Here is a 72089-nt window from a genome sequence, read left to right as displayed (position 1 = left end):
GTGTATTGACTATAGAGGCCTCAATAACATCACAGTCAAGAATAAGTACCCTCTGCCCCTAATGACTTCCGCTTTTGATTCTCTCCAGGGAGCCACAGTGTTCACTAAATTAGACCTCCGCAATGCTTACCACCTGGTCCGGGTTCGAGACGGAGATGAATGGAAGACTGCCTTCAACACCCCCCTGGGACATTTTGAATATCTGGTGATGCCGTTTGGTCTCACTAATGCTCCAGCTGTCTTCCAGAGTCTGGTCAATGACGTCCTACGTGACATGTTGGATCGTTTCGTTTTTGTTTACCTGGATGATATCCTGATTTTTTCCAGAGACCTGTCAGAGCATGTCATGCACGTCCGCCAAGTCCTTCAACGGCTTCTGGAGAACCGCCTTTTCATAAAAGCAGAAAAGTGCGAATTCCATGCCCCTTCAGTCACCTTCCTGGGCTAAATCGTGGCAGATGGGCAGGTGAGAATGGACCCCGCCAAGGTCAGAGCGGTTCTTGAGTGGCCAAGCCCGACCAGCCGTAAGCAGCTTCAGAGGTTCCTCGGTTTTGCCAACTTCTACAGACGGTTCATCCGCAATTACAGCCGCGTTGCGGCCCCACTAACCGCTCTTACCTCCACCTCCAGACAGTTCCTGTGGACCCCTGTAGCACAGGCAGCTTTCCAAGCCCTCAAGCACCACTTCACCACAGCTCCTATCCTCATCCAGCCAGACCCAACCAAGCAGTTCGTTGTAGAAGTGGACGCCTCTGAGATTGGGATGGGGGCGGTCCTTTCTCAGCGCTCCAGTGAGGATGGCAAGACACACCCTTGTGCCTTCCTGTCTCGCCGTCTCTCCCCAGCTGAAAGGAACTATGATGTGGGGAATCGTGAGCTCCTGGCGGTGAAATTGGCACTGGAGGAATGGCGACATTTTCTAGAGGGGTCTGAGCTTCTTTTTATAGTGTGGACTGACCATAAGAACCTGGAATACATCCAGTCAGCAAAGCGACTCACCGCGCGCCAAGCCAGGTGGGCGCTCTTTTTTGGTCGTTTTAATTTTTCTTTGACGTACAGACCTGGCTCCAGGAATGCCAAGCCCGATGCTCTGTCTCGTGTGAATGGGGAGGAGTCTGAGCCCAAGCTCCAACCTGACACCATCGTTCCCCCTACCTGTGTGGTTGCGGCTGCGGCTGTCACCTGGAACATTGAAAGGGAGGTCATGGTAGCACAACAGACTCAGCCTGACCCAGGTAACGGTCCCCCTGGGCGCTTGTTTGTTCAAGATGCTGTTAAATCTAGTGTGTTGCAGTGGGTTCACTCTTCCAAACTTACCTGCCATCCTGGAGTTACCCGTACCCTAGCCTTCCTCCGTAGGCGGTTCTGGTGGCCTTCCATGACGGAGGATACTGGGTCTTTTGTTTCTGCCTGTCCTGTTTGTGCCCAGAATAAGCCCTCCACTCGGGCCAGTGCCGGTCTGCTGCGCCCCCTGCCTGTTCCACACCGTTCCTGGTCGCATCTGTCTTTGGATTTTGTCTCTGGTCTGCCCGCCTCCGACGGTAACACCGTTGTACTGACTGTTGTTGATTGCTTCAGTAAATTTGTTCATTTTTTGCCCTTGTCTAAACTGCCTTCGGCTCGAGAGACTGCGGATCTGCTGGTCAGGGAGGCTTTCCGGGTCCACGGTCTTCCCCGTGATATAGTGTCTGACCGTGGCCCCCAGTTCACTTCTGCTGTCTGTCAGGCTTTCTGCTCTGCCATCGGTGCCACCGTCAGCCTGTCATCGGGGTTCCATCCTCAGACCAACGGCCAGGCCGAGAGGGCCAACCAGGCATTGGCGACTGTTCTCCGCTGTCTGGTGTCTGCCAACCCATCCTCTTGGTCCTCACAACTTCTCTGGGAAGAATATGCCCATAACACCTTGCCATCGTCTGCTACTGGGTTGTCTCCTTTTCAATGCCTTTACAGCTATCAGCCTCCCCTTTTTCCTTCTCAAGAGGTAGACATTCCGGTTCTGTCTGTCCAGGCCCATGTCCGTCGGTGCCATCGGACCAAGCGGCGAGCCCGTGCTGCACCGCTCAAGACCTCCGGCCGTTACCAGCGCTTGGCGGATCGTCATCGCACCCCTGCTCCGGACTACTCCCCGGTGACCAGGTATGGCTCTCTACCAAGGATCTACCCTTGAAATCGGACGCTAAAAAACTGTCCCCCAGGTATATTGGTCCCTTTCCCATTGTCAAAGTCATTAACCCCTCTGTGGTCCGTCTGAAGCTGCCCCGCACTCTCCGGGTTCACCCTTCCTTCCATGTGTCCTGCCTCAAACCTGTCCCTACCAGCCCTCTAGTTCCTCCGGCCCCCCCGCCCCCACCTCCTCGTATGATCAACGATCATCTGGCTTACACCGTTCGTCGTCTCCTGGACTCTCGTCGCCGCGGTCGCGGCCTGCAGTATCTCGTGGACTGGGAGGGATATGGCCCGGAGGAGAGGTGTTGGGTCCCTCGTCGCCTTGTCCTGGACGCGAACCTCATCCGGGACTTCCACAGGACGCACCCTGACGGGTCTGGTAGGTCGCCCGGTGACGCCCCTCGGAGGGGGGGTACTGTCACAGCCTCTTGCCCTTGACATCAAAGCGATCGCCCTTGACACCTGCTGACCCCCCCCCTTCACCCCAGTACACCAGCTGGCCATCAAAGCAATCGCCGCTCTCCCTTGACATCAAAGCGATCGCCATCACCCTTAAAAAGCCTCCACTGTGGACCAGTCTTCGCTGGAACGTCGCCATTCATGGACTTCTGCCTGCCTGTTTACCTGCCACTGAGCCAACTCCTGCTCTACCCCTGAGATCGGTCACTTCAATAAAGACTTGATTTCCTCCCTTATCTGGTTGTCCCGTCTGCTTTTGGGTTCTTTCCTGATACGTGACAGTAACATGAAAGCTCAAGTTTACATTATTGACAAGCTATTAGCAAGTTAGACATGTGTAGCACACTTGGTAAGAATGACACTTACAAGGGCTGGTGTTTTTGTTGTTTTACTCCATCTGTCAAATAGACATTACAGAGGACACATTTTCAGAGCATGGCTCACTATACGAACGGCAACACTCATCTCCAATTTATACACAATAAGAGCACCAAATATATTCTTCCATAAATTCACATTAGTCTAGCCTACCGCTAGCAAAGCTAAACAGTATATAACGTTACGGAACATGGGGGGATCAAAATAGCAACACACATAGGCCTACCTTCATATTTACACAGTGTGGAGACACTAAACATAGTAAAGGGAGACTAATCACACATACAGACAATGTCAAAGCCAAGCTACAGAACAATGGGTTCAGACCGCGGGAGCTATGGCTATGCTAACGTTAGCAACTCGCTAGCAATCTAGCTAACGTTAGCCAGTGATATGACGTTATCAAAATAAATATGAAAGTCCCTTCGTGGGTATTTCTAATAGGCATACATATCCCACTCACACATCATATTTAATCACCATCCTAATTCCATATGTCTAACTAGTCTGCTTACCTGTCAAATAGACATTACAGAGGACCCCTTTTCAGAGCATGGCCCACTATACGAACGGCAACACTCATCTGACGACTCTACCCGAATGTCCCAGAGTGCACCGCGAGAGCCAGCATTACGTCACACAGGCTAGAAGCAATTAACCTGCAGTGCCCTCCTGTGGCGAGAACCGGCTATCACAACAACACAGCAGACAATTCCCTCTTTACTAGTAGTGAGTGGTCAATGAAGGTAAGTATATAAAATAAAAAATAGATGGGGGGCTACTAAATCCCAAGTACCCCACACTCTTCCACTCAAAAAGATAATGGGGTCCCGACATAACAAATCTACCAGTCCACATTGCATAACTTTTCATTGAAAAGATAGGTTATTACTAAGCAGGAGTCAATCTGGATACTGTACTGTAATCAGTCATAACATATAACACACATCTCCTATTAATGGTATATGTTTGCAGTAAATAATGTGCACTTGAATCCACTGCTTCGCCCGTCTTGAGGCCGGGGAGCTATAGTATCTGACTAAAAGCAAATAACTTTGTAATAGTAATATCCCTGGTGGTAACAGGTGTGTTCTAAAACACCAATGCTACAGTAACTCTATGTCTGGTGATCACAGGACAACTAAAATCACATAGCTATAACAATTGTAACATGTCAAAAGTTTTTTGGTTTTTTTTTTTTTTTTTTTTTAATTTATTTATTTATACTGACTTGTCTGATTTGCTTATCTACCAGACACACTAGGCTGCCCTAGTCTGTGATAAGTAAACACTGGTGTAGGTTTTCTATTTCTCAAAGGATATGCTTTTTCTCTGGCAGGCTGCACAGCTTCCCCTGGAGGAGGCTGCAAGGCATCTTCTGGTGGAGGCTGCAAGGCATCTTCCGGGCTCTTGTCGTCATCGGGCTCATCCTCTTCTTCAGCTCCAGATGTCTCGCCATTCTCTGACACTGTCCCATTGTCCTCTATTGTTGCAGGCTGCTCCGCAAAATCCTCTTCATCTTGACCGTCTTTCCTCCGGATAGAACTCCAAGGCGTCTGGGCTCAGCTGACTCTGGATCCGCTCACTGGCTCTGACTGTTGGTCGTCCCACGATGCATCTCCAGTTATCCTCATCATCTGAGTCACTGTCCTGTTCCTGGTTCCACTGCATTTGTCTGTCTGTCTTCTTTCTCTCCCGTCTAGGTTTCACAGGTAAGTCCTCTTCTCTTGGTTCCACCGGCAGGAAGTCGCATGGCAGAAGAAGGTTCCTATGCATGATTCTGGTTCGTCCTTTTCCATTCTCCGGCTTCAGCTCATACACAGGGCTGTCAGCGTGCTTCCTCTGTGTTACTACATGCACCTGGTCCTCCCAGAATGGTCTTAATTTCCCCGGTCCTCCTTTCTCGTTCAGGTTGCGGATGAGAACTCTGCATCCGGGATACAGCTCTGTCCCGTGGGCCTTTTTGTCGTATAGTGTTTTGTTTCTGGCCCCCTCCTTCCATGCTGTCTCTGATGCTAGGCGATAGGCGTCATTCATGCGGGCCTTCCACTTCTCTGCATATTCTTGATGGGATAGTGCCTGGTCCTTTGCTCTAAGGCCAAACATCAGGTCAATGGGAAGTCTTGGATTTCTGCCGAACAACAGATAGTAAGGTGCAAATCCGGTCGCTTCATTTCGGGTGCAGTTGTATGCATGTATCACCTTTGGGAGTGACGCTTTCCAATCCGTTTTCGCAACCGCTGGCAGGTTTCTCAGCATCGCCAGAACCGTTCTGTTGAAACGCTCGACCTGACCATTTCCTTGCGGGTGATACGGTGTTGTGTGAGAACCCCTGACTCCACTGTACTCCTGCAGCTTGGCGAAGAGCTTATTGTCAAACTCCTTCCCTTGGTCATGGTGCAGCGTCGCCGGGAAACCAAATCTCAGCACAAAGTCCCCGAATACCTTCTCTGCGGCGGTCTTGGCAGCTTTGTTTCTGCATGCATAGGCTTGAACAAAACGGGTAAAGTGGTCCATAACCACCAGTATATACTCGTACCCTCCCTTACACTTCTCTAAGTGTAAGAAGTCAATGGAGACCATCTCAAATGGGTGTGTGGTCACGATGTTGGTGAGAGGGGCTCTGGTTGGTTTGTTGGGGCGCTTGGTCTTCAGGCAGCTACACACCTGTGTGATGTAATGTTCCACATCTTTCTGCATGTGAGGCCAATAGAAACGGTCCCTCAACAGGTGCAACACCCTCTCCACGCCTAGATGGCCCAGGTCTCTGTGCAGTTCTTTATACACCAGCTCATGGAACTTTTTCGGCAGGACTAGCTGAGTTCGGGTAGCTGTTTTCCGGCGCAGGATGCCATCATCATCAAGGCACAGCCGATGCTTCTCTCTCATGAGTGTCGCAACACCCCTGCTCGCACACTGTGTTTTTCCCCGAGGCCACTGATTGGAGGTTATGTACTTCAGCACCTCACCAATGACAGCATCCTCCCTCTGGGCGTCTCTCACCGTCTGACTGGGTATCTCTGCCACAGGTGATGTATGTTCCTTCTCAAACTCGGCTAGTGCTGTGGCTATGGTTACCGGACACATCCAAGGCTCAGCTCTCTCCAGCTGTACTGACAGCGCCTGGGTCACACTGTTCATGACCTCGGGGTGTACTTCTTGTGAACAGGTCTGCATGTACTGCTCCATCGGCATGCGTGAGAGGCCATCTGCGTCCCCATTGGCTCGTCCAGGCCGGTACTTGATAGAGAACTGGAAATCGGCTAACTCTGCTACCCACCTGTGGGTGGTCGCATTCAGTTTGGCTGTCGTGAGCACATAGGTGAGGGGATTATTGTCTGTGTAGACAGTGAATGATGGAGCGTGGTAGAGGTAATCTCTAAATCTCTCACATATGGCCCATTTCATCGCGAGGAACTCCAACTTCCCTGAGTGGAGATGGTAGTTCTTCTCAGGAGTTGTCAGTGTCCTAGACCCGTACGCGATGACTGCCAGCCCACCCTGTGACTGTCTTTGATACAATACTGCCCCGAGGCCCTCTCCTGACGCATCGCAGTGAAGGATAAAGGGCTGTTCAAAGTCTGGGTAGCCCAACACTGGTGGCTGGATGAGGAATTCAATCAACTGACAGAGGACCTGTTGGTGTTCAGCTGTCCACTTAACTGGGTGAGAGGAGGGCAGATGGTCTCGGGAGCCCTTCCTCCCCTTGTCCTTTCTCTTTTGTTTGAGCTTCCCCGCTGCTGTCTTCTCTGGGGTGAGGAGGTCATAGAGAGGCCTTGCGATTCGGGAGAAGTTAGGTATGTAGGGCCGGTAATACGAGATGAATCCCAGCATCTTCCTGAGCTCTCCGATGGTCGTAGGTTCTCTCTCCTTCAGTGCCTGGACCGGGGCCACATCAGCGGGGTCCATTGTGTATCCATCCTTGGTCACAAGCCTTCCCAGGAACCTTACTTGGTTTTTGAAGAGTTCACATTTTCTTGCCGTCAGCTTGATTCCATGGCTTCTGTAGCGGTGCAGTACTCTTCTCAGGTGCTGGAGGTGTTCGTCGAATGTGGTTGAGTGGACCAGGTTGTCATCTAAATACGGCTGACAAATGTCGTCCCTCAGCCCAATCAAACATTCCTCCATGGACCTCTGGAACTCTGCTGCTGCTGAGGACAGTCCGAAGGGAATTCTCACCCATTCATATAATCCCCACGGGGTGATGAATGCAGTCAGTGGGCGGCTGGACTCCTCAAGAAACCCCTGGTGATATGCCTTCCCCTGATCCAAGACAGAAAACCAGGCACTCCCCTTCAGGCTGTCGAGCATATCCTGGATGCGTGGTATTGGATGGCGGTCTGGGATGGACCTCTTGTTCAACTCACGGTAGTCACAGCAGAGGCGGAGGCTCCCATCCTTTTTCCGCACACACACGATTGGGCTTGAGTAGGGTGATTTTGACTTAGTTATCCAGCCTCTGTTCAGTAAATCCTCGAGGTATTCCTTCACTTCTTTATGAAGAGGCTTTGGGACTGATGTGTATGTCCGCTTCACCGGTGTGGTGTCACTCAGGCGGATCTTGAGCTGGAGTGATGGAATAGTCCCCACATCATGGTCATCGCGTGCGAACACACTACTCTCCTCCCGCAGTAGCTCTCTCACCTGCAGTTGTTGTTCAGGTGTCAGGTGGTTCAGAGGGACAGGCGGGTCCCATAGATCTTCCTCCTGGTGTTCCGTCTTGACATCACCTGGCCCTTTCAGCTTTGTTGTGTCTCTAATCACAGGTCTTCGTTCTGTACCTGTTGTGGAGGTCCCTGGGATGACTGGGTTCACTGTACTAGTCCCATCCACATCCAACGGCTTCACGGCGGCAGGGTAGATGGCTCTAGTTCTTTGGGTCTGCCCCAGGGGAGTCCGTGGCGGCAGTGTGATGTCATGAGCTGTGACGTTAGTCACTGGGACAGCGATGCGTGACCAGGTTCCCTTCTGTAAACATACAATGTTTTCATCCACCTTCAGGCCCTCTGGCCACTTTGGGTTCACATTAGGCTCAAAGAGGACATTCTGGTCTGCTTGGAGGGGCCCTGCTCTAACACCACACTTAACAGTCTTTGTCTGGCCCGCCGGAATAGTCATGCTTTCTCGGCCCACTTTAACCATCCCCTCACCTTCCATATCATCTCGGCTCTTTATCAGCTTCACGAGGACTTCAGCCTTCTTGTAGTCAACCGCGAACGCAATGCTTAGTGCCTTTGTGATTACACTTGATGGCTGTCCAGCTCCAGACTCTAACAGGTGTTCAATTACATTGTAACCGATGATCGGTTCTTCTGCGGTGCCCTGGTGTGTGGTTACTAGTATTGGCACAGTGAGTTCCATTGGTGGGGTCTGAGTGGTGCTATTCGGTGCTAACTGGACAGTCACTTCCACCCATCCAGAGAAAGGAATGGTTGTCTGGTTTGCTGCTTTACCAGTCAGGGTGCCAGGGCCAAGGATCTCTTCTGTGCTTCTCACCTTGGTGTGTGGGAGATGTTTTCTCCTCCATTCTTCACTGATTAGGCAGACCTGCGACCCGGTATCCCACAATGCCTGTGTGGCTACACCATCAATGTAACAGTTTATCATGTATTTCTTTCCAATTAGGTTCAGCAGCTGTGACTTGCGTTTTGAGGAGATATGACTCACTGTGGGTGCTTGCTGTTCCCGCCCTGCCTCGTCTCGCTGTCGGGCAGACACTCTGGCTTCTAGTAGCTGAATACTGTCGTCGATGAGCTTGCTGGTGACAGTACAGCTAGATGTGTCTACCTGCTCCGATTTTTCAGGCCTCTGAGCTCTACACCCTCTTGAAAGATGGCCACTCTGTCCGCATTTGAAACAGTGGTTGCACTGGTCGCCCCTTTCACTGTCTTGACAGGCTTTGCATCCGTGCTTCCTCACAGGCTGCTGCTGACGAGAAGGTCTTTGGCCAGAGGAGTGGTTCATGGCTTTTCTCATCTGTTCCATTTCTCCTTTCAGCTGTTGGATTATCTCGTAGAACGCAGACTCCTTTTGGTTCCCTGCCTGTGTCTTAAGGGCTTTCACACTCGCGGATGTTGATGGCGACGACTCCTGACCCCCGACCACTGCAGCTTCCGCTCCTAGATACTGATGTGCCTCAGCTCGCACTTCCCGCACTCTGGTTTCCTTACTGTGGGAGCTCTTCTTGAATTTCCGCTGTCTCTCTGACTCAAAACTTGCGGCCTCTATCATCTTAACAATGAGAACATCATCAGTAGTTGCTTGATCATCGAGATAGCTCTTGAGCTGATATTTTACCTGGTCACTCACTAGCCCAGTTCCCACAGCTCTTAGGAACTTCTTCTGTATCAGTTCAGGGCTGTATTGTTCATCAGAGCCAGGCTCTCTCGCTGCTGCTAAGAGTCTCTCTTTACATGCTATGGCTCGGAACAGGAAGTTCTGTGGTGACTCCTGACTGTCCTGTGTGATGTTGATTAGTCGGTGATATAGGTCCACAGAGCTATCCTCTTTGAAATGGCCTTTCAGAATGGTCCTCAGCTGAGGGAGGGTGAGTTCGGTTTTGATCTCTAACAAGTCACGGAGAGTCAGCCCAGGGCTGATGGCTCGGATTACAGCCTCTATTATCTCCAACTCGCTGTGGCCTTTTCTCACCCCCATATCAATCTGATGCGTAAGATTTATATAAGACAACTTGTCTATCTGCCCCCGTTCTCCTATTTGGCCATTTATCTTAAAGTCTCTGCGTATGGTCACTTCAGGGGGTTGGATTACTGACGGGATTGGGTCAGCGATCGCCCTTGACACCTGCTGACCCCCCCCCTTCACCCCAGTACACCAGCTGGCCATCAAAGCAATCGCCGCTCTCCCTTGACATCAAAGCGATCGCCATCACCCTTAAAAAGCCTCCACTGTGGACCAGTCTTCGCTGGAACGTCGCCATTCATGGACTTCTGCCTGCCTGTTTACCTGCCACTGAGCCAACTCCTGCTCTACCCCTGAGATCGGTCACTTCAATAAAGACTTGATTTCCTCCCTTATCTGGTTGTCCCGTCTGCTTTTGGGTTCTTTCCTGATACGTGACAGTAACATGAAAGCTCAAGTTTACATTATTGACAAGCTATTAGCAAGTTAGACATGTGTAGCACACTTGGTAAGAATGACACTTACAAGGGCTGGTGTTTTTGTTGTTTTACTCCATCTGTCAAATAGACATTACAGAGGACACATTTTCAGAGCATGGCTCACTATACGAACGGCAACACTCATCTCCAATTTATACACAATAAGAGCACCAAATATATTCTTCCATAAATTCACATTAGTCTAGCCTACCGCTAGCAAAGCTAAACAGTATATAGCGTTACGGAACATGGGGGGATCAAAATAGCAACACACATAGGCCTACCTTCATATTTACACAGTGTGGAGACACTAAACATAGTAAAGGGAGACTAATCACACATACAGACAATGTCAAAGCCAAGCTACAGAACAATGGGTTCAGACCGCGGGAGCTATGGCTATGCTAACGTTAGCAACTCGCTAGCAATCTAGCTAACGTTAGCCAGTGATATGACGTTATCAAAATAAATATGAAAGTCCCTTCGTGGGTATTTCTAATAGGCATCCATATCCCACCTACACATCATATTTAATCACCATCCTAATTCCATATGTCTAACTAGTCTGCTTACCTGTCAAATAGACATTACAGAGGACACGTTTTCAGAGCATGGCTCACTATACGAACGGCAACACTCATCTGACGACTCTACCCGAATGTCCCAGAGTGCACCGCGAGAGCCAGCACTACGTCACACAGACTAGAAGCAATTTACCTGCAGTGCCCTCCTGTGGCGAGAACCGGCTATCACAACAACACAGCAGACAATTCCCTCTTTACTAGTAGTGAGTGGTCAATGAAGGTAAGTATATAAAATAAAAAATAGATGGGGGGCTACTAAATCCCAAGTACCCCACACATGCAAACCATGACATTTTCCCCCATTCCGAAGTCCCCACATCAGGCATTCAGCTAAAAGTTAACTTACCTTGTATTCGCTGTAAAGTTGTGGATGGTGGTCACGGAGATGACTCATAAGATTAGAAGTCTTGCCCCCTTTCGCAGCGATTTTCTTTCCGTATGTTCTGCAGACAGGGTAACCATCTTCGATCAGTTTTCCCTCAGCACTCTTATAAAAACCAAAATACGAACACACTTCAGACTTAGTCCTCTTAGTAGGCAAAAAAATCTCCCGAGTGCCATGACTGCCTGTGCCGTCCATGTTTTATTGGGGCAAAACAAACCCACGTTGCATGCTGCGCCTGCGTCTGAGAGACTATGCTGGACAGTATTTACCGTGAGTTTTTCAAAGCGCGGTAATCAAACACGGTTTTAATGAGAATTAAAATTTGAAACGGTAATACTAACCGTCGGGAATTTTACTGTGGTTAATTATTAAACCGGTAGCCGTTACATCCCTAATCTACAATACAGAGATTAACTGACGCATGCAATGTTACGTAAGGCCGCGTGCTTTACGTAACGTTGACTACAGCTAACATCCACTGGGTGGTGCTATAATACCATCCGTAACATCTCCCTTTCCTTTAAGTAAACAAAACACTTTTTGAAATAACAACTTGTGAACTTCACCCAAGACATGGTTAATATCTAGATCTCAAAAACAATTAAACAGCTTGTCTATCTTCCCACTCCCCCCCTTCCCTTCAGCCACTATCCCCAGACTGCCTAAACACTAAACATTAGAACCAGTCCATGTGAGCTTATAGGTTCAGTCTGTTGGGAGGCCGTATCTGACGGCCATATCGAGAGAGAGCAGGGGAATGGAGTGATGATGGGACAGCAGAGGTGTCCAAAGCCTGTGGTGGGCCCGGAGCCCGTGGACTGCTGTAGAGCCTGCTGGGAGAGGGTTGAGGAGAGAACGTGCATGCCCTCTCACCCTCCGTCATTTCACTCTGTGGCTGAGACCCATTGCATTCAGATGAAGGCCCCTCTGCGCCAGCCCTAGGATTTTGTGATGGCCTTGGCTCTGCCATACGTAGATCGACTCCATTGCGATGATACAAGGAGCCCCCGACCTCTACCAGATATGACCGTGGGGCCACTTTCTGCAGACACACTCCCCATCGCCAGATGCCAGTCCTGTCCCCTGGTAGTGGTTTCATCCGAACTGCTTCTCCCACTGCGAGTTCAGGTAAGTCCTTAGCAGTCCTGTCGTAGATGAGTTTCAAGACTTGTTTTCTGTGCCGCAGTTTGTCTACGACATCCATAATGACGCGTGGCTCAAGAAGTGCATCAACTACTGGCAAAGCTGACTTCAAACGCCACGCCATCAGTCGTTGGGCACGACTGCTGTCCATACCCTCCGTTGGGGTGTTTCTCCATTGTAAGATTGCCTTCCAGGCATCCTCGCCATCCCGTAGTGCTTTCTTGCACAGGTTCTTTGCGATTTTGACCGCTGCTTCCGTCTTCCTGTTGGCCTTGGGATGCCTTGGTGAGGAGGTAATATGGTCAAACCCCCACTCCACAGCGAATTGGCGGAACTGAGTACAGGCGAACTGGGGCCCATTGTCGGAAATGACCCTGTCAGGTTACCCATAATGAGCAAACTGAGCCTTGCATCGTTTTATTGTTGTCTCCACACTAAGGTCTGGCAGATCATCAGTCTCCCAGACATCTGAGTAGTGATCAACTACCATCAGAAAGTCTTTCCCACTGTGTTGGAAAAGATCCAGACTTACGATTTGCCAGGGATGTGTAGGCAGTTCATGGCTCAGCATTGTCTCCTTTTTCTGCTCAATCACATACTCATTGCATGTAGAGCATTTACTGACATAATCCTTGATTTTGCTCTGCATTCCAGGCAAGTATATGGTCTTCTGTGCTTGTCTGTGGCAGGCCTCGCCATCGATGTGACTGCCATGTACTCTGGTAAGCATCTCAGAACACAATGATTTTGGGATCACGACTCTTTGCCCCCTAAACTTGACTCCATTCTGGACACTTAGCTCCTCTTTGATAGGACAGAACTCTCTGACTGCCTGCTCTGTTTCCTTCTTATCAGCAGACCAACCCTTCAGGGTAGTAGACTTCGCGACTTGCAGCTGTTTGTCGTTGTCTGTGTGTTGCTGTATCTGTAGCAGCCTTTTGTCTTTGACATTCAGATAGTCGGCTATATTTATGTGCTCAATTGCCAGCTGCTCATCCACCATACTGCAGACTGTGTGCTCTGCATGCATAGAGCCAGAGTGTGTTTTGGAAGTGACAGCCATGCTTAATGTGTCACTCACAAACATGTCCGGTCCTGGTTTGTAGATCACCCTCAGGTTGTAATTCTGAAGAGCCACTAGCATGCTCTGCAAGTGCTTGGGAACATTGAGGAGAGGCTTGCTGAAGATTGCTACGAGGGTCTTGTGATCTGTCTCCGCTGTGATATTGTCTCGACCGTACAGATAATGATGGAAACGCTGGCAGGCAAATACTATGCTGAGGCATTCCTTCTTTATCTGCGCATAGTTTTGCTCTGTAGGCATGAGTGCTCTCGACGCGAAAGCAATAGGCTGTCCCTCCTGCATCAGACAGCAGCCCATGCCATGCTGGCTGGAGTCACTCTGTACTGTGACGGGTTTTGACACATCGTAGTATCGCAGCACAGGCGTCTGTGTCACAAGCTGTTTTATCTCCCTGACAGCTGTATCATGCTTTGACAGCCAGTGCCAGACTGTGTCCTTGTCTGTGAGTCTCCTCAAAGGCTCACATACTTCTGAGAGACACACAAGAAACTTAGCCAAGTTCGTGACGAATCCGACGAGTCTCTGCACACCCTTGACGTCGGATGAGCCTGGCATGTCCAAAACCATTCTGACTTGCTCCAGGTCAGCTTTTAGACCTGCAGCAGACAGGATGTGGCCATGTAACCGCACATCCGACACTCTAAACTGAAGCTTCTTGACACTGAGCCGCAGTTTTACTTGTCAACAGCGGCCCAGAAGGGCTACCAGGTTGTCATCATGGGGGTTAACATGAATATCAATATAAACAGAACACAACATCATGGTCAACTCCCTTGTAAACCAAACCCCCGTTGCAGGCCTGAGTCGTGGCTTGGGAGCGTAGAGGCCTGGAAACTGTAGTGGCCACTTCACTTGGTCACAAAAGCAAAATAAAATAAATTTTTAAAAAAAGTGCTCAGTACTCACAGATCCAGGGAACATTTAGAGGGGGAAAGACAAGGGAAAACCTGGTGATGGGCGCTTGGCATACCGCAGAAAAATAGCAGTGAAGAACGAAACAAGAGTGACGGTCAAATAGCGCTCCAACAGAAAAAAAGTTCTCCAATGTGGTCCCACGGAGATGTCCTCTCTTACAGTCGCAAATAATCCGTCTACTCTTGCAGATCACAAAAAATCCAAACCCTTTGGATAACTGTTCATCAACCAATAGCTTAGGAACATTCTTTGCTCTCAAACAATCTGCACTGTTCCTTGACGGTGATCATTCGCCTTTTCCCGTTCTCCAATGCACCAGACCTAACAGCTTACAACCAAGCCCCACCCCTCTACCCGAGAACGGGATTTGGATTGGCTATCATTTCAGAACATGCCAATTAAAACAAAAGAAAACATAGATTGACGTAATGCATCTAATCAAGTTACGCTGTTAGACTGAATACATCTGCTTGTTCCTGTACATATTAAGCAAACTATGCTCATTTGCATAAAATCTAACCTTTTAACTGTAAAGATTATGACTTCTCTATTTTGTCCTTCCCTATATATTTTTAACATATTTAAACATTATGAACCTCATTTTAAAACTATTTATATCCTAAATGAATTTTAACCAAATGTCTAAATGCATTTTAGCCAGGGCTACACCCTCCCCCGTCAAGATGTGGGGATAATAGAGATGAAAGAGAAGAAGTAGTGTGGGGAAAAACTTGAGCTGACACAGTAAAGTTACATGAAAGTATTCTCTGTTCTGTGCTTCTTTCTTAATACCTATACACAACATACAGATTACCCAAAATCTCCGGAGAAGTTTGTAAAGTAATTGAATGCATTTTGAGTGGCTGTTTGTAGCTAGAAAAGTGCTATAACAAATGCAACTTGCATGTCCTCATCTGACACCTTTTCTTTTTTTTTCTTCTACTTGGAAGGGTGTTTCCTTTTATCATCATCAGACAACATCCTGTATGGTTTATACCTTTTCACTGGTTTGTCTGGTGGATTTAGATCGAATTGAATGACCATCCCATGATGCAGGATGGTAACTGACTCCTTGGATGGGTTGCCAGGTTGATCATAAGTCAATCGAATGACCGGTTTTGTTCTCTCTGGGACTTTCGGATAATAGAAGCTTCTTTACTCCTTGCAACACTTGTAGGGGCTGAGCTTTCTCCCGCTTCTACATCCGATTCATCTAGTGTCATCATTTGTCTCTTCTGTATCAGAACCCAGTCTAGGAGGTGTAGTGGCTTTTGGGTATTCCTCATCATCAGTTTCTATAGCTGGTTGATCTTCTGAGACTTCAGAGCTCTCCTCCTCATGGCTCTCATTATCTCTAGGAATTTCATAGGATGTTGAGAGGTGTCTCCTGACCTCATCCAAATCAAAAACTGGAGGATTATGGGCAGTTTCAAACTCTGTGTCTGGTGAGGATGTGTAACTTTCCAAAGTTGGATCAGAAGACATAGTTAGTCTCTCACTCTGCGATCTCACGACAGGTTTTCTCCTAACAGGTCTTGTATCATCAGGAGGGTTGGGCATTCTAACTAGATAACCTATGGGCAACAAATAGTCTCAATGCAGAGTTTTGGCTGTGCCAGAGCCTTGTTCTGGTTGACCTTGTATACTGGCAAGTTCAGCAGCTTCTTCACCACAACATAAGGTGTTGATTTCCATCGGTCTTGCAGTTTATGCTTTCCAGTTAGCCCAACGTTCTGAATAATGATTCTGCCACCTTCTTCCAAGGGCAGATCTCTTACACGTTGGTCATAGTGTGCCTTGTTTCTCATGTGACTCTTTGTAGCTGCCTCAGATGCCAGCTTGTAGGCACTCTGCAACTCTTTCCTCATACGGGAGACGTACTGCTGGTAAAAGGACTCACCCTTTCCATCCAGTGATGTACCAAAACAGATGTCAACTGGCAGCCTTGCTTCCCTCCCGAACGTCAGACAATATGGGGAGTATCCAGTAGCATAATTTTTAGTACAGTTGTACGCATGTGTAGCAAGTACCGGGCTTGGTACGGTGCAGGCAGTTATAGTTTGACAGATATCTGAAAACAGTCATGGAATAAAGACGTCAGTCAACCGTGACTTGTTTTCTCGAATTCTCTCAATGTTATATTTATTTACAATCATCACCCTGTTTACATGGTCCTCTAAATCACTTGTACTATTGTACATATGTTTATTGTCTGTCTAGACATTTACATTGGCTGCCTTACTTTACATATTCAATTTCTATATAAACACTCCAAATAAACTGGTCAATATCAAAAATATATCTCCATATCCCTATCTCTCATCCAGATCATCTACTGTCATCTTATCTATAAACATGTGTTTACATTCTGCATCTTAAATGCACTTTCATATACTTTTCAGTATTATAGGATGACCTGTTCACAGTAATGAATGAATGCAATCAATAATAATCTTATAAATTTATAATCTACACTTCAAACATGGAAACCGTTTTATAACACTTGAAACTGTTGAGCCAATCAAAACTTAGACTAAAAGGATGCGTGGAGCCAGGTACAACTAACGTTACAAGCTAGAGTAAAAATATGAAGTTACACAGCACGGAGAGAACCACGTGACGTTGCCTAGGCGACAACAGAGCTAAGGCTCGCGGCTGGCCAGGTTGCATTGGCTAGCTACTAGCCAACGGTAAAAACAAGATAAACCCTATATTCGTCAATCTAATAAAACGAAAAAACACTGTATAAAGATCGTATGAAACAATATTAAACAATATATAGTGCTTGTGACACGGTACCCACCTGAAAACAGTCATGGAATAAAGACGTCAGTCAACCGTGACTTGCTTTCTCGAAGTCTCTCAATGTTATGAAGAAACCCCGCTCAACACAATATCATCACTCAACCGTGTCACAGCGCCCTCTGCTGTAATTGAGTCGCCACTACAGGCAACTGGGATTAAACCATTATGGTTAAATAAACATACAGACAGACTCTACATATTAAAAAAATGATTATAAACAATATATTCTCTCAAATCCCAAGATACCATCATAAATGTGATAACACTTCCAGTGGGCATCACACATGTCCTAGTTGAGTGATGTGCTGGCTCCAGCATTGCTTCTTCAGTGTCCATGGTACCAAGCATCGCCAACAGAGTGCAGTTAAACCTTTCTGGTTGGGCATCAACCTGCGGATGGTATGGTTAGGTGCGTGATTTACGGATCCCAAGCATTGACAGGAGCTCCTTGATCAGCCGGCTCTCAAAATCTCTGCCCTGATCAGAGTGTATCCGTGCAGGACTTTTGCTACAGTGAGGGCTTTTTGGTCCTTGGTAGGAAATGCTTGTGCATAGCGCGTGTAGTGGTCTGTCACTACCAATACGTTAGCCACACCTTTGGAATCTGGCTCTATATGTAAGAAGTCAATACATACTAGATCCATGGGGCCATCACTAGTTATCTGATTCAACGGTGAGGCACGTTGAGAGAGTGTCTTCCTAGGCATACATCTTCCACAGGTTTGAATGTACTGCTCAACCTCAGTTGTCACTCGCAGCCAGTAGAACCTGTCTTTGAATGAACCACCGAACTGGAGGTTCGTTCCACGCCCATGTGTCCACATTCGTCGTGCAGAGACCTTAATACCACAGTCCGGTATCTTTCACGCAAAACTAGCGGTCTAATCTCCTTTCCAGACAGATTTTTTTTTTTTTACTGTGAAGAGTATCCCATCCTTTGACTCAAGTTTACTGCCTTCACAGATGAGCAATGAAACATCAGGTGGGTCACTTTTAGCATGAGTCAGTACCTTACTGGTTTCAATCATCTTCTTCCCAGGTCCAATCACTAGGTCTAAGTCCTGAGCTGTCTTTATGTCTTTTGAAAACTTTATTTTCCAATTTTAAAGTTTTTTTGGAACAGGTATATGTAACCCTGTGGTTAAATTATAGGCCTTAGATATATTACATTGCACTATTAGATAAGAGTTTGGCCTATGTTTGTTATTTTGTATACCTTTTGAATATGAATATATTATATTGTTGATATTGTTCTGCAAAACAGTTGTTTACCAATGTGAAATGCATTTGCTTTAGTGGAAACTTACCATTGTTGTGATTGGTTGAGAGGGCAGCGGAAAACGTCAGCACGAGCAGACTGGACGGGGAGGAGGAGGTCTCTCGTCCCTTGTGTGAGCGAAACGGAGCAGTTTGATGTCGAGTTGTTATATGCTATTTTGCGGCGAGAGAAATGTAATTGAAGTTAGTGAACAGTGATGTGTGCGGGTGTCTGACCGAGACCCATCCCGGGAGCGGTTTGTGTGGATTTGGGAGACAAACTGACTACTCGTCAGTCCCATATGGGGACCCAGCGACGTTACAGAGCGAGCTAGCCAGTCGGTGTTCGTTGCTAGCACAGCAAGACGGGCGAATGGACTGGATGCGGTAAGGGGCTCTCCCCACAGTGAGTCGGGCCGTCTTCTAGTTTAGCGAAGTCACGTTTATCAGTACAGTGTAGTGGTGGGTTCATGCGACCATCGAGGAACGCAGAAGGAGTCGTCTGTTTCCGTGTTGGTCTGCCGAGGCGAGCGCACGGTTCGACCGTAAGATGGTGCTAACGGCTAACGGCTAACTAGCCAGTTAGCTAGGAGGGCTGCCGGCCTGACATTTGCTGCGGTGGGAAACGCGAGACGAAGAGGAGCATTCATTCTTTGTGAGTACAAGCTGGATGTGCGGGCTTCCAAGGGGAGCGAAGAGGGCTGTTTAGGGTCCCAACGTACCCGATAAAGAAACAGGCCTGCAACTGGGGGTTGACTTTATTTTATTTTATTGCCGGCTTAGTTATAGGGTTATTGAGCTGTATGCTAATGTGTTAGTCTGATTAATCTGTGTATATCTGAATGCAGAGGCTCATTAGCCATTGAGGCTTATCACTTTCATTCATTCTAATAATTATTACTCATAATACATTTGTATATATAATTCTATGTACCTGTGTGAGTGTGGATTATTCATGTGTTTATTCCTGTGGTGTCTAGACCATGTTAGATTGCCTTAAAGGGGTCATATGCCATATTTGAGCGCCTTAAAGGGGTAGTCAACTTTTTAGTTGGAGTTACCAGATGACACTGTAAGACATTTAGAGCCTTTAGAACATACTTTAAACACATAAAAAGCGAAGTTAACATACTTCAATAGTTTATTGGATACCGAGTTGTATAGAGAACTCAGGAGCGTTGTCCTTGACAGTTAAAAAGGATAGATAGCGCTACATATACAAGACACACGAACAACAACAACAACAACAACAACAACAACAAAGAAACGTGTAGGAATCCCCCCCCCAGGCTCAAAAAAAAAGAAAAAGAAAAAACAGGACTATGCAGGGATTTCTTATTCCAATTCCACATAATAACCATATTTTTGAAGACGATATAAAGTTGTACACATATATCTATAAGTATTGTCGTTACAACCAGGTAAATAAAAAGTGCATTCAATAAAAGGGGAAACCTTCAATAAAGTCTATGAAAGGATTCCAGGTCAAAGTAAAGTTTTTGCGGGTTTTACATATTTTATATCGGAGCTTTTCTAAAGGTGGCAAGGACAGCACCTCCTTCAACCACTGCAAAAATGATGGAGCTTTATTCGACTTCCAGGTAAATAGGATAAGTCTGCGTGCTAGTGTAGCCCGTGGAATTAGATACCACACAGGACACAATTACGTCCGGGGTTCTTGTAGCTTTAATTTTATTGTTTGAACCTTCGAATGCAGATCGTTTTACTGAGTGCATAAATTCCTGTGTCTTTCGAGCAAACAGCTCATAAATGTTCACAGATGTGGCAAGTTTAACAGAAAAGATTTTAAAAGGAAAATAATAAATACAAAATACAAAATACGGTGCAAAATACGGCAGTGGACTATGTATGTTAAACAGGGTTTAACAAAGACATGTGGAACTTCCTGAAGATTGCGCAACTTCTCACTCTGTCAGTTACCTTTAAACAGAATTAAAATGCATATAAAACCTTTACATTTCCCTTACTACCCAAATACAACGGCATGGTGTGGCTTTATGCACGTCAACATTACCTTGTCATGCCTGCAATGGCGAACAGTGGTCGACGGCTCGCGCCCAAAATCACCGAACATCAACTCCAGTAGCGTCTAAATCAAACCATCGTGTCAAATTACCGACATGCAATATTGTTTTGAATAATGTTACAGGTATATTTCACAAGATATTTACACCTACTTACTACGGAGTCAGAGCACCGTCACACCGCAACCTTCAGGTGGTTCACACAAGAAAAAAGAAAGAATACCCAAATGCACTTGGATAACTTGCAGAAAGAGTACCCAAGATGCACTTGGATAACTTGCACGGAGTTACAATAAAAGTCCGCAACACTGCCACTTACTGGTCAAAACATGCAATGACAACCAAAACTATAAAAATACACTCACAATCTGCTTCACAATTTAAATACATCAAATGACATTTTACATGGCTTGACAGTGTAACAATTACATATATTAACAGTTAAAATATACTAAATTTAAGTGGAAAATCATTTAACATATTTAACAGATTTACCACCCGGCTACACTAGTAATGAGGCGCTAGCATTTGCCTGCAAAGTTGTGACCTTACAGTTAGGGGTGGTATGCCAAATATGGCTGTGTGAAAATCAGGGTTTATTGTCTGTTTACAGATATGTGAGAATACATTAAATATCTGTCCCCAATAACTGTTGAGGGAGGGGCATGCCCAGAACATGTGTCCCACCAAGGCTGGACTATGGCTGCACCTCGGACAGCCAGGGTCTGTGGTGGGAAAGATTCTGGCAAGCTTGTCCCCGAGTAGTGAAGACGGTGAAGCACCTTAAACTGAATTAACCCATATCTCTAGAATAACATCTAATTGGCTCCTGGGTGGCAGATACGGAAATGAGGGAAACACTTTCTTGGCAAAACTACGGATTTGAAGGTGTCTAAAAAAATGGGATCTGGGTATGTTATGGTCTTTGGTAAGTGTTTCAAATGAGGTGAATGTTCCATCTTTAAATAGATCACAGAAAAACAGCAGTCCATTTCTATGCCAATGTTGAAATGCATTATCTAACACAGATGACGAGAAGAATTGATTATTTGCTACTGGAAAAAGACCGCTAGCATGCTTTAATCCAAAATGCCTCCTAAACTGTAGCCATATCCTAAGTGAAGCTTTAACCACCGGGTTTGTTATTTGTATGTTACGATTATGTGGTAATAGAGAGGGGAATATCGGTAAAGGATTGGATAAGAGTTCCATGTGAACCCAATCTGTACCCTGTTGATTCTTATATGTAAATGCCCAATGTAAAAGTTTTACAATGTTCGCAGCCCAGTAGTAACAAATAAAGTTAGGCAAGCCTAATCCCCCTGTCTCCTTAGGGACCTCCAAGTATATTTTCTTCATCCTGGGGTTTGAATTGTTCCAGATGAATGATGAAATTAATCTATCTAATTGTTAAAACGTTGTCTTAGGTATGAATATCGGAATCATTTGAAAAAGATAGAGAAATGTGGGTAAGACTGTCATTTTAACTATATTAATGTGGCCTGCTAATGAAATTGGTAGCATTGACCACGTTTTAAAATCTTGTTTTGTTCGTTCTATTAGTGTTTTAAAGTTATGATTATATAACCTCCCCATTGTATGGGTGACTTTGATTCCTAAATATGTAAATACATTATGTTCAAGTTTAAATGGAAAGCTAGAGTAGTCTCTATCAGTGTGGTTAATCGGAAAAAGCATGCTCTTTGAATAGTTTATCTTATAACCTGACAGGCGACCAAAGTTATCCAGGGTAAGTAATAGTCTTGGCATAGATTCTATTGGGTTGGATATATATATAACAACAGGTCATCTACATAAAGTGATACCTTATGCAATTTAGCGCCTCGTGAGATACCTTTAATGCCATCCTCTGCCCTAAGAGCTATAGCGAGTGGCTCAATTGCCAAATTGAACAGGTAAGGAGAGAGGCTGCAGCCCTGTCTGCAGCCCCCATGGAGTGAAAAATAATCAGAAATAATATTATTCGTCTGCACTGCATCGTCTTTATGTTTTTTGGGGTCAGCTGGTCGATGGTGCTCATACTCAGGTTCACAGGGAATGCATATGCTTCTGGTACAGCTGTTGCTGGGGCTCCTAGCTGCTCCACTAGTCTGACAGGAGCATCTGGTGCTTCACCGACACAAGCTCGCTGGCAGATGGCTTTGATACCTGATGGTAGGATGTTGGTCCAGTCTTTAGCCTCTCTTTTGGCATACTGCTGGGACAGCAGGTCAGCATTAATATTGTGGCACCCTGGACGATACTGGATTGTAAACTCGTATGTGGCTAGGGCGGTGAGCCAACGATGTCCCGTGGCATTTAGCTTGGCTGAAGTAAGCACATACATTAATGGATTATTATCAGTTCTCACAGTAAACTTAGTGCCAAACAGGTAATCATGAAACTTGTCCACCACTGCCCACTTTAGTGCCAGAAATGTTAACTGGTGGACAGGGTAGCACTGCTCAGATACACTAAGTTTTTGACTGGCAAAGGCCACTGGCCTGAGACTCTTTGGGTACTCCTGGTTCAAAACGGCACCCAGGCCATTCATGCTAGCGTCTACATGCAAAATGTAGGGCTTAGAGGGGTCCACGAATGCCAACACAGGGGCATGGATCAGGCACTCAGTGATCTTACCGAAGGCATCTTGACAGGCCTCGTCCCAATGCTCTCCAAATGGCTCGGACTCTGAAATAGGCCTTGGTTGGGTCGCTCTTCTTTTCAGCCTTCTTCTCATGCTGAGTTTGTGAGTTCGATTTCCTGATTTCTGTAAGGGGGCGGACAATAGCAGAGTAGTTGGCAATGAATCTGCGATAATATCCACAGAAACCATCCTTCTAATGTTTAACCACTTCCACCTTCTCAGCGTCGGTGGCAATCCCAGACTCTGAAAAAATGTGGCCCACATACTTGACTTGAGGCTGACAGAATTGGCATTTGTCAATTGAGACTTTCAAACCTACCTCTTCTAACCTATCCAGAACCTTGAGAAGACGCTGCTCATGCTCTTCCGAGGTTTTGCCAAAAAACAATAATGTTGTCCTAGTACACCAGGACTTCAAGGAGATGCATGTCACCAACAGCTTTCTCCATTAACCGTTGGAACGTTGCAGGTGCTCCAGTTATTCCTTGTGGCATACGTTCAAACTCATAAAATCCAAGGAGACGAATGAAGGCCGTCTTCTCTTTATCCTCCTTGGCCATAGCTATTTGATAATAGCCAATCCGCAGATCCAATACTGAGAACCACTTGCTGCCTGTCAGGGAGTCTAAGGCATCATCAATGCGAGGCATTGTGTATTGGTCCACTATGGTGCGACTGTTGAGAGTTCTGTAGTCAATGCACATTCTGACACCTCCGTTCTTTTTGCGAACAACCACAATCGGTGAGGCGTAAGGACTCGTTTATAATCCCTGACTCTTAACAGCTGCTGTATGTGGCATTGGACATCATCAATGTCTGCGGGAGCCAATCTGCGTGACCTTTCTCTAAATGGTCTGGGGGTCATGCAGGTGTATGTGGTGCTCCACCCCCTAGCCCAAGCCAACATCCCACTCATGCAAGGAGAAGACATTCCGTCTCTCAGCTAACTTCTGGCAAAACCGAATCTGCCAAGCCTCAGGGATGGGGGAATTGCCAAAATCAAAGCGATCTGGGTGTATAGCATCTGCTGGGAGGTTAGATGGTTGGACTAGGGTAAGTGTATCTAAAGCATACATCTCTGCAATTACAGTTCCTGCTGGTATGGAGGTTTTCTTTTGAGACTTATTATGAATGAGCACTGTGCAGCAGTTGGTGTCTATGTCTGCATTCTGGAGCACACCTGGCTGTACAAGCACACCGGCTGGGAGTGACTGTGCTGTGGATGCATTGATCAGCACAACATCTTTTGACGTGGGAGTTGGACAGTCTACTTTGCAGGTAGCATAATACTTTTCCCCTGGGGCCATTTCGAGTGGACCAGGTCCTTGCCATTTCACTTGTCCAACAGCGTCATCCATTGCTTCTGATGTAGAGAGCTGAGTCTGCACTTGGACTGGTGCATACATTGGTTGAATTCTCATGGAGTGAATGATCGTTTCATCACCACTTTCTTGCAACGGATCCCATAGTCTGTGGAACAGAAATGCGTTGGTGCCGACAATCACAGGGGCTTGACTGTAGGGCTTCAGCTCGGGACAGATCAAAGCTAAAACAATGGTTGGCCCTTTTACACCTGTCATTTTTTCTGGAAACTCCATCTCCACAACGGCATAACCTTGGTAAGGATAATCCGTGTCTGACAGACCCTAGAGGCCTAAGCGAGAGATGGGGTGTACAAGGACGTCCCACAAGTGTTTGTTATACCAGCTATCAAAGATTATGGTCACATTAGAACCACTGTCCTTGAGAGCGTTGCAAGACAAGTCATTGACTTTGATAGGGTAAATCATGGAGGGACCCACTAGACCCTCAGGTAGGCTGATGTCGTCTTCAGGGACTTCTACCTTGTAGGACCCAGCTACACACTGCTCTTCTGATGAGTTCTTTGGGTTCTCTTTTGTTCCATCTTTATCTGCTCGCACCAAACGTATGAGTTTTTTGATGACTTTCTGTGCATTGTCTGTCGCAGCGCACCTTGGAGCAATATGACCCTTCTCTCCACATCAGTAGCAAAAGTATTCCTCAGAATCCTTGGGAGATTGCTTTTAAGAAGGAACAGGCTTATGGCCTGAAGCTGCCTTGTATCATCTGGACCGGGTCATGTGCTCTCGCAGGGGCTCTGAGGCGGGTGTCACAGACATCACACTTATCCTATTTTCCAGGGCTTTCACTTCTTGTCTAAGTGACTGTATTTCACTATTTAACTCAATTTTCCGTTTTTCCTTTTTCTGTTAACCACTTTGTGGACAATCAGATGGCGGCTGGTGCAGTGTGCTTATTTGCTCATCCATACTATCTTCCAGAAGTTCACTCTGGTGGGCCAACTCAGGCTCCATTTCTTTCTCTGTCTGTACTGCGTGCACATACTGGCGACGTATGGGTGCTCCTAGGCTTTGTCTAGGAGACTGCCGGTCTTCCTCTTCACGTATCTCTTGCAGCAGGCTCAGGAAAGTAGGGGGATCAACTATCCACCCTCTAACTTTCAACTGAAGTAACAGGAGGTCAGAAGTCGAACCTCTAATAAGCTGCTCAACTCTGGCTTTGTTAGCTGTGCTAACTGGGAGGCCATCTCCCTGAACTACTTTGATAAGGGACCTCTCCAATCGTCGCAGAAATTCTGGCAAACGCTCGCCAGGCTACTGTCGGAGGGATCTGAAGGAAATATAAAGGTCTTCCCCTGACCCTGTCATACTGAAAATGCTCTCTATTGCCTGTATGTAATCCATTGGGCTAGCATCAGGATCAGTCACACGCACAGCCTGAATGATCTCTAAGTCGGGGCCTCTGAGACTCTCAAATATCCTTCTTCGTTTCTTCTTTTCAGAGCATTCACCTTCATCTACCATGAATTTTGTCTGCTCTAACTAAGGTCTAAGCATTCTTCTCCTGTGGGAGTGGGACTGACTCCTGAAAAAGTCCTCAGACATCTATAACTGGTACTGTCTGGTGGTTTACTGGTTGTGCCCAATACCTCGCCAACTACACGAATGATAGACTCAGGGCTGCTGTGCCCCGCTATATTGGGAGTGCATAGTCTCTGTATATCATCCATTGTTTGTCCTTCGTTCTGGAGGAGTTTGAGTAATTTCTCTGTGAACTCATCTGAGCTGCCAGTGTCTTGGGGTGCTAGGTAGTGCACAATGTTCCAGGCACTATCACCCGTTTGTGGTATTACTTCTGGGGGGATTCTGATGGGGTCTATCTCTTCATGGCACTCACACAACACCATCAAGGATTAATACTGAGAGCGATACACTTTGCCCCTTACTCTGACTTTGCCCAAAACTTTGATAGTCGCTACAGTTTCTTCTATACCTGCTATGGTAATGTCCTCTGGCACTCCATATATTAAACGTGAATGTGCTACATCTATTCCCTCTCCCCTGCACCAGTTAATCAAAACAAGCTGTGATGGACTGCTCGTTTTGCTTGCCATACTTGCAACGTGCTAAAATTAACTTTGTAATTTAGCGCAAAACGTTTGACGCTATGAGACTATTTTACTAACTATTCATGATGCCTAAAAGGTTGTTTTACTTGTCACTTAGATCAATAAATGTTGGATATCCCACTGGTGCCTCCAATGTGTAACGACCATCCCATGTATCTATATAAAAATCTGCTATGTGTAGTAGTACTGCGGCCGGGGCCTGGGTATGGTTTCAAAATAAATGGTGCTACTTTCTTTTCACTAAAATAACTGGCGGTGCCTCCAAATAAATGTATGATATATATAATAAAGACATATCACTTAGATTTTGGTTTTGTCTCTTGTCCTAATTTTATCTATCCTTTTAATAGTTATTAAACATGAATTACCTATGAGCTATGACAAGGTTTCTTTAAATGTAATACAAAATTATGGTAGGCTATTTATTTACATAAAACAGAACTTATCAAAATAACATTCATGAATAAAGAAAAATCAGACTAAATCTCAAATATGAATAACACAAAAATGATATCAAATAACATCAATCATAGGCCTACACTCACACTCACACACACACACACACACACACACACACACACACACACACACACACACTCACTCATTCGGCAACCTATGGTCAACCCCATTGTAAACCAAACCCCCGTTGCAGGCTCAGTACTCACAGATCCAGGGAACATTTAGAGGGGGAAAGACAAGGGGAAACTTGGTGATGGGTGCTCGGCATAGCACAGAAAAACAGCAGCGAAGAACGAAACAGCAGCGGTCCCTCTAACATAATCATTCCTAATCCTGTCCTTCTTCGTCACTCCCAGTGACCATTTTAGCATCTTCAACTCTGCCACCTCCAGCTCCGCCTCCTGTCTTTTCGTCAGTGCCACTGTCTCCAAACCGTATAATCCGTGATCATTACACTATATGTAATCACATAAATCACAGATATATCATCTGTGATTTATGATGTTTGTTTTTCTTTCCCTTTTGTATCTGTCCAAGTCGGAGAGTATTGCTGGTGTCGTGTGTGGCTGCCGCTTCTCCCTCTCGTAGCCCCCCTTCCCATCCACCCCTGTATGTCTGTATTATGTTTATCTGTCGTCTTGTTTCACCCTGTTTATTGTAAAGCGACTTTGAGTATTAGAAACACGCTATATAATATTGATTTTTATTATATATAACTTTTGTTCTGACTGAGAAATTTAAAGTTTGTTGTATTTAGTCTATTCTAGGCCTATGTTAGTCAGCTACTCCGCATTCTCTGCGGTACCTATGTAACACCTAGTGGTGAGACTGTGTATTGCATTTTGTGTTTGTGTGTGTCAGTGTAAATGACGGTGTCGGTAGCTGTTGTTTGGAATGAACGAATTCAGTTCCCACATGTTTCAAGCAGAGAAAGACAGTTGTTCTATAAGCATCGGATCCTTGGAGCGATACATCCGTAAGTGTTGTTGTTTTTTCTTGTTATATGGAAATGTCATAATTAACACTTACGTGAGTATGTATGTAATATTTATAAGCACTAGAAGAACCCCGCTACAATGTAGCGGTTTGTTTATCCACCCGTCTAAATCTTCCTCCTCTTCATCCTGCCAGCTAGCCTTCCCCCTGCCCCTAAACCCCCTCCCACTCCAACTCCCTCCCCCAAATGCTCAGATTCATCTGAAATGCCGAGAAAAGTGGTTTACCCCCCCACTCCAACTCCCTCCCCCCAAATACTCAGAATCATCTGAAATGCCGAGAAAAGTGGTTTTTAGCCATTTTTAGAAAAATGCATATTTTGCATATTTATGAATAATTATGCATAATTTTAATTTTCTGCTATTTTTTATAGGTACCCCTGATCATCCCCAATAACCTCCAAAAAGAATCAAGGCCCCAAGTGCTTTAGTTTGGCTGTTTATAGACTCTCACACAGACACACACCACACACCAGACACACATTGTGAAAATACGGGAGTAAATGTCATTTCATGTTAGCGTAGCTCATTATTTTACCTCGTGTAGCCTATGCTAGTTAGCAATCTGCGTGTGAATGTGTGCAGGCTAGTTTGCGTGCATATGAAATAGGCAATGTGAAAAGACAGAAAAGACTATTTGGGTACTTAGTAATTGTATTCTTTATTTGTGTTTCTTTAGTTTTATGGGGGTAAAAAAGGGGGAAATTAATGTATGGAGTAAAGTCTTCAATAAACTTCCATCTGAAAAAGACGTCAAGCTCAAGCTACATTCATTCTCTCGTTCGCTATCTACCTACACCTTGTTAGGACACAATTGCTAGGGCATAATAATAAAAGGACATTAACACAGTGGGTTAAGTCAACAGAACAGCTTTGCATCACATCAGTGCCTGAGTCTCAGCGACAACATGGATTCTCAGAAGGAAGAAAAGAAAACTGAGCAAAATTTGGAAACTAGGTCATCTTCCGGCTCTTCGTCAGTCAAGTCACGTGCATCATCAGCTATCAGTGATGTGACTAAAGCGAGGGCCAAAGCAGAAGCATTCAAAGTAAAGATCGCCTATGCAGAGTGGGAGGCAGCCGTTTTGAGGGAGAAAGCATGCATTGAGGAACAGCAGAGAACACTTGCAGAAGCAGCACGCCATAGAGCAGAAGTGGAAGCAGGTCTCCGTGTATTGCAGTTGGAAAGGGAGGCAGCAGCGGCATCCAGAGACGCAGAGGTCTACGAAGCCACAGCAGACTTGGAAGAGGAACAATGTCACGATTTTGGGGATGAAGAGAGAGCTCAACGCACCAGGGAGTATGTGCAGAACCACACTCCGGTGCAATACACTCAGCATCCATTTCCTGAATCACAGCATGCACTTAAGAGAGCCAAGTCCCCCTCTTCAAACCATCACTCAGCCATCTCCTCAAGCTCACCCTCACAACATCAGCTACACACAGCATGCTGGAATGGACTGTGAGGGCCAACAGAACAATGCAGCACAAATGCAGCTTGCTCCAGTCCTTCCTTCTCGTGCCTCATCAGAAGGCTACACGGACACGCCACCTATTTGATAAGGAGAGAGATGGTGAGTTCCGGGCTGACCCAATTTGACAACTGTCCAGAGAATTGTTGGGCATGGAAAACCTCATTCCAGAGCATCACGCATGACCTCAACCTGACGCCGCGAGAGGAACTCGACCTACTCATCAAATGGCTTGGCCCAGAGTAATCCACCCAGGCAAAACGAATCAGGTCAGTCCATGTAACCAGCCCTGCAAAAGGAGTAAAAATAATATGGCAGTGCCTAGAGGAATGGTACGGGTGCCCTGAGGTCATCGAATATGCTCTGCTGAAAAGGCTTGAAGATTTCCCACGCATAACCAACAAAGAACCTCGCCAGCTGAGGGAGCTGGGCGACCTGTTACTGGAATTGGGAGTCTGCAAAGTGGAGTGGTCTTACACCTGAGCTCGCATATCTCGACACCGCACAGGGTGTTAACCCCATAGTTGAAAAATTCCCCTAAAACCTGCAGGAGAGATGGGTAACACAAGGCTCCAGATATGAAGAAGACCATAAGGTAGCCTTTCCACCTTTCAGCTTTTTTGTACAGTTCATCTGCAACCAAGCAAAAACCAGAAACGACCGACCTGAGTTTTGCATTCTCCTCATCCAACTGTTCAAACAGCCAGAAGCCAGACAGAGCGGCTAAATTCAACAACAAGCCGTCTGTCTTCGTTAAGAAAACTGAGGTGTCAGCCACAGCCCCGAGCTCCCTGAACAACCAGCCTAAGAAGAAAACTGAGGAGCCAGATAAACATTGCCCCATCCATAACAAGCCCCACCCCCTTTTTAAGTGTTGTAACTTTAGGAGCAAGCGCCTAGATGACCGGAAAGCTTATCTCAAAGAAAACGCCATCTGTTACCGGTGCTGTGCTTCCACTAGACATGTTGCAAAAGACTGCAGAGTGCCTGTCAAATGCAGAGAATGTGACAGCGAAAAGCACATCTCCGCACTCCATCCTGGTCCCGCCCCTTGGTCAGCCGAAGAGACCAAATGTGAACCAGAGCAAAACAGAGAGAAAAAGAATGATGTTCTCCTTGATGTAACTTCCAAATGCACTGAGATATATATAGTGTCAATCGTCAGCCCAGATCATGCTCTAAAATCTATCTGGTGAAAGTTTACCCCTCAAACCAGTGTGACAAGATGAAACATGTCTATGCAGTGCTGGATGACCAGAGCAACAGATCGTTGGCTAAGTCACAGTTCTTCGATCTGGGGACTGTGTGATAAGTACACGTTTCACATCACTAGATGGCACTGGCTCCCCACTAACGCACTCCTCTACCTCATCATCAGTCTCGACCTGCTCTCCCAAAACCTGGCGCGACTTTGCCATGTACATTTTATCTTGGGGGGGCAGAAAGGAACATTTGCTGAGGAAGTGATTATCAAGCCTGCCGGCACATTTACAAAGGGGACATGACCTCCTTGTCCGGACAGGGATGGATTGCTTTGACTTGGGGAGTTCAGACACAGCCCCGGTGCACTGAAAGCCGTAACGTAGACGAATAGCTTGCCATATGCTGTCAATAGATGTGGAGTTCCTGACTATGCTATGACGAGAGATTACAGGACAATAATTGGCTATCTGTCCCAACATTAGCTCTAACATGGCTACCTTCTTTTCTTTAATGCGACGTCGGGGCACGGGAATATCTTCACCGTCATCTGTGAATCCCCAGACAGGGGACGTTTTAGACTTCTCCCACTCCACGCCATCGAGCAGGAAGGGGGCAAACCCGGCGTCGAGCGACAGTATTTAAAGCAGGTTCTGACGCCAGTTCTCAAAAGAGTTCACCGTCTCGGTCTTTGTTAAACACCACTGCTTCGGTGCTCCGTGTGTCGCCATGCTGCCCACTTAGCTAGCACAACCGTGTCTGAGCTAGCCCAGCTGCGTCTGTGGTAGACGTAACTACCCTGTGATTCCCCTGGAAGGGCTACCGCGATTAGTTCGGTAAATATCAGTCCTCGGGACGTAAGTCTGGTAAGCGCTGCCACCACGCCAGTAATGAGACGACATCAATGAATCACACAAGAAACGTGTTGCAGCAGCCATTTAGTTGAAACAGGAAAGACAACAGAGACTGCAACGCAGGCCGACCGAAGGGAGGCTTGGTAACTATAGCAACCACAACCAATACTGGCGCTACGTGGGCGCGTACAGCGCTCTCCTGGCCACAAGGCAGCACTACTTGGCCCACACGACCACCCGCGGACATTCGTAAGTACAGTCTCTATTGTATTTAGAAATCACGTCAGGACACAGCGCTGTTGCTCGACACAACCGCTACGTTGCATTCTTTATTTAGACTGACACAGCATCACAGGCAGACCCGATCAAACAACCCAGAGCCCGCAGGCATCACCAATCGATCCCAGCACAATAGAACAGCACCACATCAAATAAAGCACTGTCGATGTGTGCGGACATAACATCCCCCCCCCCCGGCAGGATTTTAAACATGAAAGGTTGACACAAAGTCCTCTAGGTGGCCAGGGCGTAAACGTGTGCGAACAGGTCGCGGGGCGGCCTGAGGCTGGGCAGGCCGAGGTGGGGAGGGAGAAGGCAGGGGAAGCTGAGGCCCAGGAATGTCTGGGGCCCGTGTAGGAGCTGCATGAAGCCCCGGGGCGTCTCGCCATGCTGAGGGAATGGCTAAGGTTGTGTCACCAGCTGTGTGTGGCGGAGCTGACACCTTCCGTAGACAACTGGATTGCCACCGAGTGCCATCGCTGAGGAGGTAAGTGGCTGGGCCCAGCTGACGGGTGACTTGGAGAGGAGAGGACCAGTATGAAGCCATTTTATTGTCCCTGTGGGGCCTGCGGACCCTGACCCAGTCTGACACATTGATGTCTGGCACCCTGGTTCGTTTTGACTGGTCAAACCGTTGCTTCATCCGCGTCTGCTGACGAGTGACTGAGGCTCTGACCCCAGAGGGAGGTGCCTGGGGTGTGGAGGGGCGGAGCCTGTCAAGGGGCATGCACAGTTCCCGGCCTAGCATGAGAGAGGCTGGGGAGACGCCTGTGGTCGAGTGCTGTGTGGCCCGATAGTGCAGCAGAGTGTGACGGATGGCCTGCGTGAAAGAGCACCCTTGGGCCATGTGTGCTCTGAGGCTGTTCTTCAGTGACTGGTGAAAACGTTCAACGCCGCAATTGGCCTGGGGTTGGTAGTACGCAGTGCGTATATGACGGATGCCCTTGCTTTCGAGATAAGCAGTGAACTCAGCAGAGACCAGCTGAGGGCCGTTGTCAGTGGTGATGGTCTTTGGGAGGCCCCAGCGAGAGAAAAGAGAGTCCAGGAAGTCGATGATGATCTGTGAGGTCACAGTGCCGGAAGTGGTGAGTTCAGGCCATTTTGAGTGTAGATCGTAGGCGACCACCATGAAGCGTTGGTGGTGGGGAACTCCATGGATCTCACCACAAATGTCCAACTGCAGGTGTTCCCAGGGCTGAGAGGGCCAGGCGAGAGGTTGCAGGGGTGGGGGAGCCTGGTGGCCAGTCTTGCCACTCACAAGGCAAGCAGAACAGTCCTTCACCAGAGCCTCAATATCTCTGTCTATCCCCGGCCACCACACCAGGTCTCGGCAACGCTGTTTAAGTTTCACAATGCCCAGGTGGCCTTCATGCACCATATTCAAAACACGTGCACGGAGAGCAGCTGGGACCACTGTGCAAAACCCACATACCACGCAGGTGTCGTTCCAGCAGGAGAGCTCCTGTCTGACTCGGGCAAACGCAGCCAGCTCCTCTGGGACCTTGTGAGGCCAGCCGTTCTGGATGTAGGTGCGGAGCTGGGAGAGGACAGGATCCTGTTCGGAGGCTGTCCTCAGCTCCTACAGAGAGACAGTGGCCTGAAGGGGTGTGTGTAGCATTTGGACAATGTCCTTTTCCACACAGTCAGTGTCCGTCTGTGGAGCTGGGGTGGAGACAGAGCGAGAGAACAGGTCGGCGGCAACATTGTCTCTGCCTGGGGTGAACTGCAGGCTGAAGTTGTACTGGCGGAGGCGGTCAGACCAGCGGTGCAACCTCAGGGGTTTGTGGCCTGTCCCAGATGTGGACAGCAGCGCTGTCAGGGCCTGGTGATCTGTCCTGAGGGTGAAGGAGTGGCCATAGAGGTAGAGGTGCCACCTTTCACAAGCCCAGATACAGGCTAACGCCTCACGCTCACCCATGGACTACCGCTGCTCGGTCAGGTTGAGGGCACGGGAGGCGAAGGCGATGGGCTTCTCCACACCATTCTGGGTTTGAGACAGCACAGCCCCTATCGCTGTGGCTGATGCATCACAGGTCACAAAGGTGGAGCTGGAGATGTCGAAGTGAGCCAACACTGGTGGTGAAGTCAGTTGAGTCTTGAGATCATGCACAGCGTCACTGCATGCCTTTGACCACACCCATGGCTCGTCCTTACGCAGCCGCTGGCGCAGGGGGGCTGTGGTCGCAGAGTACTGGGGAAGAAACCTCAGGTAGTAACTTGTCATACCCAGGAAGGAGGCGACCTGGGCGGCCGAGCTGGGCTCAGGGATGGCCTGAATGACGTCCACGTTGGATTGTAGTGGAGTTACACCGCTCGCTGACAGCCGGAACCCCACGAACTCGATGGCTGGCACAGAGAGGACACATTTCTCAGCATTGAGAGTTAGCTTGTGCTTGGACAGGGCTGCGAAGACCATGTTGAGGCGCTTGTCATGGATTTCACTGGTGGGCCCGTGTACCACTATATCGTCCAGATAAATGGCCACGCCCAGTATGCCAGCCAGCACGGAGACCATGATTTTCTGGAAGCAGCTAGGGGCGGAGCTGAGACCGAAAGGCATCCTGGTGTAGCGAAACACTCCTGCAGGTGTCACAAAGGCTGTGAGGGTTCGGCTGCTTGGGTGGAGGGGCACCTGTAAGTACCCCTGTCTGAGGTCGAGCTTGGAGAAAACCTCAGAGCCATAGAACTGAGCAGTGAGTTCTTCTGAGGTGGGCAGTGGATACTTATCAGGGACCACTGCCTTATTTACTGCACGTAGATCGACGCAGACACGCAGGCCCCCCGACTTCTTCTTAGCCACCACAAGGTTTGAGACCCAAGGTGACGCGTCCACCGGTTCAATGATGCCAGCTTCCAGCAGTTGTTGCAGCTCGGCGGAGACCCCATCACGGAGAGCCAACGGGATGCGGCGCAGTGGTTGGATGACAGATTTCACAGCAGGGTTGAGGAGAGGTTGATGGGCGAAGGCAGAGAGGCAGCCCAGCCCCATAAACAGCGATGGCCACTTCTGCTGCCAAGGTGTGGCAAGAGTCAGGATTGCCACCCCCCTTGTGTCTAAGAGGGAGAACCCCAGAGCGGAGAACAGGTCCAGGCCCATCAGGATGGCCCCACGGCGTGCCACATGAAAAACTGCATTGGGCACCAGCTTGGTTCCATAGCGGACAGTCACTTGGAGAGAGCCAACCAGATCGATTTTGGAGTCACCATACCCACAGAGGACAGCTGAGGGTGCGGACAGTGGCAGTGAACCGAAAAATTGACTGTAGGTATCAACATTCAGGAGAGACACACCTGCACCGGTGTCCAACAGCAGGGGGATGCACACATCATTGATGTTGACTGTGCATGATTTGAATGACACTGGCCCAGAGCTCACCTTGTGAATGACGGCGGTTGAAGACCGGGGGGGTGTGGCCCTCTGACCCAGCCGGGGAAGATCGACAGACGTTGGCAAAGTGATTTTGCTTACCGCAGCTACGGCATGTCTGGCCACGGGCAGGGCAGTTCTGAGCCCTTGAAACATGAGACCGAGATCCACAGTTACCACAGGACTGTTGAGGGCGGGGCCGAGAACGCCGTCGTTGCAGTTGCAAGACGTCCCCAGTGGAGTCGGCGCCCGCCTCGCTCTGGCTGGGTTGCGTCCCGAGGGGCAGCCGTGAGTAGAGGGAGGAGTCGTTGGCAGCTTGACTGGAGGTGGCCACTTGCTGTGTATTTAGCATAGCAGCACACTCAGCTGCTCCCTCAACCTGTAGTGCGATGGTAATTGCTCTGGACAGCAGCAGGAGAGTCTCACGCACCTTTGCGTTGTTGGTGTGTTCGATTAGCTGGTCGCAAACCATCTCGTCCTGAAGCGTGCAAAACTTGCATGAGCTAGCTAGCCCTCGCAAATTAGCTACATACTGCTGCACAGACTCACCAGGAAGTTGGTGTCGCTGGCGGAATATAAATCGCCGAAGGAGGGCACTCTGTGGAGCAGCGAAATGGGTGCTCCTAAGTCCCACAGCTTCGTCAAAGTTTGTGACGTTCCCCAGAGTCCCGAGCACACGATGACCCTCTGCTCCCAAGCAGTGTAGCAACAGAGCCGTCTTCCTAGCCTGGCTCACATCGTCGAGCCCTGAGGCGATGATGTAATTTTCAAAACTATGTAGCCAGCGAGTCCATGGTACCGGAGGCTCGCCATGTAATGCCAGGAAGGGGGCAGGTGGTGGGAGAGAGATATCAGCCATCCTCGTCGTCAATATTGTATTTAGAAATCACGTCAGGACACAGCGCTGTCGCTCGACACAACCGCTACGTTGCATTCTTTATTTAGACTGACACAGCATCACAGGCAGACCCGATCAAACAACCCAGAGCCCGCAGGCATCACCAATCGATCCCAGCACAATAGAACAGCACCACATCAAATGCAGCACTGTCGATGTGTGCAGACATAACAGTCTCATTCGGTTCTATTGAGTGAAGGGGCCCATTGCAAGTAGCGAGCGGGTCACCTCGCACCCAAGCAGCCACCAGGCCTGCAACGTTTATTTGTTTATGCCGGCTTTTGGGGTTATTTTATTTGTGTTATAAAGTCTGTGGGCCCACCACTGTTGTTACATTTGTGATATTGAGCAACAGGTTTCCTCAGCAGCCAAAACATTCCTAGGGGTACTGCTTACAGTCAAAGTAAGTAGGCCCGATCTATTTAAAAGCTATAGATAGTTAGCTTTATTGGAGGTATACTCACAGCTAGTGTCATATTGCCCACTAAATGGATATAGATGTGTTATCATTATTAGAGCAGTACCTAGCAGTATACTAATTACATTTTTCCCCATTATAGTGATGTCCACTAAATAGATATGATACTATTATCATAATCCTGGTCTCGCTTTATACAAATTCTTTCCCACTCTATTCAATTTACATTTATAATTACATATACCCAGCACATAAAGTAAGGAAATTTGTTGCTTCTTGGCAATAAATCTTACACCGTTGGAAAGCCTGTTTATTTCCCGTTTAAATGGTGCCACATTTGTAAGGAACGTGCATTTGTGGGATGAGAAGCAGAGCTGAGTATATGAGTTGCGCCCATGAAAAATTTGCCAAATCTTCGCTGCCAATGCCAAACAGCTTATTTTGCTGTTGCTATTGACTCTTGTTTTGAGCTTCTGGTATCCTAGGGGCTGACAATCAGGTGCCTGATATAAGATTTATTGCCAAGAAGCATTGTTACAACAAAGAAATAATCTACCAAACACAACTTTCCTTACTTTTTGTGCTAAGTTTATATATATACAGTGCTGCTTGAAAGTATGTGAACCCCTTGAGAAGTTTAGATTTTTCTGTTGTTTTACCATGATTTTCTTATTCTATCATCACCAGTTTTTATGTATGAAATGTCAGATATATGTTTATCAGTTGCATGTACTTGTTTAGTGGGACTTGTTTAAGTAGCCTAAAAACTACATGAAACATGGAATTAGTGTATGTGCAAAAGTAAGTGAACCCCCAGCTGCATTGGTTAAGGCAAGCAGGTAATAGACTCGGGTGAAACACATTTGGGTGCTTAATTAATCATTTAAGCAGACCAATGAAATGAGACATCCTCGGGAAAGGGTTTGGCCTGCACTAATTAAAAGAGAGGGGAAACCAACCAAACCACTGTGGTCCCATACAAATCAACAATGCCAAGAGCAAAGGAGATATCCGAGGACATGAAGAAGAGGGTAGTGATAGCCAATCAGTCTGGGGAGGGATATAAGACCATCTCCAAAAGATTCCAGCTCCATCCATCCACTGTAAGACAAATAATTTACAAATGGAGGGCCTTCAACATGACAGCAACTCTGCCTAGAAGTGGACGCCCATCAAAACTATCACCCAGAAGCACCAGAAAAATAATAAATCAGGTAAAGGCCAACCCACACATCACCTCTAGAGAGTTGCACACCTCTCTGATAGCATCTGGAACAAATGTGCATGCATCTACAATCAGACGAAAATTGAATAGCCATGACATTCATGGGAGGGTTGCTAGAAGGAAGCCTCTGCTCTCAAAAAAGAACAAAGCTGCCCATTTCAACTATGCCAGAGAGCACTTGGACAAACCAGAGACCTTCTGGAAGTCCATTCTCTGAACAGACGAGTCCAAAATAGAATTATTTGGTCACAATCAAAACCAACATGTTTGGAGAAAAGCCAACACTGCATATGAAGAAAATAATCTCCTCCCAACAGTGAAGCATGGTGGTGGAAATGTGAAGGTCTGGGGCTGCTTTTCTGCTTCTGGACCTGGACGACTCCATATTATCCAAGGAACCATGAATTCTCCGGCATATCAACAAATTCTTGACCAGAATCTCCTGCCATCAGTCAGGGAGTTGAAGCTGGGACGAAAATTGATTATGCAACAAGACAATTACCCAAAGCATTCCAGCAAAACTACAAAGGAATGGCGTCAGAGAAAGAGGATTCGTACTCTGGATTGGCCCAGTCAAAGTCCGGACCTTAATCCAATTGAAATGTTGTGGCGAGACCTGAAGAAGTTGGTACATACCAGATGTCCCTCCAACCTCTCTCAACTGTTTGAGTTCTGCAAGGAGGAGTGGGCAAAAATCCCCATAAGCAGATATGAGAGACTGGTTAGTGGTTACAGAAGACGTTTGGTTGAAGTAATGGCTGCAAAAGGAGGAGCCACAAGCTACTAATACAAGGGTTCACATACTTTTGCACATGTTAAATTTTCAGTTTTTGTGAAATAAACCACCTTTGTTGAATTAAATAATGAAAATATATCTCTTTTTGTGTGTGTGTCCATTATTTGGAAGGTGTGCTTTACAAATTGGGATTTGGATGTATGTGTGATAAGCTTATTTTAATGTTTTTTACAAAAACAGTGACCATGTCTGGAGGGTTCACAAACTTTCAAGCAGCACTGTATATATATATTAGATAATTTTCCCATCTCAAAAGCACTGGTATACTTGGGATGCACAAAGGCATTGGTTGTGCAACTGTTGACTGGAGTCACATTATTCTTTATTTGCATTTCCCTTTTTGTGGTATTTGACATAATTGATGCGTGTGCCTCTTTGCATTGCTGCTGTCCCAACTTTACTTTATTTACATTCCTAAATTCAATACATTACCTGTTTATATAAGGAGGTTGTCTGGTCCAGTTATTTAATTCTGAATAATAAGTTGAGTTCATTAAGCATAATTTTGCTGGGTATAGTTAACTCTTATTCAGAATAGTATTTGTTTACGAACCTGTAGCCCCACCTTCCTAGTTTATTCCCTTTCACGGCGTCTATAGACACCGAGTATGGGGTGGGTGCTACAATTATAACACCAAGAGAGGTCGAGCAAATTAAGAAAACAATATGCAAATATGCAAAATATTCTCAAACAATGGACTAAAAATCACAATTGACGCAAACAAAAAACATATTTACTTTCTGGACATCTCAGTGGACCTTAGGAACGGCACATACAAGGCCATACATTAACCCCAACAACACGCGGCTGCAGTATGTCCATAGAGAAAGCAACCACCCACCCTCCATCTTGAAGAACATCCCAGAAAGCATTAATAGTAAGACTCTCAAAATTATCTTCTAATGAGTCCATCTTCAATGAAGCTACACCTCCATACCAAGATGCATTACAAAAGAGTGGCTACAATTTTAAGCTCAAGTACAACCCTCCATTAAATACTGACTGCCAGAAAATCAACAAAAGTAGCAGAAAACGAAACATCACCTGGTACAACCCACTCTACAGTGATACCGTGGCCACAAACATCGAGTGATGTTCTGTACAATTCCTGATTATACCGCCAGGTGGAGCGTCAGGTTATAACATGCTGTGGCACGGTAATACTGGGTCTTGCCGAAAGTACTCGAAGAAGAAGGAAAGCGTTGGAAAAGCGAGTGAATAAACATACGAATGTTACAGCCATCATCATTTGTCTTCTTACCGCAATAAAACATATTGGCGATGAGGATGTCAACTGTGAACCTGAGCCAACCCGCACCATTTCTACAAAACGTCGGAGATCCTGCTGTTGGGTTCAAGACATGGATCCGTACGTCGGGAAACTACCTGCTAGCAATGTCGGACGAGGAGCTGCCAGATGCAGGAAAGCGCGCTCTGCACATCCATTGTTTGGGTGCAGAAGGTCAAAAGACTTTTCTATACAATGACAGTTGAAGATGATAAATACGAGACGGTTTTAGCAGCTATTCATACATTTTTCACACCAAAAGTGAATGTAGAAGCCGAGCGCTATCATTTTTGTCAACGTGGCCAGGGCACTGAGTACAGACCAGTACGTTGCCAGTGTGTGGGGGGGGGGGGGGGGGTTGCAGCAACGTGCGAGTTCGGGTCCATGAAGGAAGAGATGATTCGGGACAAGGTGGTCGAAAAAACGAACTCGGCACGCATCAGGGTCCGGCTACTACTGGAAGTTCCACTGACCCTGACCAGAGCCGTGACGATCCCTGGGCAGATTGAAACCGCTGTGACCGAGGCTAACGTCATGTTCCGAGGACCAACAGAGAGTGCTGTTCGAGCGGTTCAGCCTACGAGACCGCGCCAGCACAAGGTCAAGCGGGGCCGGGGTAACGCTACACCCCCGCAGCCCGTGCCTTCCCAGTCAACGAAAGGACAGACATGCTACAGCTGTGGCTCTCCTCAGCACACCGCCAACTTCGAGGGGTGACCTGAAAGGGATGTTCCATGCAACAAGTGCAAAAAGAAGGGACATTTCGCGAAAGTATGTGGGGGCTCTAAGCACGTGAGTGAAATAACTGTTCCTGAAGTTGCTGTGCTGAAAGTTGATGATACTGTGGTGAAGGTAGACAATACTGTGATGAAGGTTGATGCTACATGTGACGCTAACAAGATAATGTGTACAGTTCAAGTTTGCACAAAAGAGGGGGAGGGGCAGGATGTTGAATTTATGCTAGACACGGGCTCAGCTGTATCGATCCTACCCAGAACGACTTACTCATGACTCTTCTCTGACAGTCTCTTACTGAACCAAAGCTTAGACTTGTTAGCTACGGGGGAAATACAATTCCTCTAGATGGATGCTTAAAAGCAAACGTAGCATTTGGTGACCATTACACTGACACAAACCTTTACATTATGAAACAAGGTTCAGTTGTGTTAGGGGGAGACTTATTCTCTGCGTTACACATGCAACTACTAGATGGTCATGTCACTTCTGCTCCATGCAGCCAGATGGATGCTACTGTTGAACATGTAAAAAAAATACACTCGGGTGTGCTAAAGAGTTCACTCACCACGTTAACGTACGCCAGGACGTTAAGCCAGTACAGCGGAAACTGCGTAAGTTACCATTCTCTGTACGTGAAGCAGTCTCTGAGGAGATAAAGAAACTGATAGAGCAGGACATAATAGAGCCAGTGGCGTCTTCAGAATGGATCTCACCTGTAGTTATTACCAAAAAGAAAGATGGAGGTATTCGACCTTGTGTAGATCTGAGAGAGTCTAACAAGGCAGTGGTGGTTTATGACTTTCCACTACCCCACATAGAGGAAATGTATACAGAGTTGAGGGGTGCAACACTGTTTTCTACATTAGACCTTCAGAGTGCTTACCACCAGGTCACATTGCACAAGGACAGCCGTAGCTTAACTACATTCATCACACATGATGGACTATTCCGCTACAAAAGAGTGCCTTATGGGTTGACGTCTGGACCTAGCTGTTTCCAACGCATGATGTCGATGGTCCTCAAAGGTCAGTCGGGGGTCCAGTGTTACCTTGATGACATCATAGTCTCAGGCACGACAGCTGAAGAGCATGACAAAAACCTGATGGCTGTGCTCGGATGCATTGATGAGGCAGGACTCAAGCTGAATCCTGCAAAGTGCCACTTTAGAAAGGCAGAGCTCACATTCTTGGGACATACTGTGTCAGCGAAAGGAATACAACCTGACGCATCACATGTTACTGCAGTATCCCAAGCACCTCCTCCTACAGACCTGATCACTCTGCGGTAATTTCTAGGGCTTACAGCATGGTACCAGAAATTCATCCCAGGGTATGCTGCTGTGGTTGAGCCCCTGAGAGCCTTACACCGTGGGTCAGCTGCTTTTAGCTGGACACCTGAGGCTCAGAGGAGTTTTGAGGCTGTTTAAGGACTCATAGTCGATAGCCCTGCTCTTGCCCTCTTTGATCCAAAGCTGCCCACTGTTGTTACTACGGACACGTCACACTATGGTCTAGGTGGGGTCCTTACTCAGATATACCCTGATGGCTCAGAAAAGATGGTGGTGTTTGCTTCACGCACACTTTCCCAGGCAGAGAGAAAATACTCTACAGTGGAGGAAGAGGCACTACAGTGCGTGTGGGCGACAGAAAAGTGGAGAACATATCTGTGGGGGAGACAGTTCACGCTTCACACAGACCACAGCCCACTGTCAACACTACGTACCTCAAAAGGTCTGGGTAGAGCAGGCATGTGCATAGCCAGGTGGTCTGCAAGACTACTGTCATTTAGTTATGACGTCCAGTACAAGCCCAGTGGAGAGAATGTCACTGCTGACTGTTTGTCTCGACTTCCGTTGCCTAGCTCAGAGTCTAGCCTAGAGGATGATGTAGAAGTGGTAGCACTAACCTCTACCCTTTCAGCTATCACTGCAGTTGAGTTCAAGGCTGCACGTGTTTCCTGTCTTGTGCAACAGAAACTGTGTGAGCCACTCCCCTCCAGATGGCCTAAGACTGAAAAGAGCCTAGATCTGGCTCTGCAGCCATTTTTCAAGCTATAGAATGAGCTTTCCCTACAGGATGACTGTGTTGTGCGGGGCACAGATTGACTTCTGGTCCCAGACAGTCTCCAGCCTAGGCTGACTTCCCTGGCCCACAACACACACCAGGGAATAGTGAGGACAAAACAGAGACGTAGAGAAGTATACTGGTGGCCTGGCATGGACTCCCAGGTTGAGTCTGCTATCAAAGCATGCATCACATGCCAGTCACATGACAAGTCTGCAGTTAGACACACCTCCCCACTGCAGCCTGTGCCTTACCCTAGTGGTGCGTGGGAGAAGGTGGCCATAGATGTGGTGGGGCCCTTTGACAAGGCCCTTGGACTGTCGCTTTGCAGTCACTCTGATAGATTATTACAACAAGTGGCCTGAAATAGCTTTTATGTCACAAGTCACATCACAGACTGTGATACAGTTCATATCTACAGTCTTCAGCAGAGAGGGCAACCCTAAAGAGCTTATCTCTGACAGTGGCTCCCAGTTCGTGTCACGGGAGTTTGAAATGTTCCTTCAAGACGGGCATTATTCACTGCAAATCATCTGTGTATTATCCATGAGCAAATGGTGAGATCGAGCACTTTAATTGCTCGCTGAAAGACAGTCAACGGACTGCCTCGCTGGAAGGCAAGCAGTAGAAGGAGTTTACAACAGACTTTTTACAGGTCTACCACGCAACTCCACAATGCAGCATTCACCTGCTAAACTGTTGAATGGCAGGTCTATGTGCACCAAACTCCATGTGGCTGGGTTCCAGATTCCTCAGGCCACATTACCATCACTGAAGGACATAGCCTTCAGGATAGGCGAGAAACAGGACAAGAGTAAAGCATACACAAATCACAAGCGAGGGGCAAAGAGTGTGTCCTTTCAGTGTGGCTCGTATGTCCGGGGGGGGGGAAAACTGGCATCCTTCCTAGGACACAGTGCAGGTTTTCCAAAACGCTCAGAGTGGTGGGGAAGAAAGGACAGTATTCTTACGTACTGTCAGATGGACGCTGCTGGAATGCTTCGTACCTTGCACTGTTCTCTCTTGGGGAAAAAGAGGGTGACAGTGACCATGACGGTGACCGTGACAGTGACCATGACACTACACTTGCATCACACTAAGACACACACACCTGCACTACAGCCAGATACACACACACCTCCTGCTATACAGGCCAGGCTGAGACGAGCACCAGATTGGACAAAACATTTTGTTATGACCTAGAGTCAGGATGATTTTGTTATGTTAGTCACTGAGTTAGAAAAAGCAAATGTAACTTCATTTAATACCTTGCATAGTAACTGTTAACTTATTGTTCTTACTTGCATAGTGACTGTTAACTCATTGCTCATTGTGAAATGTAACATGTTAATGTTTTAGTATTACAATTGCAAGGCTACAATTACAATTTCACGATAGAAGTGTTTCCTTATTAAGAGGGATATGCGATGTTCTGTACAATTCCTGATTACACCGCCAGGTGGAGCGTCATGTCATAACATGCTGTTGCACGGTAATACTGGGTCTTGCCGGAAATACTAGAAGAAGAAGGAAAGCCTTGGAAGAAAGTGAATAAACCAAGGAACGCTACAGCCGTCCTCGTTTGTATTCTTACCACAATACAACACATCGGTAAGCAGTTTTTTTTTTAAACTTTTGGATAAGTGCTTTATCCCGGACCATCAACTGAGGAAGATATTCAATAGGAATACCATCAAAATTAGTTACAGCTGCATGCCTAACATTCAACAAATAATATCGTCCCACAACACAAGAATCAGCTACAAATCAATGACACCTTCATCAGAACCGGACTCCCCCAGCTGCAACTGCCGTGTGACCGACTCATGCCCCCTCAAAAGAAAATGCCAGACGAAAGGAGTCATCTACCAAGCTATGGTGACGAGAGATGACAACGGCAAGATAGAGACATACGTCGGTCTAACAGAGGGAACATTCAAAAGGAGGTTTAATGCACACGTGTGTAGCTTTAGAAACAACCGTTTAAAGAATGTAACGTCTTTAAAGTAAAGGTTAGATTAGCCTAACTACCCAAGCTAATCGGGAGCAATCGGCTAACTAAAACCGATTGAGCTAGCAAACTAAATTAACAGTAAGAATTAACGTACACAACCTCAAACTTCTGAATGTAACCTGACTCAACACACCTTGCAATTTACACGTTTGATCAACGTATAAGAGTCGACTCTTACAAGTATATATTAAAGCCGAATACAGGATAATGCAGAGGAGGTTGAAAGCGGTGGAATGCCACTTGACTTGAGACCTTCACACACGAACTCTCTAGAACTACTTCGTCCCTAAAGTTTTCTCTACTCCCGCCCCCCATCCAATCACAATAAAGATTTGGCTTTATTGACATTTTAAATTAACCAATAAACACTCTTATATGTCATACAGAATGGATAGGTTGTACACTCGCTATGCCGTGTGTGCGCCCATGTACATTCCAATCAAACTTGCTTAGTTTTTTTTTTTGTCCAGGGTAGGCGGGATGCGAACCTCAGACATTAGCAAATCACTAATGACACAGTAAAACTACATGCATTTAACAACTGTACTAAACCCAGCCTTTTCTCACCCGGGCTGCATAATTTTGCAGCGAATTCAAGGGGGCAGCCCGGGAAGCGTCGTCTCACCATCCCACTTCTGACACCAATGTAGCGAATTCGGAGGGCAACGCGAACCGGTGTCTTCCACACCGCAAGCGACAACGTTAACCAGTCGACTAACGTGTCTACTTATCCATGCATGTTACAATATCATCCCACAACACAAGAATCATGAACAAATCAATGACACCTTCATCACTATATATATATATATATATATATATATATATATATATATATACACTACCGTTCAAAAGTTTGGGATCACCCAAACAATTTCGTGTTTTCCATGAAAAGTCACACTTATTCACCACCATATGTTGTGAAATGAATAGAAAATAGAGTCAAGACATTGACAAGGTTAGAAATAATGATTTGTATTTGAAATAAGATTTTTTTTACATCAAACTTTGCTTTCGTCAAAGAATCCTCCATTTGCAGCAATTACAGCATTGCAGACCTTTGGCATTCTAGCTGTTAATTTGTTGAGGTAATCTGGAGAAATTGCACCCCACGCTTCCAGAAGCAGCTCCCACAAGTTGGATTGGTTGGATGGGCACTTCTTTGAGCAGATTGAGTTTCTGGAGCATCACATTTGTGGGGTCAATTAAACGCTCAAAATGGCCAGAAAAAGAGAACTTTCATCTGAAACTCGACAGTCTATTCTTGTTCTTAGAAATGAAGGCTATTCCATGCGAGAAATTGCTAAGAAATTGAAGATTTCCTACACCGGTGTGTACTACTCCCTTCAGAGGACAGCACAAACAGGCTCTAACAGGTACTATTTAATGAAGATGCCAGTTGGGGACCTGTGAGGCGTCTGTTTCTCAAACTAGAGACTCTAATGTACTTATCTTCTTGCTCAGTTGTGCAACGCGGCCTCCCACTTCTTTTTCTACTCTGGTTAGAGCCTGTTTGTGCTGTCCTCTGAAGGGAGTAGTACACACCGGTGTAGGAAATATTCAATTTCTTAGCAATTTCTCGCATGGAATAGCCTTCATTTCTAAGAACAAGAATAGACTGTCGAGTTTCAGATGAAAGTTCTCTTTTTCTGGCCATTTTGAGCGTTTAATTGACCCCACAAATGTGATGCTCCAGAAACTCAATCTGCTCAAAGAAGTGCCCATCCAACCAATCCAACTTGTGGGAGCTGCTTCTGGAAGCGTGGGGTGCAATTTCTCCAGATTACCTCAACAAATTAACAGCTAGAATGCCAAAGGTCTGCAATGCTGTAATTGCTGCAAATGGAGGATTCTTTGACGAAAGCAAAGTTTGATGTAAAAAAAATCTTATTTCAAATACAAATCATTATTTCTAACCTTGTCAATGTCTTGACTCTATTTTCTATTCATTTCACAACATATGGTGGTGAATAAGTGTGACTTTTCATGGAAAACACAAAATTGTTTGGGTGATCCCAAACTTTTGAACGGTAGTGTATATATATATATATATATATATATATATATATATATATATATATATAGTGGAGATGATGATTGCAATAAAGATGGCATTGCAATGGGAAGAGATAAATCAGAGAAGGTTCCCATATGCACTGATTCAGATTCTGTTTGAAACAGTTTTAGGTTTTTCAATTCAAGTTGGCAAGACTTGCTGTTTGATTCAAGATTCACGATTCTTTATTATTACGTCTCTAAGTACAAGAGAGTAAAATTCTTGTGTTGTGGCTCCTTAACACTGCAGCAAATATAGCAATAAGATAACAACAAAACAAATATGTAAGGTGCTGTGTGTATGTAGACTCTACCTTAATAAATATGCATATGTGTGTGTCGTTTTTTTGCATATTTGTGTGTGTTTGTGTATGTCAAGCTATGTGTGTACGTGCGCACGCAGGGGCCAAAATCTGATATCAACTTTGGAGGGGACAATTACATGAAATTTTCTCAAGCGCAATTCCTGAGGGGGACACCAAAAGTAATGCTGTAACCAGGGGCGAAATATTGGGGGGGGATATATCATATTTTTCCCAGGATGGGGAGGTCGTGTCTCCCCCCCCCCCCCCGTCCTGTCCCCCCCAGATTTCCGCCTGTGTGTGTGTGTGTGTGTGTGTGTGTGTGTAAACTGATGATCCACTGAAGACCGTAGGTCAGTACCAGTCAGTCTGGCAACAGGCTTAGTGACTTTAATGTTTGTTTGTTTTTTTTTTTTTTTTTTTTTCAAAAGCCTGGTTGATTGGTGGAAAAAGCTGTTCCAGAGCCTACTGGTCCGGGCTTTGAGGCTGCGGTACCACTTGCCTGATGGTGGCAGCTGGAACATTCCATAGTTGGGGTGGCTGGGGTCTTTGATAATCCTGCGGGCTTTGCTGACACAACGTCCGTTATAGATGTCCTGGATGGAGGGAAACTCACATCCACTGATGTCCTGGGCTGTCCGCACAACCCTCTGCGGTGTTTTATGGTTGTGGGCAGTACAGTTCCCATGCTAGGCGGTGATGCATCCAGTCAGGAGGCTCTCGGTTGTGCCTCTGTAGAAGGCCCGTAGAATCTTGGGTCCCATGCCAAACTTCTTCAGTCGCCTGAGGTGAAAGAGACATTGCTGTGCCTTTTTCACCACATGACTGGTGTGTTCATCCCAAGTGAGGTCCTCGGTAATGTGGACCCTGAGGAACTTGAAGCTCTTGACTCTCTCTACAGCAGTCCTGTTGATGGTGATGGGGTCCAGCCTCCCCCTTCTCTTACTGTAGTCCACAATCACCACCAGGAATTTGTCGACGTTGAGAAATGGATTATTCTCGTGGCACCACTTTTTTAGATTGTTGACCTCACCCCTGTATGCTATCTCGTCATTGTCGGTGATCAGACATAGTGCAAATACATTCAAAAATAGTTCAGATGGGTAATAATGTAAAGTTTGTATGGCTTCCAGCTCATAATGGGGTAAAGGGCAAGGAGTCTGTTAATGTCCTTGCTGACAGAGTATTGGACAGAGAGTACATATAGATATTCCAGTGTAATCAGCAAATCAGAGATTAATATATAGTTTGAAGAATGGCAATATAGAAATGGCAAATTCAGCGGGACAGAAGTGTAAAAGATAGACACTTCAAATTCAGAAAAACGTCAAAACAGTTTGAGAATTTGGGACAAATAGGATAGGTGGCGTCATCATCACATCGTTAAAACTTGGATACGGTTTGTTAAACACTGCACTTTACTGAAAGGCGCACCACTAGTCTGTCCGAAACATCTCGGGTGGAAGTACTACCTACACCCTACTCCACACTTGAAGGTGGGGGAAACTGTATATCATAATGTACTGTTGGGTTTGTTTTGTTTTTTTTTTCAGCGAAATAGAGGCAATCATTTAATTTTCATTGATTCGTTCGTTCATGTTGAAGTTGAGATTTAATCCACGCCTCCAGGACGGTAGGTGGCGGTAGTGTGCCATACAGCTGAATGCCAACTAGACTTCTAACGGAAGGAGACGGAGTAGAGTTCACACTACGGTTTTCAAACAGCACAACAGAAACCTCCCGTGTTTTATCCTCTCCCTGTCGGTGTTTCACTCATCAACAACCTGTTTAAATGGATTTAGACAGTGGAACGTATGAACCAGGATTCGTTGGTATCCGGTTTTGTCAAGAATGGTAATATTAATATCGCTGAATATGTCCTGAAATGATGAGCTAACTTAGCCACGAAACGTTATGATTGCGGAGTAGCGTCTTGCGATTTGACCCAGAAACAAGTTACCTAGCCCACAGTACTGTGTGTGTGTGTGTGTGTGTGTGTTTTTCTCTAAACACACTGACACTGTTTTTCAGCAACAACATGTTATATCCAAAAGAAGACAAAGAAAACCGCATCCTGCTTTATGCTGTAAGTGAGCGTATGCTTTCTGTCTGTCCTGGGCACGAGAAGTAGTTCCTTATCGTAATGGTAGCGAATTGATGCTGTACATCTAACATTGCCGTTTCCTTTAGCTTGGTAACATTGTATCAATGGCGTTTCTGTCATTTGTCAAACTGTATTAAAGTCACAGCTGCCGAGGAAATAACAATATTTATTTTCCTTTTGTGAGGGGCAACAGGACATAGTTTCTCTAGCATTTGCTTGAATTGAAAATTAATGTGGAATAGGATGGAATAATTGTTTGATTGCTGTCGTTTCCCTAACCCGTGTGCTTAAATGTTATATTGTGCACTTTGCTTTAATTATAGGTTACATGCTTAATTGTGTGGTGAAGAAATAATACAATAATCATTTGCCATTTACCTTTCAGTGCAGGAACTGTGACTACCAGCAAGAGGCAGACAACAGCTGTATCTACGTCAACAAGATCACACATGAAGTTGAGTAAGTATAGGAAAGAACAATGCCACTTCACCCTCATAATAGACTGTTTAACCACATAATTAGTAACACTTGGCTAGTACTTAGTCAGACCACCCTTTGCTTCCAGAATTAAATTCTTTGAATAATAATAATAATCATTACATTTATATAGTGCTTTTCTAGACACCCAAAGTGCTTCACATTGAAGGGAACTCACTTCAGCTACCACCAATGCGTAGCACCCACTTGGGTGATGCTTTGAAGCATAGAGCAACAAGTTACAAGGGACAGTCTTCAGGGAAGTGGAAGATTTAACCACATGGTGTCATGATAACCTCTTTCTAGATATCAATAAGACAAAATAAATCCTTGTTGACTTTAGAAAGATTAGAGAAAATCACATGCCTATTTCCTCCATCAATGGTTCATCTGTTGAAATTGTGGACTGTTTTAGATGTCTCAGTTTACACATTACAGACACCCACACGTGGTCCTTTCAGCACAAATTGCATCCTGAAGAAGACACAGCAGACAGTATTTTCTGAGGCGTCTCAAGAGTCTCATGAACGTTTATTGCAGTACCATGGAGAGTGTCTTGACAGGCTATATCACAGTGGTTTGGCAACCTGACAACTCAGGACTGCAGACTGCTGCAAAGAACTGTAAAGTTAGCAGCTAAAATCATTGGCATGGAACTACTGCAACTTCATAATATTGTAATGAGTATGAATGAGTAGACTCGCTAGCCGGTTCGCTAATTGGTCGGACCCTTTAGTTGACTGATTAGCACAGTCACCCGTGGTGCGGGTGACCCGGGTTCACTTCCTGGCTGCCCCTTAATTCGCTACATTGTTGTCAGAACTGGGATGGTGAGACCATGAGGCTATCGAAAGTGTGTGCACCCAGAGGTGTGAGGGCGCTGGTATGCTGAAGCGCAGGGACGCGCTTCCCGAAGGAGGGAGGTAGTGTAACGACCACGGATGACTAGACTCACTAGCCCTTGGCTAACGGGTCAGACCCTTTAGTCAGCTGTTTAACGTAGTTGACTGGGTTCTTGTCTCGGCTGCAGCGGTTCCCGGCTGTCCGCTGAATTTGCTACAATATTTACAACACTCGCTGCAAAAGGAAAGCCCTAAACATCATTAAGGACACCAGCCACCCCTCTTATGTTCTGTCCTCACTCCTTCCATCTAAAAAACGTTACCGGAGCATCAAATCACACACCACCCATTACTTTCCACAGGCAGGTTGCTTAGCAGCTGACGCACCCATATGCACCTTCTTTTTGGGGGGGTGGGGGGGGGACCTTTGTCCTTTATGTTAAGGCAAGAGAGAGCCAGAGCACAAGAATTTATTTCTACACATGACAATAAAGTTGACCTTGAACTTCACGGATCTTTTTCCATGTTGACTTGATAGTGTTGTATGTTACCTATAGATTTTTTTCAACATTCAATACAATGGAATCAAATAATGTAAAGTGGCTCAGGACATCCTTTTTCAATATTTTCAGAAGCTCGCTCCGTGATACAAAGTGATTTGTATGATCTTTTGCAATAAGGTGTGTTTCCAAAGCAGCAGGTAGAGGTTTGTTAGCGGCCATTCTCGTCACCGTTGTAGCAACTATCTTGCATTTAGAAGTCCCCAGACATTGGAAAGCGGAGATCTCCAATTGTCTAGTATCGCGAGATGAAGGTTTGACTTGTATGTCACTGATAGTATTGCCAGGTCAAGACCAATTTATTTTGTCACCACATTGCTGGAAGTGAAACCAGATGTCACTAGTCTATCAAAGAATCTGAAAAATGTACTGCTTTATTTCTGATTGTGCAAACTTGTGCCATCTGGAATAAGCTTATCTTTTGTTTTGTTTTTTCAGTTATGCCAGAATTGCCAGTTATGTCATAATCACCTTACCTACCTCTTCTTCACATTATTTTCCAGTGAGCTGACACAAATTATTGCTGATGTATCCCAGGACCCAACACTACCAAGGACAGAAGATCACCCTTGTCCCAAGTGCGTTCTACTATCTTTCTATGATTTTTTTTTAATCCTCTGTGTATGTCCATAACTGTTGATTTTTCAAAACAACTTATTCATATTATAATCAATCAAAAAAGGATCTTGTCTTTGTAACAGTACTGTGACATCACAACAAGTAACAAGGAAATGCCCCACTTTGCTGACTCACAATTTACAGTGACACAGGTGGCTTTGTTTTAATCTCTTAGCCATCCATCTTTAGATCAACACAATAAACATCCTGTTAGGCTAGCCCTCTATAATGTCTAGCCACATATTGTCTTTCTTTGCCCGTATTTTTCAACCTGTATTTTTCAACACACCAACGTTTGAAACCCCTTGTCTCTTCTCAGATGTGGTCACAAGGAGGCAGTGTTCTTCCAGTCTCACAGTATGAAGGCTGAGGTACTCATAACATTGTGATGAAATTCATGTTTTACAACCATCAGGGAATGTCTGTCTCATTTATATAGAGCCACGTTCACTTAAACTACTGTGGTCTTAATTTTCGTTAACATCATTAATTTTGAGTGACACATCTGCAATGATTAATAATTGACAGCTGATTAATGTCAAATCCACAGAATGTTTTTCTTTATTAATTTATTTATGAATCAATTTGTGTCAAAGTTTACAAATAAGAGCAGTTAAATTACTACAATCTAGAGGACAGAAATTGTACCAAAAGAGGAGTTAAAGGAAAGGGAATCAGATTGACCTACAGTTGTGATTATAGTCAGTTAAACAGTTTTACATGTTTCATTCTTCACCCCACAGGATGCAATGAGACTGTATTACGTCTGCACTGCCCCTCACTGTGGACACCGATGGACAGAATAAAGTTATTTATAATGAAATTGTCAAAAAAGTATTTTCTACAATATTACTACTTGCAGCCATCATCTTGTTTTCATATATCTCAAAATAAAATGCTTTTCCTGTGTATTTGAATCAGTCAATGACAAAGTTGGGGTCAAGGTGTGAACTTAAATTAAGTGATCTTTAATTCATTTGATATTTTTTTGCGTGGCAATTGGCTTTATAAAATAAGAAATGTGGCCATCCGGGTAGCGTGGCGGTCTATTCCGTTCCCAACAACACGGGGATCGGCAGTTCGAATCCCCGTGTTACCTCTGGCTTGGTAGGGCGTCTCTACAGACACAATTGGCCGTGTCTGCGGTGGGAAGCCGGATGTGGGTATGTGTCCCGGTCGCTGCACTAGCGCCTCCTCTAGTTGGTCGGGGTGCCTGGTCGGGGGGAGGGGATAGTGTGATCCTCCCACGCGCTACGTCCCCCTGGCGAAACTCCTCACTGTCAGGTGAAAAGAAGCGGCTGACGACTCCACATGTATCGGAGGAGGCACGTGGTAGTCTGCAGCCCTCCCCGGATCGGCAGAGGGGGTGGAGCAGTGACCGGGACAGCTCGGCAGAGTGGGGTAATTGACCGGATATAATTGGGGGGGAAATCCCAAAAAGAAAAAGAAAGCCCTAAAGGCATATTGTTAATCGCTAAAGACTTGTATCGGACCCTATCTTGCAAATATAGGGATAAATTTGAAACTCATTTTGAGTCTAATCAATTGATTTTTCAGAATAAAAACAGAAATTGGCATAATTACATCATAAATTGTAATATGTATTTTTGATAGAATATGCATAATAGCTTATCTATGTACAAATACACGTGAAAGCGGTTTTGGGGATGTTGGATAAAGTACCTCCTTATGGGTCTTAATCAAAAGGATGATTTCAACGACGCAAAAACTTGTTAAAAAATGGCACAAGATGAATAAAGTGAATGGACGATTAAATTAAAGGATGGATGGTTGTTTATCCCTGCTTGTGTATCTGCCAGGTTTGTCAGCAAAAAGTGGTTTTTGATTATTATGATTTTATGTGTCAAACTCCTGGTTGGAGGAGATGACCCATATGATGCCGGGTTTGTTACTGGAACACAACACAGCTCTTCAGTTACTTTGGTGTTGCTGGAACGGCCAAGTCCAACTACAAGCAAGCAAAAGTACTTGAACTCTATAGAACCCAGCAATATGACAAATCATCTGTGATGAAGAATGAATAGCCCATTCAAACACAACAGCCAGGGAGGAAATCTGCAGTTAACGCGTGTGTTGAGCAGTTGGAGAGAAGACGTCTCTGCAGCGAGGCCGACACGGGTTACAGAGATGTTCTGAAGGAACCGGCCAAGAGGAGACTTGTCCAACTGCCGCCAGACCACCTCCAGTCAAAAAGTGTTCATGTAAGACGTCCGGATGGCGTGGCGGTCTATTCCGTTGCCTACCAACACGGGGATCGCCGGTTCGAATCCCCGTATACCTCCGGCTTGGTCGGGCGTCCCTACAGACACAATTGGTCGTGTCTGTGGGTGGAAAGCCTGATGTGGGTATGTGTCCTGGTCTCTGCACTAGCGCCTCCTCTGGTTGGTCGGGGCACATGTTCGGGGAGGAAGGGGAACTGGGGGGAATAGCGTGATCCTCCCACGCACTAGTTCCCCTTGTAAAACTCCTCACTGTCAGGTGAAAAGAAGCGGCTGGCGACTCCACATGTATCGGGTCGGAGGAGGCATGTGGTAGTCTGCAGCCCTCCCCGGATCGGCAGAGTGGGTGGAGCAGTGACCGGGACGGCTCAGGAGAGTGGGGTAATTGGCCGGATACAATTGAGGAGAAATAGGGGAGGAAAGTCTTCATCCAGCCATCCATTATCCAAGCCGCTTATCCCAATTGTGGTTGCAGGATGCTGGAGCCTATCCCAGCAGTCATTGGGTGACAGGCGGGGAGACACCCTGGACAGGCCGCCAGACCATCACATGGCCGACACATTCACGCCTAATACGTCTTCATGAACAGGCAAAACCCCATCGCAAGTTATCCATGTTTGGTCAACTTTGTGAAATGTGCTTCCTAGTCAGCCGCTGTTTATATCAGTGAAGGTCACTATAGCATGTTTGGTGTCCTGTAACTGCAAATAGGCACATAGGTGGTTAGCTGGTGTGCGCACTACTTTTTCTCAGTGCATAATTTGTTTGGCTCTAGCTTCCGTGGCAGGTTTGTGTGTGTGTGTGTGTGTGTGTGTGTGTGTGTGTGTGTGTGTGTGTGTGTGTGTGTGTGTGTGTGTGTGTATTATATACACTACCGTTCAAAAGTTTGGGATCACCCAAACAATTTTGTGTTTTCCATGAAAAGTCACACTTATTCACCACCATATGTTGTGAAATGAATAGAAAATAGAGTCAAGACATTGACAAGGTTAGAAATAATGATTTGTATTTGAAATAAGATTTTTTTTACATCAAACTTTGCTTTCGTCAAAGAATCCTCCATTTGCAGCAATTACAGCATTGCAGACCTTTGGCATTCTAGCTGTTAATTTGTTGAGGTAATCTGGAGAAATTGCACCCCACGCTTCCAGAAGCAGCTCCCACAAGTTGGATTGGTTGGATGGGCACTTCTTGCGTACCATACGGTCAAGCTGCTCCCACAACAGCTCAATGGGGTTCAGATCTGGTGACTGCGCTGGCCACTCCATTACCGATAGAATACCAGCTGCCTGCTTCTGCTCTAAATAGTTCTTGCACAATTTGGAAGTGTGTTTAGGGTCATTGTCCTGTTGTAGGATGAAATTGGCTCCAATCAAGCGCTGTCCACTGGGTATGGCATGGCGTTGCAAAATGGAGTGATAGCCTTCCTTATTCAGAATCCCTTTTACACCCTGTACAAATCTCCCACCTTACCAGCACCAAAGCAACCCCAGACCATCACATTACCTCCACCATGCTTAACAGATGGCGTCAGGCATTCTTCCAGCATCTTTTCATTTGTTCTGCGTCTCACAAACGTTCTTCTTTGTGATCCAAACACCTCAAACTTGGATTCATCCGTCCACAACACTTTTTTCCAGTCTTCCTCTGTCCAATGTCTGTGTTCTTTTGCCCATCTTAATCTTTTTCTTTTATTGGTCAGTCTCAGATATGGCTTTTTCTTTGCCACTCTGCCCTGAAGCCCAGAATCCCGCAGCCGCCTCTTCACTGTAGATGTTGACACTGGTGTTTTGCGGGTACTATTTAATTAAGATGCCAGTTGGGGACCTGTGAGGCGTCTGTTTCTCAAACTAGAGACTCTAATGTACTTATCTTCTTGCTCAGTTGTGCAACGCGGCCTCCCACTTCTTTTTCTACTCTGGTTAGAGCCTGTTTGTGCTGTCCTCTGAAGGGAGTAGTACACACCGGTGTAGGAAATCTTCAATTTCTTAGCAATTTCTCGCATGGAATAGCCTTCATTTCTAAGAACAAGAATAGACTGTCGAGTTTCAGATGAAAGTTCTCTTTTTCTGGCCATTTTGAGCGTTTAATTGACCCCACAAATGTGATGCTCCAGAAACTCAATCTGCTCAAAGGAAGGTCAGTTTTGTAGCTTCTGTAACGAGCTAAACTGTGTTCAGATGTGTGAACATGATTGCACAAGGGTTTTCTAATCATCAATTAGCCTTCTGAGCCAATGAGCAAACACATTGTACCATTAGAACACTGGAGTGATAGTTGCTTGAAATGGGCCTCTATACACCTATGTAGATATTGCACCAAAAACCAGACATTTGCAGCTAGAATAGTCATTTACCACATTAGCAATGTATAGAGTGTATTTCTTTAAAGTTAAGACTAGTTTAAAGTTATCTTCATTGAAAAGTACAGTGCTTTTCCTTCAAAAATATGGACATTTCAATGTGATCCCAAACTTTTGAACGGTAGTGTATATATATATATATATATATATATATATATATATATATATATATATATAGCCAACTTGGCAGCTGATGAGCGCGTGAGCAGGAAACAGGCTTGTAAGGCTATGAATTCAAGTTTTTTTTCCCTAAATCTATCTTTATATATATATATATATATATATATATATATATATATATATATATATATATATATATATATATATATATATATATATATATATATATATATATAACTTTGTTAAAAGAAACACTCAACGGTAGGGATAGTGAACAACAAATAAGGAGCAAAATAATCCAGTTAAGTAAATTTTCTATGAGACAGTACAAGCTTGTTTCATGCTATTTCATGTCAGTGAAACGATTGCGGTAGTTTCATTGACATCTGGTGATTGCTTATAGCATGAAACAGGCTTGAACTGTCTCATAGAAAACTTAACTAACTGGATTTATTTATAGTGTGTGTGGTGTTAAGGAGTTAAAATGGGGGGGGGGGCTGAGGTGTTCTCAGGCCTAGGGGCACATGGACCAGGGCTCGGTGTATGACAGTCGCACAGTTATAGTGTGTCTCAATTCCACCACTGCACATGTCAAACATGTGGCTGTGCACACACACTCCACACATACGAGGGAAGAAGCGATCTCATCCAACAGCTTCTGTCCTACTTGTTCAGGTGGCATGCAGCCCTTTGTTCTATATACATTTCAAATGACGGACACTGAATATCTGTGGCGTGACTTCAAATCCCACACAAGCCTAAATGAAAAGTCTTCAAGTGATTCTGTGATTGTAGCTGTGGATTAAATTTGTGGCATGGACAATGGGATTGTTCCACAGCACCTGATGTCATGACGTGGTGAAGCTTCATGGGTCAAGTTTTTGCCGTTACAAGATAAAGTTGTAGCAGCTTGACAGTCTGGTGTTACAGTAACAGCAGCGATGCCAGCCCATCGCCCCGGTGGTTGGACCATGCACTACTAAATCCCTCAACGGAACTTTGAATGCACGATGTGAATAGGCTGCATGTAGATACAAGAGAGTGTTATATGAACCCTTGTCTTTAATGGGCTTGATTGATTTCTGTGTATGTTATCGGTTTGATTCAATTTGCTCGGCACAATTGTCACTTTCCGAGTTGATAGCAACTTCCAAATAATACCGCGTAATGGCACGTCCAATGAATAAAATGCGTTTTGATTTCTTCAGTCAGCCAGTTTGTAGGCCTATACCGTCAGTTAATGGGCAAATGTTTTTGTGAAATAATCACTGTGATTCCTTCTCTCTCTCTCTCTCTCTCTCTCTCTCTCTCTCTCTCTCTCTCTCTCTCTCTCTCTCTCTCTCTCTCTCTCTCCTCTCTCTCTCTCTCTCTCTCTCTCTCTCTCTCTCTCTCTCTCTCTCTCTGAATTCGTTGCTGTCACTTCTGAAAAGTTCATTGTCATTTGCAAGGGTCTTTTTCTGCACGATAACAACAGCAGCAAGATAATGCAGACTCCCTCCAAACAAAGGAGAAGGAATTCACCCGTGTTTCAGCAGCGTTGTTTCCAACAAGTGCTCACTTGTCCCGCCGGTATAGCACGAGGATTATGATGGGGGTATCGAATTTTACAGAAGAGAGCAAAAGGTTAAAGGTAAACGCCAACCTACATGGTGCGTCACGTAGGCGCAGCTTCAGTACTATAACCTGTGGCCCGTGGGGGGCGTTACGTCACACGTCACACTTTGCTGACTTCTTTGATGTTTGTTTTACTGACCTTGTAAGTTTACCCATTCGCGGAGGATTTAGGCCAGATTGTTACTTCCTTTTGCTGTCTGCCAAATAAGGGTTTCTACAAAAAGGAAAACTAGGAGTTAGACAGACGGTGCCGCAGGGCGAGACGCAGGTGAACGGCTTGGATTTCGGGGGCGACTGAAGTGTTAAAGTTGAAGCTGGGGGTTCAGCGAACCGTCAGGAGGACTGACAGCCGTCCACCTCATCCCGGCGCATTGCGTTTTGCGCGCCTGCAGACTTTGGATCAGTGCGCACAAGATATAGGCTACGCGGACTCAGTATAGCCAGCGCAACAGTGCAGCTAAGACGCTTTGGGAAGACGTCGATGTGTTGAACATGGAGGATTTGAAAAACCCTGTCCGACTTTTTCACAAGTCCTCGTTCAGCATCAGCAGCCTGCTGCTGCGGCGAGAGGGAGCAGCGCCACGGAGCGCAGTGCGCGGGGTCCCGTCCCTGAAGCAACGTTGCCAGGACGCAGCCAAGCCCAGAGCTCGTAGTCTGGAGCAAAGCTGCTTTGCCAAGGAGGAAAACTGCAACAGCCCAAAAGAATGCGTCGAGGGAGCGGTAAAGCCCGTAATCGCAAACAGGAAACGAAAAGGAGACGCGAGAGAATCGAACAAAGTTGGTGGAGCGGAAGAGAAGGTTAAACCAGAGAAACCCCCGTTCAGTTACAACGCGCTCATCATGATGGCCATTCGCCAGAGCCCCGAGCGACGACTCACGCTCAACGGCATCTACGAGTTTATCATGGGCAACTTCCCGTACTACCGAGAGAACCGACAGGGCTGGCAAAACTCAATCAGACACAACCTGAGTCTGAACAAGTGTTTCGTTAAAGTGCCGCGGCACTACGACGACCCGGGCAAAGGCAACTACTGGATGCTGGACCCATCGAGCGACGACGTCTTCATAGGTGGCACATCCGGCAAACTGAGGCGCCGGTCCGCAGCGGGCTCAAGGGCCAAACTCGGCCTGAAACGCGGCGGGCCCATGCCGCCCGGCACCGCGGCGAGCTTCACCTTCGCCGCGGGTTCGTTTTACTGGCCGGTGCCGTCGCTCCTCTCGCTGCAGCCGCAGCAGGTTCGCTCGCATCCTGGCCCCGGATCGTCGTGTCTCGGTCCGCACCGGCACTTAAACTCTGCGACGTCGGTGGTCTCCCAGAGGTCATCGCGACACCACCACATAAGCGCAACGACCGTCGCCGAAGCTGACCGGTTCGTCCTGGCGGACCAGGAGGAGTCTTACTTTGGGATTAGTTGTGCGCAGACCCGCGGGGCGGCCGTGCCCTGCGCGCTGTCCCTGTTCAACCCGTGTTCCATCAGCGTGCTCTCCGGACAGCCCAGTTACTTGTACTCTCAGATGCCCTGTTCAGCAACTTTTAACCCACATGAGGGTCCCGGAAGCTTTCTATCCAAGAGTGGGCAGTCAGACATCGGGGCTACCTACATCCAGATACCCAATTACTTGCCCCAGCTGGGCGCTGGTCCGCTGTCCTGGAATGCTGCACAGTAGCGCACGTGTGACTTCCGCACTTGTGTTGACAGAATATATTATATGAACAAAACTGGGCCACTATACCTACAATGGTGAGACAGACCGTCTCCACACGTTCAACAGAGAAGCCTCAATCTGTAACGAATAGGCTGATTTATGTAGATATAATCCCATATATCCCGACAGCTTCTGGTCGTGAAGAAGAACAAAGAAAGAGATAGAGAAGTGTTTTTACAATCTAAAGAGTCTGTGGATTCGCATGTTTCCTGTCAAGTAAATTACAGAAAAAATAAACCAACGCTTCCAAAAAAAAAACAGAAACAGAAACAAAAACAAAAACCAAACAAACAGAAAGCCAAATGTCAATTTATTTTAAAAGAAGCTTTCTCGAAAATTTGCAAAGCCTCCTGTCGTTATTTAAAGCTTTGTTGCGCAATGTCTATATCATTTTTAATTGTAATCAATCATAACTTGTACGTGTTAATTTTGATCTGCTATTGAAATATTCTTTACTTTTTTTCTGGTCTGCAAACAACTCGCTGTATATATGAAACACTTGCTTCGTGTTAACTTCTCTCATGTATCTCTTAGGTTATCATGAGATATAGGCCTACAGGTTTTATCGGCCAAATGTTATCGTGTATAAGTACTGCAAATATATTTAATAAAAATGGAAATTGTCCCTGTCTCCCTCCATGTAAAATTGCTTTACATTGCAAATGAGAATATATATATATATATATGTGTGTGTGTGTGTGTGTGTGTATGTATGTATGTATGTATGTATGTATGTATGTATGTATGTATGTATGTATAGTGCACATTTATTCAGTTATGAAAGTCGTTAAGAATAAGAGGCAGCCAACATCAAAATATGCTTTCATGAGACATTTTTCACCAAAGGGCAAATGAATATTTGCTTAAGTGTGATTAAGTGAAAGAATGCAGAATGGCAGCTGAGCTTGTTTTTTCTTTTCTTTTCTTTCTTTTTTTCTACTTTTTTACTAATTGTTTTGCATCTTCCATTAGACTTTACTTTAAAATTTACAAGTAAAAAATGGCTCAGGGCAAATCAGTAACTTGCAGTCCTGAAGTTAAATTTGAGGTAAAACACATGTGAAATATGCCCCTCATTGTTATTCCCAGTCCATTGTTATTCATTAAATGGGGTTTGTGTAGATATATGTTTTGTTGTCTGGTTATGAGTTAGATGAGCAGCTGTTTAGTTGAGAAACTTTTTGACTCTGTGTGTCAGTAATGCATCCTGAGGCTCATATGACACATATAAATTGGAATTAGAACAAATGAAGAAATTAACCCATCGTATTTTAAGTAAAAATCGTGGATCCCCCTTCCACATAGAAAGACTGTAAGTGACAATCATGATGAGGACGTGCATGCTGAGGGCGTTTGTGCATCAACAGTTTCAGTCTGCAACTCGTGATTTTGCCAAGAGCCAACGAAGCGATGTTGTTGGTGTAACAGAAGGTGCATAGACTGTGATGTCACTTTAAGAAAAGTAGACATGACATTTCAGTCTGAGTGATCTTATTGATCCACCTTCTCCCGTTTCACCTGCTGCATGACATCACTGCCTGCTGAACTTCCCTTCACCTTTTGCTCTTGGTTCCTGATACAGATGTTAGTTAATGAAATTAGACATACAGGAGAAGTGTGTGTGTGGGGGGGGTGAATCAGACTGGAGCAGCTTTTTGGAAAGGAGCCTCCATGAAACAAAAGAGTCTTTTATTAAAAACTCCAGCCAGCCAGTAAAGCAGACTGGGCTGGATCGCGTGACTTTAGTGGTATTGGCAAACTTAAGGTCTAGATAGATAGAAAGATAATATTAATATTTTCAATACTTGCAAGAATAATTGTTGCTGACTTCCTCAGAGTGCAGACGAGCAGAGCTGTGAATCAACAGGTTTGGCACAAACTAGAGTTTTATGCCCTGAGGCAGGTGTAAGGAGATACTGCTTGCTGTTGGAGTAATAAATAACTGTCTTCCTTTGACAGGTAGCTTACTAATAACCCCGAAACTCTAAATCACCCCAACCTGCAGATGTAGTTGAATACCAAGGTCTATAGGGAGTACATTAAGATACGAATAGGATTCATATGTTTCACACCAGCCTTTTGGGCCAGGACAGTTCATTTCTGAGATTATGCAGCCAAAACACAACACAGAGAGAGGGGGGGGGGTATAATTTGCTGTGGATCAGTCTGATTACCTGAAAAAACTTGTATTACTAATGTAATGGCATTAAATTTGGCTACTCGGTTTGGTCTCTGATTACGTTTGCTTTCTTTTTGGCATTTTTGCTTCCAAAATGCATAGAATATGAAGGGAAACACTTAATTCTGTTTTACAGACCATGATTGAAATTGTTTGTTGGTGAAGTAAATTGCTTTATTTAGACATAGATTACAACCTTTATTAATTGAATTTAAAGCGGTGTTTGATAATGTAAATGTTCCCATTTTCATTGACCATTGAGTTATTCACCAAGTAACAAACATTGAACAGTTTATTTTATAAGCTTGTTGCTTCAGGCTCCTATGTAATGTATTAACTATAGCTTACGGCAAGCTCCCCCATTAAAGCGGGGTAAGGATTTCAAGAGGGGCAGCTCTAAACCTTCTGGCTGAGCTAGATGTGCTTCATAAAGATATCATGCTCTTGAAATCAATCCCACACACTGGCCTCTCTAACAAGCACAGAGGGTACTATTATACCCCAGCAAGTGGCTTCCACAGGTAGATTTGCCACCCCGTGAAACAAGGTGGGAGGTTGTACACGCCAAGGCGTCTGTCTGTCTGTTACCGGAAAGCCAATCTCTTAATGTCACATTGCTGTGGAGATAATGTAGCCTACATCTCTGTCCCCCTCATGGACTCTTTATTCCCTCGCTGATGTGACAAACAGAACAACAAAGAATGATCTGTGTGGTTCTCCAACATCTCATTGGCTGCGCCATCTGCTTTTTTCATTGTCGATATTTGTTAGTATTTGTTGCTGTTGTTGTTGCCCTGTGATGGCCTGGCGGCCTGTCCAGGGTGTCTCCCCGCCTGCCACCCAATGACTGCTGGGATAGGCTCCAGCATCCCCGCAACCTTGAGAGCAGGAAGCGGTTTGGATAATGGACCCATGGGTGGACGTTGTTGTTGTTTACAACTGCTGTGAATGATTTTGATCAATGCTCTAGTTGCTTTTCCCCATCATTCAATGCATAGAATTTATTGAGTCTATAATTGCACATTTTTGTTTACAAATGGAGAACTAATATTGCAGTGTGCAAAGAACACCGGATATACATATTTGCATTACTTTTTGTTTATATATAATCTTTAATTATTTATTTATAATGGCATCTGCTTTTTATACATTTCTTAACTGTCTTGTTATGTTTACAATGGCCGAAGTAAAACAATATAAAATCTCAAGTCAAATTCCTAGTACTGTAAAAACTTATTTGGCAAATAAAACCAAATTCCGATTCTGATTTAAAGTAAATGAAAGAAGGACGTGACTTTAATTGCCTAGAAAAACGAAGAAATACATCGGATCCCATTGCATCAAATAATAATTACTGGACATTTAAAAGTGATGCTGCAGATGCTGCAGATAAATCAGAACTCCTACGTTCAATGTACAGAGGACTGCCGTAACCCGGAAGTGTTTTCCGTATTTCTAAGCATTTCTGAGCGCTAACATGTAGACCCGGAAGTAGTTCGATCTCCACGAGTCGGTGTCGTTTAACAGGGACGTCGGTAGTCGGTACAGCCCTAGGAGTTTAAAACTGTTTTTCGCCCTTATTTTTGTGCAAACTGTTAAATATGTAAGTATATTTAATCAGCCCGTATGTATTTTTGGCGTATATATTATAATTTTGTATCACTCTCATCGCATGAATTCCCAGTCACTCAAGCTAATGCTACCTCGCTAGCGTCTCGTCTTCAGACTGAACGGTCGGTAATGGTAGAGCTAGCTAGCCAGATTTAACGTGAGGGTAATACATATGCGCGGTTCAACCAAATTATTTTTCCCCTAAATTGACCTATATACTTGATTCGATTACATTATGTCATTTACTTTGCAATTTTATTTAAACCTTAATGCTATTTGTCATGAACAGAAAGTGTACGCGCACCCCCTTCTGTTTTTACACATTCGTGCCTGGGTGGCAGACAAGGTTATATTTGTATTGGTTAAGGTTCTTGTTCTTGGTTTAAACGTGGTAATTTCATCGATTTTCATTTTCGATTTAATTTTGTGTTCTAGACTCCATTCCTTAGCAGTTCTTCGGCATAATATTCACTGTCTTGGATATACAAGGAGTAAATGGAAGGTCAAGGCGCTACATAAATGGGCTATATTAATTGACTATTTTGCTCTTAAACAAATTTATTTAAAATCTAATGTGTGTTCTGTCTAACATTTTATTGATTTTGTTGCGCTGTTTGTTTGTTTTTCTTTGCTCTAGGAGTCTACTAACCAAGCCCAAGTCGGAGATGACCCCAGAAGAACTTCAGAAACGGGAGGAAGAGGAGTTCAACACTGGGCCCTTGTCTGTGCTCACCCAGTCAGTGAAAAACAACACACAGGTCCTTATTAACTGCCGCAACAACAAGAAGCTGCTTGGAAGAGTCAAGGCCTTTGACAGGTATTGGAGTTGAGCACTTGTTCAAAAATAAGTATGTCTGTGTTTCTTGATTACGATCTCCATTTTATGCTTTTTTATTGCGATCTATTACTACCTTGAGTTGTGTGTTTATTATGTTTGTTGTCTTATCTCAGTTCTTTTACTATTGTGGTTACCCACGGATAGATTTGCTAAAGAGATTTAAGACACTTGCTGAATGGGAAGTTACCGTTAATGGCACAATGTCGTATGGTCTAAAAGGGCTTGGAAAGTTTTGGGCCTTCTTGTCCAATCACTGAACTTGTTTGTCCAAAATAGGGAGGTGACAAATGAAATTTTTTTTGTAAACATTATTTGTTTGTCTGTGAAGGGAACAGAGGTGCCCCTAGGCCTAGGGAGTAGATATGTTTTTCTCCATGACAACATATCAGCCTATTTATAGCCTATGTAAAGTCAATAGCTTCATTAAGTATCAGTAAACTATTGAAACACAGTTTAAACACAAAACTTTATTTGAGACAAAAGTTGCACATTTCAAGTTTACCATAGGATAATAACAACTGCTTTGTAATAGTGCAATGGTGTATTTTTTCAAAATACTGCCATGTAGAACAAGTAGGACTCTGCTTAGCACCACACGTACCTTTCACAAAAGTATATTGGGGAAATGCACTTTATAAGCACATATGTATCATATAGGCCCAGACTTCATACCATACCATCTAGCAGCCTATGTTTGTTTTTTTAAGTGGTTATTGGTTGTTTATTACCAATATGGGCATCAATGTAAATTAATATGATAAATAGTCCATCTCCTGTAAGGTATCACTTTCCAAATGAAAATAATGTTTTCACTGAATTATAGAAATGAAAACATGCTTAGTCATTTCAGATTGTTGCATATTGAGAGATGTTTAGATACTCCACATCCAACAACAATCTACCATTCTGCAGAAACTGTTCTTTCTTGCCTACTGTTTGGGCATAATGAGCTCTTCACAAATAGCCTACCTAAAAATTGAAAGCAATGTGGATACTAGAAGTTTGATGTTTTTTATAGCCTACTTCAGGCATGCAAATTTGTCACCTTTCAAAGAAATTCACTATTTTGGGTCCAAAATAGGTCACTTACTTGATTCGTGCAGATCCACTGAGCAATAATTTGGGGGGTTTGAGAGCCTGCCTACTCAAAGCGACTTCCATAGAAAGACCATGGAGCATGAACATCTGATGCTGTGGATGCGCCTTTGGATGTGCGTGCATCGACTGTCAACAAAAGGCAGCGGCCTATCAATTTGCTAGTCACAATACAGCGCGAGCCCAGACCAATGGTCTGTGACCTGTTGTGTTGAAAAAACCAAAATGAAGTTGGCACAGTGGTGCGCACCATCCAATAAATGACAGAGATGGCATCAACTGAAAACTGAAAAACACCTGCCAATCAGAAAGCCTGAGGTAGGAGATCAAATTGGAGGAAGCAAGAATTGTTAGCAAGTTAGATAACGTTGTTAAGGGAGGATGTCAGGTACGGGGAGGTGAACTGCACACTCCGTAAGAACATCAGCAGGAACCACTGACAAACACCAACAGTGGCAGAGTCTGCTAGAAAACCGACAGCAGCAGAATAAGTATGGTTGCCAACCATCTGGCAGTGCTCAGGAGAGCAAAAGGCAGACGGCTGAAGAGGAGAAGAGGGCAAAGCTGAGGCATATGGCAAAATGGCAAAAGTGGGCCCTTGAGACACTTGTCCAGGCCGAGAAGAAAACTTAAAGACAGACCCCTCTAGCTCTGGCCCCCCCACCAGTCCTAAAGCATCAGATACTCTTTCATATTCACATTTCTAATTTTTCTTTTCACATTTTAACATGGCTTTTCTGATACAGAGCAGATGTGGAGAGTTATAATTTTGAAAATAATTGTAATTAATTGTGTACCAGGTGGGGCTGCCCTTTATTAATTTTCTTTGTAAATGTGAGCATATCCTATGTAAAGGTATGTTTGCGCTTAATAAATAAATACTTTTGTACTTTATTTGCTCGATCTGGTAGTTCTGTTAGCTTGTGACCAGGACCAGAGTAATCCTAAAAGACATCAGAATTGAGCATTTAGTAGCTTATTTTTTAAAGAGAAAAAAAAATCTCCACAAACCCCCCTAGCAGGTCTGTCTTTTTCTACTTATTGGTGTGAGTCAGCATTTATTTTTATCTGAACTTGTGATTTCACCTTAAACCTAAACTGTTATTTGTTATTAATATTTAGCAAATGTGTATAATTTATGAGCATGTATGCATGTAAACATTAACACCCCTGGTCCAAAATGGAAAATATTGTCCTAATAAAAAACAGAATATATGAGAAGCTGTCATTTTTTTCAACTGGTTCTTATTTATTTAGTACACAACTCAAGTGTTGAATGGTCCATTCATATGCTCATTAAAGACATTCTGTGGTCTTTCATAATAGGCCGCTGATAGAACATTTGAATCAGAATGTGAAACCTGTTTCACACCCAATCCTATCACTCCACAGATAGAAGTCTATTCAATTTGGTTGCCTTGGGCAAATAATCTATTGTTCAGTTTAACGATAAATAACACTTTGCAGCCAGTATGCCTGGAAGCACACACCAGTACTCTCAGCGTCTCTGGAGTTAGTTATTGGTAGTATTAGTCAAGGTTAGATAGGGTTTTCACAGCACTCTGCCGTTTTAGCTTCACAGTTTTAGGATCAATAAATACACCCCTATGTGCAACTTCCCCCATTTGTGTGTGTTTCAGGTGACATGCCAAGCTAGTAGAGTTGCAATATGCTAGTTTCCGTTTTCATTTCTGGCATTCAGATTTTTGGGGGTCATCAAGTTATTCCAAACACTTGACTTTTTGGACATCTTGCTAAGCCTGTCAAATGTCACACTGCCTCACAGTGATGTTTTTGTGAGCAGATAAGAGCTGTGGGGTAGAGTTTTTCTGAAAGCTCAAAACATCCTTATAACTGATTAATTTTGATGCACACTGAATAATTTGATTATTATTAATTATTATAAATATTCCCGATTTAAAAAAAATAATTTTGGCTTTGATTACCATGGCAAGGTCACTCCCAATGAATACGTCTTTCTTCTGAAAATTAAGTAACAAGTCGAATCATTTCCTGTTATTTTTACTTTGCAGTCATTTTGTGTTCTTCTCTGCTGTCATTTAAGGCATTGCAACATGGTGCTGGAGAATGTGAAGGAGATGTGGACTGAAGTCCCCAAGAGTGGTAAAGGAAAGAAGAAATCTAAGCCAGTGAATAAAGACCGCTACATATCCAAGATGTTCCTCAGAGGAGACTCGGTCATCGTAGTGCTCAGAAATCCCCTGATCACAGGAAAATAAACTGATTCTTTTTTTTCCAACTAGTCTACCCTGCCACCAAACCCTTTTAAAGATTCATTGATAAAGGACTGTCATATATATGTCAACATTATTTTGTTTTTTTTTCTTCTTTTCATGTGCTGGGCTACTCTGGTCATTGTTTTTTGAAGAAGTTAAAGGCTGAGAATAGTGTCTGTACACTTAAGAAAGGCCAACTATGGGCCACATGAGTATTTTGATTTGTCAAGTTAGTGTTTGTGTATTTTTTTCATTTTGATAATAAAAATGGCTAATAGAGAAGATAAAATGCTCTTGTAAGGATATTTACTTGACTCTAGCCTCCAGGTCTCTTTCTGCCTTAACTCTACACAATGTTACATATGTAGTACATAATTTAACCCCATCAAACATCAGTTTGAAGTCCCATGTCTATTTTTAAGATAAAGTATATGCTAAGAATGGTATAGAGATAATCCCCAGCCTTAAAAGCCATCACCAGGTGCCAAGCTGGCATTCCTTGATTCCCCAACCCTTTTTAATTAATTTGGTTTCCTACATAAACCCACACTGGAGTTGATTGTAAAAAGAGCCATGTGAAAGTCAGTGTATTAGTAGTAAAGCATTCTCATCTCTCACCCCTTGCCTATCTTTGTCAAGCCCCCTGCCCTTACCCCCAAAATCCCCTCGATGCTCTCTCCCCCTTCCTTTCTCCTCCCCTGTCACCTTTTCCCTCTCCTCCAACAGCATCTTGGGTGTCAGGTTTGATTTCAGTCGGCAGCGCTCAATATGCAACAAACTGCTGTTTAAAGGCTCTCTGCATTATTGATGAGACCAGATGTGCTGACAGTCACTTCACACCCTTACTCTCTACATTTCAGGCTGTTCCACTACAGCCCCACCAACCACATGGTTAATTGACTTTAATAGCTGTTCTCCACTTACCCAGAACTTGGCACCTTAGTGCTTTCTAGCTCTCATACAGTGGTCAGTTGTCTTGGGTAGTATTTCTGTGTCTATACGTAGGTGTCAAAATGTGCACATACGTATATTAGAATATTATTTATTGAAAGGCTTGTTGGAAATGGCACGATGCTTTAACTGAATGATGAATTTCAGGTGATAAGACCTCTTATTCAAATTCATAGCCTGTTTTATGCTTAAAGGAATCCTAATTCTTGTATAACTTATTCTGACTAATACTATTACTACTTTCGGCTGCTCCCATTGGGGGTCGGCAAAGTGGATCATCTGTTTCCATCTCTTCCTCTCCTGTGCATCTTCCTCTGTCATGCCAGCCACCTGCATGTCCTCCCTCACCACATCCATAAACCTCCTCTTTGGCTTTCCTCTTTTCCTCTCCCCTGGCAGCTCCATCTTCAGCATCCTTTTCTCAATATACCCAGCATCTTTCCTCCGCACATGTCCAAACCATCTCAATCTTGCCTCTCTTGCTTTGTCTCCAAACCGTCCACCCTGTGCTGTCCCTCTAATATACACGTTCCTAATCCTGTCCTTCGTCACTCCCAACGAGAAAATCTTAGCATCTTCAACTCTGCCACCTCCAGCTCCGCCTTCTGTCTTTTCGTCAGTGCCACCGTCTCCAAACCATATAACATAGCTGGTCTCACTACCATCTTGTAAACCTTCCCTTTAACTCTTGCTGGTACGCTTCTGTTGCAAACCGGACGGATATATACCAAGTCCAGTTGCACTTGATTCAATTCCTTTGGATAACCATGACCTGGATGAATGAGAACATTCACAGACATGTTCTATCGCAAACCACTCGACACTCTTCTCCCCCCACTCCACTGTGTCTGCACTCTCTTTTTCAGCTCTCTTCTGCACTCAACGTTACTTTGAAAAGTTGACCCCAAGTATTTAAACTCATACACCTTCGTCACCTCTACTCTTTGCATCCTCACCATTCTGCTGTCCTCCCTCTCATTCATGCATATGTGTTCCGTCTTGCTCCTGTCAACTTTAATTCCTCTTGTCTCCAGTGCATACCTCCACCTCTCCAGGCTCTCCTCAACCTGCACCCTACTCTCACTACAGATCACAATTTCATCTGTGAACATCAGTCCACGGAGACTCCTGCCTCATCTCTTCCATCAACCTGTCCATCACCATTGTAAACAAGAAAGGGCTCAGAGCCAATCCTTGATGTAACCCCACCTCCACCTTGAACCCATCTGTCATTCCAACGGCACACCTCACCACTGTCAAACTGCCCTCATACATATCCTGCACCACTCTTACATACTTCTCTGCCACTCCCAACTTCCTCATACAATACCCCACCTCTCTCGGCACCCTGTCATATGCTTTCTCTAAATCCACAAAAACACAGTGTAACTCTTGACCTTCTCTATACTTCCCCATCAACATTCTGAAAGCAAACATCGCATCTGTAGTGCTCTTTTGTGGCATGAAACCATACTGCTGTTCACTAATCACCTCTCCTCTTAACCTAGCTTCTATTACACTTTCCCTTATCTTCATTGTGTGGCTGATCAACTTTATATCTCTGTAGTTACTACAGCTCTCCACATCACCCTTACTCTTGAAAATCGGTACCAGTATGCTTCTTCTCCACTCCTTAGGCATCCTCTCACTTTCCAAGATTGGGTTAAACAATCTAGTTAAAAACTCCAATGCCATCTCTCCTAAACACCTGATGTCTCCACAGGTACAGTGGTGTGAAAAAGTGTTTGCCCCCTTCCTGATTTCTTATTTTTTTTGCATGTTTGTCATACTTAAATGTTTCAGATCATCAAACAAATTTAAATATTAGACAAAGATAACACAAGTAAACACAAAATGCAGTTTTTAAATGAAGGTTTTCATTATTAAGGGAAAAAAAATCCAAAGCTACATGGCCCTGTGTGAAAAAGTGATTGCCCCCTAAACCTAATAACTGGTTGGGCCACCCTTAGCAGCAACAACTGCAATCAAGCGTTTGTGATAACTGGCAATGAGTCTTTTACAGCGCTGTGGAGGAATTTTGGCCCACTCATCTTTGCAGAATTGTTGTAATTCAGCCACATTGGAGGGTTTTCGAGCATGAACCGCCTTTTTAAGGTCATGCCACAGCATCTCAATCGGATTCAGGTCAGGACTTTGACTAGGCCACTCCAAAGTCTTCATTTTGTTTTTCTTAAGCCATTCAGAGGTGGACTTGCTGGTGTGTTTTGGATCATTGTCCTGCTGCAGAACCCAAGTGCGCTTCAGCTTGAGGTCACAAACAGATGGCTGGACATTCTCCCTCAGGATTTTTTGGTAGACAGCAGAATTCATGGTTCCATTTACAACAGCAAGTGTTCCAGGTCCTGAAGCAGCAAAACAGCCCCAGACCATCACACTACCACCACCGTATTTTACTGTTGGTATGATGTTCCTTTTCTGAAATGTTGTGTTACTTTTACGCCAGATGTAATGGGACACACACCTTCCAAAAAGGTCAACTTTTGTCTCGTCAGTCCACAGAGTATTTTCCCAAAAGTCTTGGGGATCATCAAGTTGTTTTCTGGCAAAACTGAGATGAGCCTTTATGTTCTTTTTGCTCAGCAGTGGTTTTCATCTTGGAACTCTGCCATGCAGGCCATTTTTGCCCAGTCTCTTTCTTATGGTGGAGTCATGAACACTGATCTTAACTAAGGCAAGTGAGGCCTGCAGTTCTTTGGATGTTGTTGTGGGGTCTTTTGTGGCCTCTTGGATGAGTCGTCGCTGTGCTCTTGGGGTAATTTTGGTCGGCCGGCCACTCTTGGGAAGGTTCACCACTGTTCCATGTTTTCGCAGTTTGTGGATAAAGGCTCTCACTGTGGTTCGCTGGAGTCCCAAAGCTTTAGAAATGGCTTTATAACCTTTTCCAGACTGATAGATTTCAATTGCTTTGTTTCTCATTTGTTCCTGAATTTCTTTGGATTGCAGCATGATATCTAGCTTTTGAGGATCTTTTGGTCTACTTCACTTTTTCAGGCAGGTCCTATTTAAGTGATTTCTTGATTGAGAAGAGATGTGGTAGTAATCAGGCCTGGGTATGGCTAGAGAAATTGAAGTCAGCTTTCCAAAGATGTGATAAACCACACTTAATTTATGTTTTAACAGGGGGGGGGCAATCCCTTTTTCACACAGGGCCATGTAGGTTTGGATTTTTCTTTTCCCTTAATAATAAAAACCTTCATTTAAAAACTGCATTTTGTGTTTACTTGTGTTATCTTTGTCTAATATTTAAATTTGTTTGATGATCTGAAACATTTAAGTGTGACAAAAATGCAAAAAAATAAATCAGGCAGGGGGCAAACACTTTTTCACACCACTGTATGTCATCTGGACCAACCGCGTTTACATTCTGCATACTCTAAAAAGCTGCCCTCGCTTCCTCTTTTCTAATCCACTGCACTTCCAGATTCACTAGCCAACCTTCTGGCTCTTATTTTTTTCATTCACCAGCCCCTCAGAATACTCCTTCTGCCTTGTCAACACACTCTCCTTGCTTATCAGCACATTTCCATCTTTGTCCTTCATTGCCCTAACCCGCTGTACATCCTTCCCAACTCGGTCCCTCTGCCTAGCCAATGGGTACAAGTCATTTTCTCCTTCCTTGGTGTCGAACCTCATACAACTCACCATACGC

At 45.1% G+C, this 72089-nt stretch overlaps 3 protein-coding genes across 4 annotated transcripts; all 3 read left to right on the top strand.

Moving 5' to 3' along the window:
• Positions 1-44025: 44025 nt before the first annotated feature.
• On the top strand, positions 44026-53230 carry polr2i (RNA polymerase II subunit I). Of its 2 annotated transcripts, none has more exons than XM_056283689.1 (6): positions 44026-44104; positions 48896-48950; positions 49354-49427; positions 51351-51425; positions 51785-51836; positions 52209-53230. In XM_056283689.1, the coding sequence occupies exons 2-6, from the start codon at positions 48903-48905 to the stop codon at positions 52269-52271; spliced, it is 312 nt and encodes a 103-aa protein (XP_056139664.1). In that variant the 5' UTR covers positions 44026-44104; positions 48896-48902; the 3' UTR covers positions 52272-53230. The 2 variants fall into 2 exon arrangements, with proteins under 2 accessions (XP_056139664.1, XP_056139663.1); XM_056283688.1 differs by lacking the exon at positions 44026-44104 and adding an exon at positions 48563-48718.
• Positions 53231-58293: 5063 nt separating this feature from the next.
• On the top strand, positions 58294-59469 carry foxg1c (forkhead box G1c). Its single transcript, XM_056282837.1, has one exon. It carries the CDS (start codon positions 58294-58296, stop codon positions 59467-59469), a length of 1176 nt encoding a protein of 391 aa, XP_056138812.1.
• A 3690-nt stretch (positions 59470-63159) lies between these two features.
• snrpd2 (small nuclear ribonucleoprotein D2 polypeptide) lies at positions 63160-67745 on the top strand. Its single transcript, XM_056283731.1, has 3 exons — positions 63160-63290; positions 63936-64115; positions 67297-67745. Coding segments are annotated over exons 1-3 (357 nt in total). The 5' UTR covers positions 63160-63288; the 3' UTR covers positions 67472-67745.
• The last annotated feature ends 4344 nt before the right edge of the window (positions 67746-72089 follow it).

Source organism: Lampris incognitus, chromosome 7 (genome assembly GCF_029633865.1).
Source record: "Lampris incognitus isolate fLamInc1 chromosome 7, fLamInc1.hap2, whole genome shotgun sequence".
Taxonomy (NCBI): Eukaryota; Metazoa; Chordata; class Actinopteri; order Lampriformes; family Lampridae; genus Lampris; species Lampris incognitus.
The sequence above is the reverse complement of the archived record's forward strand: the minus strand, read 5'-3'. Positions and strand labels throughout refer to the sequence as shown.

Bases quoted from the DNA above. Each gene is read 5' to 3' on its own strand.
- polr2i (XM_056283688.1), top strand. From the start codon at position 48,657: ATGGATTTAGACAGTGGAACGTATGAACCAGGATTCGTTGGTATCCGG. The intron at 48,951-49,353 runs GTAAGTGAGCGT...TTTACCTTTCAG, and splicing joins ACCGCATCCTGCTTTATGCT to TGCAGGAACTGTGACTACCA. The intron at 51,837-52,208 runs GTACTCATAACA...TTCACCCCACAG, and splicing joins CTCACAGTATGAAGGCTGAG to GATGCAATGAGACTGTATTA.
- foxg1c (XM_056282837.1), top strand. From the start codon at position 58,294: ATGGAGGATTTGAAAAACCCTGTCCGACTTTTTCACAAGTCCTCGTTC.
- snrpd2 (XM_056283731.1), top strand. The intron at 64,116-67,296 runs GTATTGGAGTTG...CTGTCATTTAAG, and splicing joins AGAGTCAAGGCCTTTGACAG to GCATTGCAACATGGTGCTGG.